This window comes from Anopheles funestus, unplaced genomic scaffold (genome assembly GCF_943734845.2).
Source record: "Anopheles funestus unplaced genomic scaffold, idAnoFuneDA-416_04 scaffold_9_ctg1, whole genome shotgun sequence".
In the NCBI taxonomy this organism is placed as follows: domain Eukaryota; kingdom Metazoa; phylum Arthropoda; class Insecta; order Diptera; family Culicidae; genus Anopheles; species Anopheles funestus.
Window position 1 is genome coordinate 423,276 of NW_026045350.1, and position 72,089 is coordinate 495,364.

Sequence of the window (72,089 nt, forward strand, 5' to 3'; positions counted from 1 at the left end):
ACACATTAGCCGAGACACATTAGCCAAGACACATTAGCTAAGACACCTTAGCCAAGACACCTTAGCCGAGACACATTAGCCAAGACACATTAGCCAAGACACTTTAGCCGAGACACATTAGCCAAGACACCTTAGCCAAGACACCTTTGCCAAGACACCTTTGCCAAGACACCTTAGCCAAGACACATTAGCCAAGACACCTTAGCCGAGACACATTAGCCAAGACACTTTAGCCAAGACACCTTAGCCGAGACACCTTAGCCAAGACACCTTAGCCAAGACACCTTAGCCGAGACACATTAGCCAAGACACCTTAGCCAAGACACATTAGCCAAGACACCTTAGCCAAGACACCTTAGCCGAGACACATTAGCCAAGACACCTTAGCCAAGACACATTAGCCAAGACACCTTAGCCAAGACACATTAGCCAAGACACCTTAGCCAAGACACCTTAGCCGAGACACATTAGCCAAGACACCTTAGCCAAGACACCTTAGCCGAGACACATTAGCCAAGACACCTTAGCCAAGACACCTTAGCCAAGACACATTAGCCAAGACACCTTAGCCAAGACACCTTAGCCGAGACACATTAGCCAAGACACCTTAGCCAAGACACATTAGCCAAGACACCTTAGCCAAGACACATTAGCCAAGACACCTTAGCCAAGACACCTTAGCCAAGACACATTAGCCAAGACACCTTAGCCAAGACACCTTAGCCGAGACACCTTAGCCAAGACACCTTAGGCAAGACACATTAGCCAAGACACCTTAGCCAAGACACCTTAGCCAAGACACCTTAGCCAAGACACCTTAGCCAAGACACATTAGCCAAGACACCTTAGCCGAGACACATTAGCCAAGACACTTTAGCCAAGACACCTTAGCCGAGACACATTAGCCAAGACACCTTAGCCAAGACACATTAGCCAAGACACTTTAGCCAAGACACATTACTCGAGACACATTAGCCAAGACACCTTAGCCAAGACACATTAGCCAAGACACTTTAGCCAAGACACCTTAGCCGAGACACATTAGCCAAGACACCTAAGCCAAGACACTTTAGCCAAGACACATTAGTCAAGACACCTTAGCCAAGACACCTTAGCCAAGACACATTAGCCAAGACACCTTAGCCAAGACACCTTAGCCAAGACACCTTAGCCAAGACCACTTAGCCAAGACACCTTAGCCAAGACACCTTAGCCAAGACACCTTAGCCAAGACACATTAGCCAAGACACCTTAGCCAAGACACCTTAGCCAAGACACCTTAGCCAAGACACCTTAGCCAAGACACATTAGCCAAGACACCTTAGCCGAGACACATTAGCCAAGACACTTTAGCCGAGACACCTTAGCCGAGACACATTAGCCAAGACACCTTAGCCAAGACACCTTAGCCAAGACACCTTAACCAAGACACCTTAGCCAAGACACATTAGCCGAGACACATTAGCCAAGACACCTTAGCCGAGACACATTAGCCAAGACACGTTAGCCGAGACACCTTAGCCAAGACACATTAGCCAAGACACATTAGCCAAGACACCTTAGCCAAGACACCTTAGCCGAGACACATTAGCCAAGACACCTTAGCCAAGACACCTTAGCCAAGACACATTAGCCAAGACACCTTAGCCAAGACACCTTAGCCAAGACACATTAGCCGAGACACATTAGCCAAGACACCTTAGCCAAGACACATTAGCCAAGACACCTTAGCCAAGACACCTTAGCCAAGACACCTTAGCCAAGACACCTTAGCCAAGACACCTTAGCCAAGACACCTTAGCCGAGACACATTAGCCAAGACACATTAGCCAAGACACATTAGCCAAGACACCTTAGCCAAGACACCTTAGCCAAGACACATTAGCCGAGACACATTAGCCAAGACACATTAGCCAAGACACATTAGCCGAGACACATTAGCCAAGACACCTTAGCCAAGACACATTAGCCAAGACACATTAGCCAAGACACATTAGCCACGACACATTAGCCGAGACACATTAGCCAAGACACCTTTGCCAAGACACATTAGCCAAGACACCTTAGCCAAGACACATTAGCAAAGACACCTTAGCCAAGACACCTTAGCAGAGACACATTAGCCAAGACATCTAAGCCAAGACACTTTAGCCAAGACACATTAGCCAAGACACCTTAGCCAAGACACCTTAGCCAAGACACATTAGCCAAGACACCTTAGCCAAGACACCTTAGCCAAGACACATTAGCCAAGACACCTTAGCCAAGACACCTTAGCCAAGACACATTTGCCAAGACACCTTTGCCGAGACACCTTAGCCAAGACACCTTAGCCAAGACACCTTAGCCAAGACATCTTAGCCAAGACACTTTAGCCAAGACACTTTAGCCAAGACACATTAGCCAAGACACCTTAGCCAGGACACCTTAGCCAAGACACCTTAGCCAAGACACCTTAGCCAAGACACCTTAGCCAAGACACCTTGGCCAAGACACCTTAGCCAAGACACCTTAGCCAAGACACCTTAGCCAAGACACCTTAGCCAAGACACCTTAGCCAAGACACTTTAGCCAAGACACCTTAGCCAAGACACCTTAGCCAAGACACCTTAGCCAAGACACCTTAGCCAAGACACCTTAGCCAAGACACCTTAGCCAAGACACCTTAGCCAAGACACCTTAGCCAAGACACTTTAGCCAAGACACTTTAGCCAAGACACATTAGCCAAGACACCTTAGCCAAGACACCTTAGCCAAGACACCTTAGCCAAGACACCTTAGCCAAGACACCTTAGCCAAGACACCTTAGCCAAGACACATTAGCCAAGACACCTTAGCCAAGACACATTAGCCAAGACACCTTTGCCGAGACACATTAGCCAAGACACCTTAGCCAAGACACATTAGCCAAGACACATTAGCCAAGACACCTTAGCCAAGACACCTTAGCCAAGACACCTTAGCCAAGACACATTAGCCAAGACACCTTAGCCGAGACACATTAGCCAAGACACCTTAGCCAAGACACATTAGCCAAGACACCTTAGCCAAGACACCTTAGCCAAGACACCTTAGCTAAGACACCTTAGCCAAGACACCTTAGCCAAGACACCTTAGCCAAGCATCTTAGCCAAGACACCTTAGCCAAGACACCTTAGCAAAGACACCTTAGCCAAGACACATTAGCCAAGACACCTTAGCCAAGACACCTTAGCCAAGACACCTTAGCCAAGACACCTTAGCCAAGACACTTTAGCCGAGACACATTAGCCAAGACACCTTAGTCAAGACACCTTAGCCAAGACACATTAGCCAAGACACCTTAGCCAAGACACCTTAGCCAAGACACATTAGCCAAGACACCTTAGCCAAGACACCTTAGCCAAGACACCTTAGCCAAGACAGCCAAGACACCTTAGAAAAGCATCTTAGCCAAGACACCTTAGCCAAGACACCTTAGCAAAGACACCTTAGCCAAGATACATTAGCCAAGACACCTTAGCCAAGACACCTTAGCCAAGACACCTTAGCCAAGACACCTTAGCCAAGACACTTTAGCCGAGACACATTAGCCAAGACACCTTAGTCAAGACACCTTAGCCAAGACACATTAGCCAAGACACCTTAGCCAAGACACCTTAGCCAAGACACATTAGCCAAGACACCTTAGCCAAGACACCTTAGCCAAGACACCTTAGCCAAGACACCTTAGCCAAGACACTTTAGCCGAGACACATTAGCCAAGACACCTTAGTCAAGACACCTTAGCCAAGACACATTAGCCAAGACACCTTAGCCGAGACACATTAGCCGAGACACCTTAGCCAAGACACCTTAGCCAAGACACCTTAGCCAAGACACCTTAGCCAAGACACCTTAGCCAAGACACCTTAGCCAAGACACATTAGCCAAGACACCTTAGCCGAGACACATTAGCCAAGACACCTTAGCCAAGACACCTTAGCCAAGACACCTTAGCCAAGACACCTTAGCCAAGACACTTTAGCCGAGACACATTAGCCAAGACACATTAGCCAAGACACATTAGCCAAGACACCTTAGCCAAGACACCTTAGCCAAGACACATTAGCCAAGACACATTAGCCAAGACACATTTGCCAAGACACCTTTGCCGAGACACATTAGCCAAGACACCTTAGCCAAGACACATTAGCCAAGACACATTAGCCAAGACACCTTAGCCAAGACACCTTAGCCAAGACACATTAGCCGAGACACCTTAGCCAAGACACATTAGCCAAGACACTTTAGCCAAGACACCTTAGCCGAGACACATTAGCCAAGACACCTTAGCCAAGACACCTTAGCCAAGACACCTTAGCCAAGACACCTTAGCCAAGACACCTTAGCCAAGACACACAAGCCAAGACACATTAGCCAAGACACCTTAGCCAAGACACCTTAGCCAAGACACCTTAGCCAAGACACCTTAGCCAAGACACTTTAGCCAAGACACTTTAGCCAAGACATATTAGCCAAGACACCTTAGCCAAGACACCTTAGCCAAGACACCTTAGCCGAGACACATTAGCCAAGACACATAAGCCAAGACACCTTAGCCAAGACACCTTAGCCAAGACACCTTAGCCAAGACACTTTAGCCAAGACACCTTAGCCAAGACAACTTAGCCAAGACACCTTAGCCAAGACATCTTAGCCAAGACACTTTAGCCAAGACACTTTAGCCAAGACACATTAGCCAAGACACCTTAGCCAGGACACCTTAGCCAAGACACCTTAGCCAAGACACCTTAGCCAAGACACCTTAGCCAAGACACCTTAGCCAAGACACCTTAGCCAAGACACCTTAGCCAAGACACCTTAGCCAAGACACCTTAGCCAAGACAGCTGCTACGCTCCCCCCAGGTGGGAGCTAAACAAATTCAACGATATGTTAGACAGCCTAGTGGAACAGCTCGAGGGTCGAAGCCCAGTAGTTATAGCTGGAGACTTCAATGCCTGGGCGGTTGAATGGGGAAGTAGACGGACGAACACCAGAGGAGACGCGGTGCTAGAAAGCCTTGCTCGACTGGATGTTGTTTTGGGAAACGTAGGTTCTACTCCCACGTTTAGTAGAAATGATAGGACTTCGATTATAGACATCACGTTCTGTAGCCCAATCCTAGCGCGACATCTGAACTGGAGAGTGAGCGAAGCGTACACTCTCAGCGACCATCGAGTTGTCCGATACGCTGCCATCAGAAGGAGCATGCCAACGACAGTGTATACTAACGGCACCCTAGGTTGGAAAATCCAGTTTTTCGACGAGGAGCTGTTCAAGGAGGCGTTAGCCTTTGGTGGCTTCGCAGATGCGCGCAGCGTGCACGAACTAGCAGCTGGGTTGACTGATGCTTGCGATGCGACAATGCCGAGGAGAAAAGCCTCCAGCTGTAAGCGAAACCCTGCCTATTGGTGGAACGCTTCTATCGCGACACTACGGGCCAGGTGCATAGCAGTACGCCGGAAATTACAGCGGGAGAGACGTATTGGAAACCGAGATCAACTGCGAGCAGCATACGTCACGGCCAGGTCTGATCTGAAGAGAGCAATTAAAGACAGTAAGAGGAGATGCTTCCTGGAGCTTAGTGCTGAAATTGCTCGGAAGCCCTGGGGTTTTGCCTACAAGACAGTGATGCAGAAGGTGAAAACTCGCCAAGAGCCTGTGGAACGATGTCCCATGAGACTTAAAAGGATCATTGGGAATTTGTTCCCCACTCATGACGCTCCAGAACTGTACACTACCTTCAGAACTTCAGAAAAAGAGATTGAGCCAATAACTGAAGACGAAATTCTACGGATTGCCGACCGTCTTAAACCTGGGAAAGCACCTGGCCCGGATGGCATTCCAAACGAAGCAGTCAAAGTAGCCATGAGAGCTTTCCCGAAAGTGTTCCAGATTGTACTCCAGGACACACTGAAGTCAGGCCAATTCCCGTCGACGTGGAAACAGCAGAAGCTGGTGCTAATACCAAAACCAGGAAAGCAGCCGGGCGACCCATCAGCTCTAAGGCCTTTGGGGCTCACAGATTCCCTGGCTAAGGTACAGGAAATTCCAATTCTGGATCGCCTGACAGTGCACACGGAAGGTCCGCTTGGACTTTCTAAGCGGCAGTTTGGATTTCGGAAGAAGCGCTCAACAGTCGACGCAATGTTGGCAGTGCTGGAGACGGGATATGCTGCGTTTCGGAGAAAAAGGTCCGGTGCACGTTACTGCGCGTTGATTACAATCGATGTAAAAAACGCCTTTAACAGTGCTAGCTGGGAGGCAATTGCTGCTGGGTTGGAGCGCATGGAGGTTCCCCCGTACTTGTGCAGGCTCTTGAGTAATTATCTTCAAGGACGGGTGCTACAATATGACACGGAGGAAGGAGTCCGGACAACCTCGATTACGGCAGGCGTCCCACAGGGATCAGTTTTAGGACCCACTCTGTGGAACGTCATGTATGACGGGGTGCTGACTCTCGCACTGCCACCAGGAGCTCAATTGATCGGGTTTGCAGATGACATCGCCCTTACAATAACCGGCGAAACGATTGAGGAGATCGAGATGCTGGCAACGGACGCAGTCAACAGGATTGATAGGTGGATGAGAGGGGTAAAGCTGCAAATTGAGCACGCGAAGACGAAGTTTATAGTCATCAGCAGCCACAGGGAAGTACAGAAAGCTACGATATTGGTTGGCTCGCACCACATTGAGTCTACCAGATATCTAAAATATCTCGGAGTCATAATCGACGATCGGCTGAACTTCAAGCAGCACCTCGTAGAAGTGTGTGGGAAGGCTATGAAGACCGCAAATATGATGGCAACATTCATGCCAAATATAGGTGGACCAAGCAGCAACATTAGGCGCCTACACGCTAATGTAGCTACGTCCGTAGTGAGGTACGGAGCCCCGGCGTGGGCACACATCATGTCGGCGAAGCAGAACCGGAAAGCTGTGGATAAGGTACACAGACGATTGGTCATGCGTGTTACCAGTGCGTATCGTACCATATCGTATGATGCGGTATGCGTAATTGCGGGAATCATGCCGCTCTACATCACCCTTGAAGAAGACGCGAAGAACTTCCGCAACGCACGCTCGGGGGAACCTCTTGCTGATGGAGCAGTTAAGTCGGAGTCAAAGAGGAAATGGCAGGTGGCTTGGAGCAACTCGGCGAAAGGGAGATGGACCTATTCCTTGATCCCCGACGTTGAAACGTGGCTGGGAAGGAAACATGGCGAAGTGAACTTCTTCGTCACACAATTTCTCTCCGGTCATGGCTGTTTCAGGAACTACCTGCATAGATTCCGACATGCCGCTTCACCACGATGCCCAGCATGCGGGGACGTAGATGAGACAGCTGAACACGTTTTGTTCTACTGTCCTAGATTCGCTGAGGAGCGCCGGCAATTGAGCGACAAGTGCGGAACGGCAGTGAACGCGTCGAACATCCTGCAAGTGATGTTGCAGAGTGCAGATCTGTGGAAGGCAGCTGAAACGGCGATGCGATCGATTCTGGTGAAACTGCAGAAACAGTGGCGGCAAGATCAACGGTTTGGTCTCGCATGAGTGTGTGCTGTGCTGTGTATGTGATGTCCAGTGTTGTGTTGTGTTGTGAAAAAAAAAAAAAAAAAAAAAAAAAAACAAACAAACAAAAGTGTTGCTTGTTGCTAGCGCGTATCATAAGACAGACTGAGTGCCACAGCACTGCCCCTCCCATGAAGTAATACCGCGAGGTGATTCCGTGGGAGGGTGCACAGGGTTCAAGGAGAGTTTTTTACTGGGTAAAAATCCCATGTCCCCCATTGTGGGTGTCTTTCGAAGATTTTAAACTCCTTGTAAAAAAAAAAAAAAAAAAAAAAAAAAAAAAAAAAAAAAAAACCTTAGCCAAGACACCTTAGCCAAGACACCTTAGCCAAGACACTTTAGCCAAGACACATTAGCCAAGACACCTTAGCCAAGACACCTTAGCCAAGACACCTTAGCCAAGACACCTTAGCCAAGACACCTTAGCCAAGACACTTTAGCCAAGACACTTTAGCCAAGACACATTAGCCAAGACACCTTAGCCAAGACACCTTAGCCAAGACACCTTAGCCAAGACACCTTAGCCAAGACACCTTAGCCAAGACACCTTAGCCAAGACACTTTAGCCAAGACACTTTAGCCAAGACACATTAGCCAAGACACCTTAGCCAAGACACCTTAACCAAGACACCTTAGCCAAGACACCTTAGCCAAGACACCTTAGCTAAGACACCTTAGCCAAGACAGCTTAGCCAAGACACCTTAGCCAAGACACCTTAGCCAAGACACTTTAGCCAAGACACTTTAGCCAAGACACATTAGCCAAGACACCTTAGCCAAGACACCTTAGCCAAGACACCTTAGCCAAGACACCTTAGCCAAGACACCTTAGCCAAGACACCTTAGCCAAGACACCTTAGCCAAGACACCTTAGCCAAGACACTTTAGCCAAGACACTTTAGCCAAGACACATTAGCCAAGACACCTTAGCCAAGACACCTTAGCCAAGACACCTTAGCCGAGACACATTAGCCAAGACACATAAGCCAAGACACCTTAGCCAAGACACCTTAGCCAAGACACCTTAGCCAAGACACTTTAGCCAAGACACCTTAGCCAAGACACCTTAGCCAAGACACCTTAGCCAAGACACCTTAGCCAAGACACTTTAGCCAAGACACTTTAGCCAAGACACATTAGCCAAGACACCTTAGCCAAGACACCTTAGCCAAGACACCTTAGCCAAGACACCTTAGCCAAGACACCTTAGCCAAGACACCTTAGCCAAGACACTTTAGCCAAGACACATTAGCCAAGACACCTTAGCCAAGACACCTTAGCCAAGACACATTAGCCAAGACACATTAGCCAAGACACCTTAGCCAAGACACCTTAGCCAAGACACATTAGACAAGACACCTTAGCCAAGACACATTTGCCAAGACACCTTTGCCGAGACACATTAGCCAAGACACCTTAGCCAAGACACATTAGCCAAGACACATTAGCCAAGACACCTTAGCCAAGACACCTTAGCCAAGACACATTAGCCAAGACACCTTAGCCAAGACACCTTAGCCAAGACACATTAGCCAAGACACCTTAGCCGAGACACATTAGCCAAGACATCTTAGCCAAGACACATTAGCCAAGACACTTTAGCCGAGACACATTAGCCAAGACACCTTAGCCAAGACACATTAGCCAAGACACCTTTGCCGAGACACATTAGCCAAGACACCTTAGCCAAGACACATTAGCCAAGACACATTAGCCAAGACACCTTAGCCAAGACACATTAGCCAAGACACATTAGCCAAGACACATTAGCCACGACACATTAGCCGAGACACATTAGCCAAGACACCTTTGCCAAGACACATTAGCCAAGACACCTTAGCCAAGACACATTAGCAAAGACACCTTAGCCAAGACACCTTAGCAGAGACACATTAGCCAAGACATCTAAGCCATGACACATTAGCCAAGACACATTAGCCAAGACACCTTAGCCAAGACACCTTAGCCAAGACACCTTAGCCAAGACACATTAGCCAAGACACCTTAGCCAAGACACCTTAGCCAAGACACCTTAGCCAAGACACCTTAGCCAAGACACCTTAGCTAAGACACCTTAGCCAAGACACCTTAGCCAAGACACCTTAGCCAAGACACTTTAGCCAAGACACTTTAGCCAAGACACATTAGCCAAGACACCTTAGCCAAGACACCTTAGCCAAGACACCTTAGCCAAGACACCTTAGCCAAGACACCTTAGCCAAGACACCTTAGCCAAGACACCTTAGCCAAGACACCTTAGCCAAGACACTTTAGCCAAGACACTTTAGCCAAGACACATTAGCCAAGACACCTTAGCCAAGACACCTTAGCCAAGACACCTTAGCCGAGACACATTAGCCAAGACACATAAGCCAAGACACCTTAGCCAAGACACCTTAGCCAAGACACCTTAGCCAAGACACTTTAGCCAAGACACCTTAGCCAAGACACCTTAGCCAAGACACCTTAGCCAAGACACCTTAGCCAAGACACTTTAGCCAAGACACTTTAGCCAAGACACATTAGCCAAGACACCTTAGCCAAGACACCTTAGCCAAGACACCTTAGCCAAGACACCTTAGCCAAGACACCTTAGCCAAGACACCTTAGCCAAGACACCTTAGCCAAGACACCTTAGCCAAGACACATTAGCCAAGACACCTTAGCCAAGACACCTTAGCCAAGACACCTTAGCCGAGACACATTAGCCAAGACACCTTAGCCAAGACACATTAGCCAAGACACTTTAGCCAAGACACCTTAGCCAAGACACCTTAGCCAAGACACCTTAGCCAAGACACCTTAGCCAAGACACCTTAGCCAAGACACTTTAGCCAAGACACCTTAGCCAAGACACCTTAGCCAAGACACCTTAGCCAAGACACCTTAGCCAAGACACCTTAGCCAAGACACCTTAGCCAAGACACATTAGCCAAGACACATTAGCCAAGACACTTTAGCCAAGACACCTTAGCCAAGACACCTTAGCCAAGACACCTTAGCCAAGACACCTTAGCCAAGACACTTTAGCCAAGACACTTTAGCCAAGACACCTTAGCCAAGACACCTTAGCCAAGACACCTTAGCCAAGACACCTTAGCCAAGACACCTTAGCCAAGACACCTTAGCCAAGACACCTTAGCCAAGACACCTTAGCCAAGACACATTAGCCAAGACACTTTAGCCAAGACACCTTAGCCGAGACACCTTAGCCGAGACACATTAGCCAAGACACCTTAGCCAAGACACCTTAGCCAAGACACCTTAGCCAAGACACCTTAGCCAAGACACCTTAGCCAAGACACCTTAGCCAAGACACCTTAGCCAAAACACCTTAGCCAAGACACCTTAGCCAAGACACCTTAGCCAAGACACCTTAGCCAAGACACCTTAGCCGAGACACATTAGCCAAGACACATAAGCCAAGACACCTTAGCCAAGACACCTTAGCCAAGACACCTTAGCCAAACACTTTAGCCAAGACACCTTAGCCAAGACACCTTAGCCAAGACACCTTAGCCAAGACACCTTAGCCAAGACACTTTAGCCAAGACACATTAGCCAAGACACCTTAGCCAGGACACCTTAGCCAAGACACCTTAGCCAAGACACCTTAGCCAAGACACCTTAGCCAAGACACCTTAGCCAAGACACCTTAGCCAAGACACCTTAGCCAAGACACCTTAGCCAAGACACCTTAGCCAAGACACCTTAGCCAAGACACTTTAGCCAAGACACATTAGCCAAGACACCTTAGCCAAGACACCTTAGCCAAGACACCTTAGCCAAGACACCTTAGCCAAGACACCTTAGCCAAGACACTTTAGCCAAGACACTTTAGCCAAGACACATTAGCCAAGACACCTTAGCCAAGACACCTTAGCCAAGACACCTTAGCCAAGACACCTTAGCCAAGACACCTTAGCCAAGACACCTTAGCCAAGACACTTTAGCCAAGACACCTTAGCCAAGACACCTTAGCCAAGACACCTTAGCCAAGACACCTTAGCTAAGACACCTTAGCCAAGACACATTAGCCAAGACACTTTAGCCAAGACACCTTAGCCGAGACACATTAGCCAAGACACCTTAGCCAAGACACCTTAGCCAAGACACCTTAGCCAAGACACATAAGCCGAGACACATTAGCCAAGACACCTTAGCCAAGACACCTTAGCCAAGACACCTTAGCCAAGACACTTTAGCCAAGACACTTTAGCCAAGACACATTAGCCAAGACACCTTAGCCAAGACACCTTAGCCAAGACACCTTAGCCGAGACACATTAGCCAAGACACATAAGCCAAGACACCTTAGCCAAGACACCTTAGCCAAGACACCATAGCCAAGACACTTTAGCCAAGACACCTTAGCCAAGACACCTTAGCCAAGACACCTTAGCCAAGACACTTTAGCCAAGACACTTTAGCCAAGACACATTAGCCAAGACACCTTAGCCAAGACACCTTAGCCAAGACACCTTAGCCAAGACACCTTAGCCAAGACACCTTAGCCAAGACACCTTAGCCAAGACACCTTAGCCAAGACACCTTAGCCAAGACACCTTAGCCAAGACACTTTAGCCAAGACACATTAGCCAAGACACCTTAGCCAAGACACCTTAGCCAAGACACCTTAGCCAAGACACCTTAGCCAAGACACCTTAGCCAAGACACCTTAGCCAAGACACCTTAGCCAAGACACATTAGCCAAGACACTTTAGCCAAGACACCTTAGCCGAGACACCTTAGCCGAGACACATTAGCCAAGACACCTTAGCCAAGACACCTTAGCCAAGACACATTAGCCAAGACACATTAGCCAAGACACCTTAGCCAAGACACCTTAGCCAAGACACCTTAGCCAAGACACCTTAGCCAAGACACCTTAGCCAAGACACCTTAGCCAAGACACCTTAGCCAAGACACCTTAGCCAAGACACCTTAGCCAAGACACCTTAGCCAAGACACCTTAGCCAAGACACCTTAGCCAAGACACCTTAGCCAAGACACCTTAGCCAAGACACTTTAGCCAAGACACTTTAGCCAAGACACATTAGCCAAGACACCTTAGCCAAGACACCTTAGCCAAGACACCTTAGCCAAGACACCTTAGCCAAGACACCTTAGCCAAGACACCTTAGCCAAGACACCTTAGCCAAGACACATTAGCCAAGACACTTTAGCCAAGACACCTTAGCCGAGACACCTTAGCCGAGACACATTAGCCAAGACACCTTAGCCAAGACACCTTAGCCAAGACACCTTAGCCAAGACACTTTAGCTAAGACACCTTAGCCAAGACACCTTAGCCAAGACACTTTAGCCAAGACACCTTAGCCAAGACACATTAGCCAAGACACCTTAGCCAAGACACATTAGCCAAGACACATTAGCCAAGACACATTAGCCAAGACACCTTAGCCAAGACACCTTAGCCAAGACACATTAGCCAAGACACATTAGCCGAGACACATTAGCCAAGACACCTTAGCCAAGACACTTTAGCCAAGACACATTAGCCAAGACACCTTAGCCAAGACACCTTAGCCAAGACACATTAGCCAAGACACATTAGCCAAGACACCTTAGCCAAGACACATTAGCCGAGACACATTAGCCAAGACACCTTAGCCAAGACACCTTAGCCAAGACACCTTAGCCGAGACACATTAGCCAAGACACCTTAGCCAAGACACTTTAGCCAAGACACATTAGCCAAGACACATAAGCCAAGACACCTTAGCCAAGACACCTTAGCCAAGACACCTTAGCCAAGACACCTTAGCCAAGACACCTTAGCCGAGACACATTAGCCAAGACACCTTAGCCAAGACACTTTAGCCAAGACACATTAGCCAAGACACCTTAGCCAAGACACTTTAGCCAAGACACATTAGCCAAGACACATTAGCCAAGACACCTTAGCCAAGACACCTTAGCCAAGACACCTTAGCCAAGACACCTTAGCCAAGACACCTTAGCCAAGACACATTAGCCAAGACACATTAGCCAAGACACCTTAGCCGAGACACATTAGCCAAGACACCTTAGCCAAGACACTTTAGCCAAGACACATTAGCCAAGACACCTTAGCCAAGACACCTTAGCCAAGACACATTAGCCAAGACACATTAGCCAAGACACCTTAGCCGAGACACATTAGCCAAGACACCTTAGCCAAGACACCTTAGCCAAGACACCTTAGCCGAGACACATTAGCCAAGACACCTTAGCCAAGACACTTTAGCCAAGACACTTTAGCCAAGACACATTAGCCAAGACACCTTAGCCAAGACACCTTAGCCAAGACACCTTAGCCAAGACACCTTAGCCGAGACACATTAGCCAAGACACCTTAGCCAAGACACATTAGCCAAGACACATTAGCCAAGACACTTTAGCCAAGACACCTTAGCCAAGACACCTTAGCCAAGACACCTTAGCCAAGACACCTTAGCCAAGACACTTTAGCCAAGACACATTAGCCAAGACACCTTAGCCAAGACACCTTAGCCAAGACACCTTAGCCAAGACACCTTAGCCAAGACACTTTAGCCAAGACACATTAGCCAAGACACCTTAGCCAAGACACCTTAGCCAAGACACATTAGCCAAGACACATTAGCCAAGACACATTAGCCGAGACACATTAGCCAAGACACCTTAGCCAAGACACCTTAGCCAAGACACCTTAGCCGAGACACATTAGCCAAGACACCTTAGCCAAGACACTTTAGCCAAGACACTTTAGCCAAGACACATTAGTTAAGACACCTTAGCCAAGACACCTTAGCCAAGACACCTTAGCCAAGACACCTTAGCCGAGACACATTAGCCAAGACACCTTAGCCAAGACACATTAGCCAAGACACATTAGCCAAGACACTTTAGCCAAGACACCTTAGCCAAGACACCTTAGCCAAGACACCTTAGCCAAGACACCTTAGCCAAGACACTTTAGCCAAGACACATTAGCCAAGACACCTTAGCCAAGACACCTTAGCCAAGACACCTTAGCCAAGACACCTTAGCCAAGACACATTAGCCAAGACACATTAGCCAAGACACTTTAGCCAAGACACCTTAGCCGAGACACATTAGCCAAGACACCTTAGCCAAGACACTTTAGCCAAGACACATTAGCCAAGACACCTTAGCCAAGACACCTTAGCCAAGACACATTAGCCAAGACACATTAGCCAAGACACCTTAGCCAAGACACATTAGCCGAGACACATTAGCCAAGACACTCTAGCCAAGACACCTTATCCAAGACACTTTAGCCGAGACACATTAGCCAAGACACCTTAGCCAAGACACTTTAGCCAAGACACATTAGCCAAGACACCTTAGCCAAGACACCTTAGCCAAGACACATTAGCCAAGACACATTAGCCAAGACACATTAGCCAAGACACCTTAGCCAAGACACTTTAGCCAAGACACTTTAGCCAAGACACATTAGCCAAGACACCTTAGCCAAGACACCTTAGCCAAGACACCTTAGCCAAGACACCTTAGCCGAGACACATTAGCCAAGACACCTTAGCCAAGACACATTAGCCATGACACATTAGCCAAGACACTTTAGCCAAGACACCTTAGCCAAGACACCTTAGCCAAGACACCTTAGCCAAGACACTTTAGCCAAGACACATTAGCCAAGACACCTTAGCCAAGACACCTTAGCCAAGACACCTTAGCCAAGACACCTTAGCCAAGACACCTTAGCCAAGACACCTTAGCCAAGACACCTTAGCCAAGACACCTTAGCCAAGACACCTTAGCCAAGACACCTTAGCCAAGACACATTAGCCAAGACACCTTAGCCAAGACACCTTAGCCAAGACACCTTAGCCAAGACACCTTAGCCAAGACACCTTAGCCAAGACACCTTAGCCAAGACACCTTAGCCAAGACACCTTAGCCAAGACACATTAGCCAAGACACTTTAGCCAAGACACCTTAGCCGAGACACCTTAGCCGAGACACATTAGCCAAGACACCTTAGCCAAGACACCTTAGCCGAGACACCTTAGCCAAGACACATTAGCCAAGACACATTAGCCAAGACACTTTAGCCAAGACACCTTAGCCAAGACACCTTAGCCAAGACACCTTAGCCAAGACACCTTAGCCAAGACACTTTAGCCAAGACACTTTAGCCAAGACACATTAGCCAAGACACCTTAGCCAAGACACCTTAGCCAAGACACCTTAGCCAAGACACCTTAGCCAAGACACCTTAGCCAAGACACCTTAGCCAAGACACCTTAGCCAAGACACCTTAGCCAAGACACCTTAGCCAAGACACCTTAGCCAAGACACCTTAGCCAAGACACCTTAGCCAAGACACCTTAACCAAGACACCTTAGCCAAGACACCTTAGCCAAGACACATTAGCCAAGACACCTTAGCCAAGACACCTTAGCCAAGACACCTTAGCCAAGACACCTTAGCCAAGACACCTTAGCCGAGACACATTAGCCAAGACACCTTAGCCAAGACACCTTAGCCAAGACACCTTAGCCGAGACACATTAGCCAAGACACCTTAGCCAAGACACATTAGCCAAGACACTTTAGCCAAGACACCTTAGCCAAGACACCTTAGCCAAGACACCTTAGCCAAGACACCTTAGCCAAGACACTTTAGCCAAGACACCTTAGCCAAGACACCTTAGCCAAGACACATTAGCCGAGACACATTAGCCAAGACACCTTAGCCAAGACACTTTAGCCAAGACACATTAGCCAAGACACCTTAGCCAAGACACCTTAGCCAAGACACATTAGCAAAGACACATTAGCCAAGACACCTTAGCCAAGACACATTAGCCGAGACACATTAGCCAAGACACCTTAGCCAAGACACCTTAGCCAAGACACCTTAGCCGAGACACATTAGCCAAGACACCTTAGCCAAGACACTTTAGCCAAGACACATTAGCCAAGACACATTAGCCAAGACACCTTAGCCAAGACACCTTAGCCAAGACACCTTAGCCAAGACACCTTAGCCAAGACACCTTAGCCGAGACACATTAGCCAAGACACCTTAGCCAAGACACTTTAGCCAAGACACATTAGCCAAGACACCTTAGCCAAGACACTTTAGCCAAGACACATTAGCCAAGACACATTAGCCAAGACACCTTAGCCAAGACACCTTAGCCAAGACACCTTAGCCAAGACACCTTAGCCAAGACACCTTAGCCAAGACACATTAGCCAAGACACTTTAGCCAAGACACCTTAGCCGAGACACATTAGCCAAGACACCTTAGCCAAGACACTTTAGCCAAGACACATTAGCCAAGACACCTTAGCCAAGACACCTTAGCCAAGACACATTAGCCAAGACACATTAGCCAAGACACCTTAGCCAAGACACATTAGCCGAGACACATTAGCCAAGACACCTTAGCCAAGACACCTTAGCCAAGACACCTTAGCCGAGACACATTAGCCAAGACACCTTAGCCAAGACACTTTAGCCAAGACACTTTAGCCAAGACACATTAGCCAAGACACCTTAGCCAAGACACCTTAGCCAAGACACCTTAGGCAAGACACCTTAGCCGAGACACATTAGCCAAGACACCTTAGCCAAGACACATTAGCCAAGACACATTAGCCAAGACACTTTAGCCAAGACACCTTAGCCAAGACACCTTAGCCAAGACACCTTAGCCAAGACACCTTAGCCAAGACACTTTAGCCAAGACACATTAGCCAAGACACCTTAGCCAAGACACCTTAGCCGAGACACATTAGCCAAGACACCTTAGCCAAGACACCTTAGCCAAGACACTTTAGCCAAGACACTTTAGCCAAGACACATTAGCCAAGGCACCTTAGCCAAGACACCTTAGCCAAGACACCTTAGCCAAGACACCTTAGTCAAGACACCTTAGCCAAGACACCTTAGCCAAGACACCTTAGCCAAGACACCTTAGCCAAGACACTTTAGCCAAGACACCTTAGCCAAGACACCTTAGCCAAGACACCTTAGCCAAGACACCTTAGCCAAGACACATTAGCCGAGACACCTTAGCCGAGACACATTAGCCAAGACACCTTAGCCAAGACACTTTAGCCAAGACACATTAGCCAAGACACCTTAGCCAAGACACCTTAGCCAAGACACCTTAGCCAAGACACCTTAGCCAAGACACCTTAGCCAAGACACATTAGCCGAGACACCTTAGCCGAGACACATTAGCCAAGACACCTTAGCCAAGACACCTTAGCCGAGACACATTAGCCAAGACACCTTAGCCAAGACACCTTAGCCAAGACACCTTAGCCAAGACACCTTAGCCAAGACACCTTAGCCAAGACACCTTAGCCAAGACACCTTAGCCAAGACACCTTAGCCAAGACACCTTAGCCAAGACACCTTAGCCAAGACACCTTAGCCAAGACACCTTAGCCAAGATACCTTAGCCAAGACACCTTAGCCAAAAGACATTAGCCAAGACACCTTAGCCAAGACACCTTAGCCGAGACACATTAGCCAAGACACCTTAGCCAAGACACCTTAGCCGAGACACATTAAACAAGACACCTTAGCCAAGACACCTTAGCCAAGACACCTTAGCCAAGACACCTTAGCCAAGACACTTTAGCCAAGACACATTAGCCAAGACACCTTAGCCAAGACACCTTAGCCAAGACACCTTAGCCAAGACACCTTAGCCAAGACACCTTAGCCAAGACACATTAGCCGAGACACCTTAGCCGAGACACATTAGCCAAGACACCTTAGCCAAGACACCTTAGCCGAGACACATTAGCCAAGACACCTTAGCCAAGACACCTTAGCCAAGACACTTTAGCCGAGACACATTAGCCAAGACACCTTAGCCAAGACACCTTAGCCAAGACACCTTAGCCGAGACACATTAGCCAAGACACCTTAGCCAAGACACTTTAGCCAAGACACTTTAGCCAAGACACATTAGCCAAGACACCTTAGCCAAGACACCTTAGCCAAGACACCTTAGGCAAGACACCTTAGCCGAGACACATTAGCCAAGACACCTTAGCCAAGACACATTAGCCAAGACACATTAGCCAAGACACTTTAGCCAAGACACCTTAGCCAAGACACCTTAGCCAAGACACCTTAGCCAAGACACCTTAGCCAAGACACTTTAGCCAAGACACATTAGCCAAGACACCTTAGCCAAGACACCTTAGCCGAGACACATTAGCCAAGACACCTTAGCCAAGACACCTTAGCCAAGACACTTTAGCCAAGACACTTTAGCCAAGACACATTAGCCAAGGCACCTTAGCCAAGACACCTTAGCCAAGACACCTTAGCCAAGACACCTTAGTCAAGACACCTTAGCCAAGACACCTTAGCCAAGACACCTTAGCCAAGACACCTTAGCCAAGACACTTTAGCCAAGACACCTTAGCCAAGACACCTTAGCCAAGACACCTTAGCCAAGACACCTTAGCCAAGACACATTAGCCGAGACACCTTAGCCGAGACACATTAGCCAAGACACCTTAGCCAAGACACTTTAGCCAAGACACATTAGCCAAGACACCTTAGCCAAGACACCTTAGCCAAGACACCTTAGCCAAGACACCTTAGCCAAGACACCTTAGCCAAGACACATTAGCCGAGACACCTTAGCCGAGACACATTAGCCAAGACACCTTAGCCAAGACACCTTAGCCGAGACACATTAGCCAAGACACCTTAGCCAAGACACCTTAGCCAAGACACCTTAGCCAAGACACCTTAGCCAAGACACCTTAGCCAAGACACCTTAGCCAAGACACCTTAGCCAAGACACCTTAGCCAAGACACCTTAGCCAAGACACCTTAGCCAAGACACCTTAGCCAAGACACCTTAGCCAAGATACCTTAGCCAAGACACCTTAGCCAAAAGACATTAGCCAAGACACCTTAGCCAAGACACCTTAGCCGAGACACATTAGCCAAGACACCTTAGCCAAGACACCTTAGCCGAGACACATTAAACAAGACACCTTAGCCAAGACACCTTAGCCAAGACACCTTAGCCAAGACACCTTAGCCAAGACACTTTAGCCAAGACACATTAGCCAAGACACCTTAGCCAAGACACCTTAGCCAAGACACCTTAGCCAAGACACCTTAGCCAAGACACCTTAGCCAAGACACATTAGCCGAGACACCTTAGCCGAGACACATTAGCCAAGACACCTTAGCCAAGACACCTTAGCCGAGACACATTAGCCAAGACACCTTAGCCAAGACACCTTAGCCAAGACACCTTAGCCAAGACACCTTAGCCAAGACACCTTAGCCAAGACACCTTAGCCAAGACACCTTAGCCAAGACACCTTAGCCAAGACACCTTAGCCAAGACACCTTAGCCAAGACACCTTAGCCAAGACACCTTAGCCAAGACACCTTAGCCAAGATACCTTAGCCAAGACACCTTAGCCAAAAGACATTAGCCAAGACAGCTTAGCCAAGACACCATAGCCAAGACACCTTAGCCAAGACACCTTAGCCAAAAGACATTAGCCAAGACACCTTAGCCAAGACACCTTAGCCAAGACACATTAGCCAAGACACTTTAGCCAAGACACCTTAGCCAAGACACCTTAGCCAAGACACCTTAGCCAAAACACCTTAGCCAAGACACCTTAGCCAAGACACCTTAGCCAAGACACTTTAGCCAAGACACTTTAGCCAAGACACATTAGCCAAGACACCTTAGCCAAGACACCTTAGCCAAGACACCTTAGCCAAGACACCTTAGCCAAGACACATTAGCCAAGACACCTTAGCCAAGACACCTTAGCCAAGACACAATAGCCAAGACACCTTAGCCAAGACACCTTAGCCAAGACACCTTAGCCAAGACACTTTAGCCAAGACACATTAGCCAAGACACATTAGCCAAGACATATTAGCCAAGACACCTTAGCCATGACACCTTCGCCAAGACACCTTAGCCAAGACACCTTAGCCAAGACACCTTAGCCAAGACACTTTAGCCAAGACACTTTAGCCAAGACACATTAGCAAAGACACCTTAGCCAAGACACCTTAGCCAAGACACCTTAGCCAAGACACCTTAGCCGAGACACATTAGCCAAGACACCTTAGCCAAGACACCTTAACCAAGACACATTAGCCAAGACACTTTAGCCAAGACACTTTAGCCAAGACACATTAGCCAAGACACCTTAGCCAAGACACCTTAGCCAAGACACCTTAGCCAAGACACCTTAGCCAAGACACCTTAGCCAAGACACCTTAGCCAAGACACCTTAGCCAAGACACCTTAGCCAAGACACCTTAGCCAAGACACATTAGCCAAGACACCTTAGCCAAGACACCTTAGCCAAGACACAATAGCCAAGACACCTTAGCCAAGACACCTTAGCCAAGACACCTTAGCCAAGACACTTTAGCCAAGACACTTTAGCCAAGACACATTAGCCAAGACACCTTAGCCAAGACACCTTAGCCAAGACACATTAGCCAAGACACTTTAGCCAAGACACCTTAGCCAAGACACCTTAGCCAAGACACCTTAGCCAAGACACCTTAGCCAAGACACTTTAGCCAAGACACTTTAGCCAAGACACATTAGCCAAGACACCTTAGCCAAGACACCTTAGCCAAGACACCTTAGCCAAGACACCTTAGCCAAGACACCTTAGCCAAGACACATTAGCCAAGACACCTTAGCCAAGACACCTTAGCCAAGACACAATAGCCAAGACACCTTAGCCAAGACACCTTAGCCAAGACACCTTAGCCAAGACACTTTAGCCAAGACACTTTAGCCAAGACACATTAGCCAAGACACCTTAGCCAAGACACTTTAGCCAAGACACCTTAGCCAAAAGACATTAGCCAAGACACCTTAGCCAAGACACCTTAGCCAAGACACATTAGCCAAGACACTTTAGCCAAGACACCTTAGCCAAGACACCTTAGCCAAGACACCTTAGCCAAGACACCTTAGCCAAGACACTTTAGCCAAGACACTTTAGCCAAGACACATTAGCCAAGACACCTTAGCCAAGACACCTTAGCCAAGACACCTTAGCCAAGACACCTTAGCCAAGACACCTTAGCCAAGACACATTAGCCAAGACACCTTAGCCAAGACACCTTAGCCAAGACACAATAGCCAAGACACCTTAGCCAAGACACCTTAGCCAAGACACCTTAGCCAAGACACTTTAGCCAAGACACTTTAGCCAAGACACATTAGCCAAGACACCTTAGCCAAGACACCTTAGCCAAGACACCTTAGCCAAGACACCTTAGCCAAGACACATTAGCCAAGACACATTAGCCAAGACACCTTAGCCAAGACACATTAGCCGAGACACATTAGCCAAGACACCTTAGCCAAGACACCTTAGCCAAGACACCTTAGCCGAGACACATTAGCCAAGACACCTTAGCCAAGACACTTTAGCCAAGACACTTTAGCCAAGACACATTAGCCAAGACACCTTAGCCAAGACACCTTAGCCAAGACACCTTAGCCAAGACACCTTAGCCAAGACACCTTAGCCAAGACACCTTAGCCAAGACACCTTAGCCAAGACACTTTAGCCAAGACACCTTAGCCAAGACACATTAGCCAAGACACATTAGCCAAGACACCTTAGCCAAGACACATTAGCCAAGACACCTTAGCCGAGACACATTAGCCAAGACACCTTAGCCAAGACACCTTAGCCAAGACACCTTAGCCAAGAAACATTAGCCAAGACACCTTAGCCAAGACACCTTAGCCGAGACACATTAGCCAAGACACCTTAGCCAAGACACCTTAGCCAAGACACATTAGCCAAGACACCTTAGCTGAGACACCTTAGCCAAGACACCTTAACCAAGACACCTTAGCCGAGACACATTAGCCAAGACACCTTAGCCAAGACACCTTAGCCAAGACACCTTAGCCGAGACACATTAGCCAAGACACCTTAGCCAAGACACCTTAGCCAAGACACCTTAGCCAAGACACCTTAGCCAAGACACATTAGCCAAGACACATTAGCCAAGACACATTAGCCAAGACACATTAGCCAAGACACATTAGCCAAGACACCTTAGCCGAGACACATTAGCCAAGACACCTTAGCCAAGACACATTAACCAAGACACCTTAGCCAAGACACCTTAGCCAAGACACCTTAGCCAAGACACATTAGCCAAGACACCTTAGCCAAGACACCTTAGCCAAGACACCTTAGCCAAGACACCTTAGCCGAGACACATTAGCCAAGACACCTTAGCCAAGACACAATAGCCAAGACACCTTAGCCAAGACACCTTAGCCAAGACACCTTAGCCAAGACACCTTAGCCAAGACACATTAGCCAAGACACCTTAGCCGAGACACATTAGCCAAAACACCTTAGCCAAGACACCTTAGCCAAGACACATTAGCCAAGACACATTAGCCAAGACATATTAGCCAAGACACCTTAGCCAAGACACCTTAGCCAAGACACATTAGCCAAGACACCTTAGCCAAGACACCTTAGCCAAGACACCTTAGCCAAGACACCTTAGCCAAGACACCTTAGCCAAGACACCTTAGCCAAGACACCTTAGCCAAGACACCTTAGCCAAGACACATTAGCCAAGACACCTTAGCCGAGACACATTAGCCAAGACACCTTAGCCAAGACACCTTAGCCACGACACATTAGCCAAGACACATTAGCCAAGACACCTTAGCCAAGACACATTAGCCAAGACACCTTAGCCGAGACACATTAGCCAAGACACCTTAGCCAAGACACCTTAGCCAAGACACCTTAGCCAAGACACATAAGCCAAGACACCTTAGCCAAGACACCTTAGCCGAGACACATTAGCCAAGACACCTTAGCCAAGACACCTTAGCCAAGACACCTTAGCCAAGACACCTTAGCCAAGACACCTTAGCCAAGACACATTAGCCAAGACACCTTAGCCGAGACACATTAGCCAAGACACCTTAGCCAAGACACCTTAGCCAAGACACCTTAGCCAAGACACCTTAGCCAAGACACCTTAGCCAAGACACATTAGCCAAGACACCTTAGCCGAGACACATTAGCCAAGACACCTTAGCCAAGACACCTTAGTCAAGACACATTAGCCAAGACACCTTAGCCAAGACACCTTAGCCAAGACACATTAGCCAAGACACCTTAGCCGACACACATTAGCCAAGACACCTTAGCCAAGACACCTTAGCCAAGACACCTTAGCCAAGACACATTAGCCAAGACACATTAGCCAAGACACTTCAGCCGAGAAACATTAGCCAAGACACCTTAGCCAAGACACCTTAGCCAAGACACCTTAGCCAAGACACATTAGCCAAGACACCTTAGCCAAGACACCTTAGCCGAGACACATTAGCCAAGACACCTTAGCCAAGACACATTAGCCAAGACACATTAGCCAAGACACCTTAGCCAAGACACCTTAGCCAAGACACCTTAGCCAAGACACATTAGCCAAGACACCTTAGCCGAGACACATTAGCCAAGACACCTTAGCCAAGACACCTTAGCCAAGACACATTAGCCAAGACACCATAGCCGAGACACATTAGCCAAGACACCTTAGCCAAGACACCTTAGCCAAGACACCTTAGCCGAGACACATTAGCCAAGACACCTTAGCCAAGACACCTTAGCCAAGACACCTTAGCCAAGACACCTTAGCCAAGACACATTAGCCAAGACACCTTAGCCAAGACACCTTAGCCAAGACACCTTAGCCAAGACACCTTAGCCAAGACACCTTAGCCAAGACACCTTAGCCAAGACACATTAGCCAAGACACCTTAGCCAAGACACCTTAGCCAAGACACCTTAGCCAAGACACATAAGCCAAGACACATTAGCCAAGACACCTTAGCCGAGACACATTAGCCAAGACACCTTAGCCAAGACACCTTAGCCAAGACACATTAGCCAAGACACATTAGCCAAGACACCTTAGCCAAGACAACTTAGCCAAGACACCTTAGCCGAGACACATTAGCCAAGACACCTTTGCCAAGACACCTTAGCCAAGACACATTAGCCAAGAAACCTTAGCCAAGACACCTTAGCCAAGACACCTTAGCCAAGACACCTTAGCCAAGACACCTTAGCCAAGACACCTTAGCCAAGACACCTTAGCCAAGACACCTTAGCCAAGACACATTAGCCAAGACACCTTAGCCGAGACACATTAGCCAAGACACCTTAGCCGAGACACATTAGCCAAGACACATTAGCCAAGACACCTTAGCCGAGACACATTAGCCAAGACACCTTAGCCAAGACACCTTAGCCAAGACACATTAGCCAAGACACCTTAGCCAAGACACCTTAGCCAAGACACATTAGCCAAGACACCTTAGCCGAGACACCTTAGCCAAGACACCTTAGCCAAGACACCTTAGCCAAGACACATTAGCCAAGACACCTAAGCCGAGACACATTAGCCAAGACACATTAGCCAAGACACCTTAGCCGAGACACATTAGCCAAGACACCTTAGCCAAGACACCTTAGCCAAGACACCTTAGCCGAGACACATTAGCCAAGACACTTTAGCCAAGACACCTTAGCCAAGACACCTTAGCCAAGACACCTTAGCCAAAACACATTAGCCAAGACACATTAGCCAAGACACATTAGCCAAGACACATTAGCCAAGACACCTTAGCCAAGACACCTTAGCCAAGACACATTAGCCAAGACACCTTAGCCGAGACACATTAGCCAAGACACCTTAGCCAAGACACCTTAGCCAAGACACCTTAGCCGAGACACATTAGCCAAGACACCTTAGCCAAGACACATTAGCCAAGACACCTTAGCCAAGACACCTTAGCCAAGACACATTAGCCAAGACACATTAGCCAAGACACCTTAGCCAAGACACCTTAGCCAAGACACATTAGCCAAGACACCTTAGCCAAGACACCTTAGCCAAGACACCTTAGCCAAGACACCTTAGCCAAGACACCTTAGCCAAGACACCTTAGCCAAGACACCTTAGCCAAGACACCTTAGCCAAGACACATTAGCCAAGACACTTTAGCCGAGACACATTAGCCAAGACACCTTAGCCAAGACACCTTAGCCAAGACACCTTAGCCAAGACACCTTAGCCAAGACAGCTTAGCCAAGACACATTAGCCAAGACACATTAGCCAAGACACCTTAGCCAAGACACATTAGCCAAGACACCTTAGCCAAGACACATTAGCCAAGACACCTTAGCCAAGACACCTTAGCCAAGACACTTTAGCCAAGACACATTAGCCAAGACACATTAGCCGAGACACATTAGCCAAGACACCTTAGCCAAGACACATTAGCCAAGACACATTAGCCAAGACACCTTAGCCAAGACACCTTATCCAAGACACATTAGCCGAGACACATTAGCCAAGACACCTTAGCCAAGACACCTTAGCCAAGACACCTTAGCCGAGACACATTAGCCAAGACACCTTAGCCAAGACACTTTAGCCAAGACACATTAGCCAAGACACCTTAGCCAAGACACCTTAGCTGAGACACATCAGCCAAGACACCTTAGCCAAGACACCTTAGTCAAGACACCTTAACCGAGACACATTAGCCAAGACACCTTAGCCGAGACACATTAGCCAAGACACCTTAGCCAAGACACCTTAGCCAAGACACCTAAGCCAAGACACCTTAGTCAAGACACCTTAGCCTAGACACCTTAGCCAAGACACATTAGCCAAGACACCTTAGCTAAGACACCTTAGCCAAGACACATTAGCCGAGACACCTTAGCCAAGACACCTTAGCCAAGACACCTTAGCCGAGACACATTAGCCAAGACACCTTAGCCAAGACACCTTAGCCGAGACACATTAGCCAAGACACCTTAGCCAAGACACATTAGCCAAGACACCTTAGCCAAGACACCTTAGCCAAGACACCTTAGCCAAGACACCTTAGCCAAGACACCTTAGCCAAGACACCTTAGCCAAGACACTTTAGCCGAGACACATTAGCCAAGACACATTAGCCAAGACACATTAGCCAAGACACATTAGCCAAGACACCTTAGCCAAGACACCTTAGCCAAGACACATTAGCAAAGACACCTAAGCCAAGACACTTTAGCCAAGACACATTAGCCAAGGCACCTTAGCCAAGAAACCTTAGCCAAGACACATTAGCCAAGACACCTTAGTCAAGACACCTTAGCCGAGACACATTAGCAAAGACACCTTAGCCAAGACACATTAGCCAAGACCCCTTAGCCAAGACACCTCAGCCAAGACACCTTAGCCAAGACACATTAGCCAAGACACCTTAGTCAAGACACCTTAGCCAAGACACCTTAGCCAAGACACCTTAGCCAAGACACCTTAGCCAAGACACTTTAGCCGAGACACATTAGCCAAGACACCTTAGCCAAGACACCTTAGCCAAGACACATTAGCCAAGACACATTAGTCAAGACACCTTAGCCAAGACACATTAGCCAAGACACATTAGTCAAGACACCTTAGCCAAGACACATTAGCCAAGACACCTTAGCCAAGACACATTAGCCAAGACACATTAGTCAAGACACCTTAGCCAAGACACCTTAGCCAAGACACATTAGCCAAGACACCTTAGCCAAGACACCTCAGCCAAGACACCTTAGCCAAGACACATTAGACAAGACACCTTAGCCGAGACACATTAGCCAAGACACCTTAGTCAAGACACCTTAGCCAAGACACCTTAGCCAAGACACCTTAGCCAAGACACCTTAGCCAAGACACTTTAGCCGAGACACATTAGCCAAGACACCTTAGCCAAGACACCTTAGCCAAGACACATTAGCCAAGACACATTAGTCAAGACACCTTAGCCAAGACACATTAGCCAAGACACCTTAGCCGAGACACATTAGCCAAGACACCTTAGCCAAGACACCTTAGCCGAGACACATTAGCCAAGACACCTTAGCCAAGACACCTTAGCCAAGACACTTTAGCCAAGACACCTTAGCCAAGACGCCTTAGCCAAGACACCTTAGCCAAGACACCTTAGCCAAGACACCTTAGCCAAGACACCTTAGCCAAGACACATTAGCCAAGACACCTTAGCCAAGACACCTTAGCCGAGACACATTAGCCAAGACACCTTAGCCAAGACACCTTAGCCAAGACACCTTAGCCAAGACACATTAGCCAAGACACCTTAGCCGAGACACATTAGCCAAGACACCTTAGCCGAGACACATTAGCCAAGACACCTTAGCCAAGACACCTTAGCCAAGACACCTTAGCCAAGACACCTTAGCCAAGACACCTTAGCCAAGACACCTTGGTCAAGACACATTAGCCAAGACACATTAGCCGAGACACATTAGCCAAGACACCTTAGCCAAGACACCTTAGCCAAGACACATTAGCCAAGACACATTAGCCAAGACACCTTAGCCAAGACACATTAGCCAAGACACCTTAGCCGAGACACATTAGCCAAGACACCTTAGCCAAGACACCTTAGCCAAGACACCTTAGCCAAGAAACATTAGCCAAGACACCTTAGCCAAGACACCTTAGCCGAGACACATTAGCCAAGACACCTTAGCCAAGACACCTTAGCCAAGACACATTAGCCAAGACACCTTAGCCGAGACACCTTAGCCAAGACACCTTAGCCAAGACACCTTAGCCGAGACACATTAGCCAAGACACCTTAGCCAAGACACCTTAGCCAAGACACCTTAGCCGAGACACATTAGCCAAGACACCTTAGCCAAGACACCTTAGCCAAGACACCTTAGCCAAGACACCTTAGCCAAGACACATTAGCCAAGACACATTAGCCAAGACACATTAGCCAAGACACATTAGCCAAGACACCTTAGCCGAGACACATTAGCCAAGACACCTTAGCCAAGACACATTAACCACGACACCTTAGCCAAGACACCTTAGCCAAGACACCTTAGCCAAGACACATTAGCCAAGACACCTTAGCCAAGACACCTTAGCCAAGACACCTTAGCCAAGACACCTTAGCCGAGACACATTAGCCAAGACACCTTAGCCAAGACACCTTAGCCAAGACACCTTAGCCAAGACACCTTAGCCAAGACACCTTAGCCAAGACACCTTAGCCAAGACACATTAGCCAAGACACCTTAGCCGAGACACATTAGCCAAGACACCTTAGCCAAGACACCTTAGCCAAGACACATTAGCCAAGACACATTAGCCAAGACATATTAGCCAAGACACCTTAGCCAAGACACCTTAGCCAAGACACATTAGCCAAGACACCTTAGCCAAGACACCTTAGCCAAGACACCTTAGCCAAGACACCTTAGCCAAGACACCTAAGCCAAGACACCTTAGCCAAGACACCTTAGCCAAGACACATTAGCCAAGACACCTTAGCCGAGACACCTTAGCCAAGACACCTTAGCCAAGACACCTTAGCCAAGACACCTTAGCCAAGACACCTTAGCCAAGACACCTTAGCCAAGACACCTTAGCCAAGACACTTTAGCCAAGACACCTTAGCCAAGACACCTTAGCCAAGACACCTTAGCCAAGACACCTAAGCCAAGACACCTAAGCCAAGACACTTTAGCCAAGACACATTAGCCAAGACACCTTAGCCAAGACACCTTAGCCAAGACACATTAGCCAAGACACCTTAGCCAAGACACATTAGGCAAGACACCTTAGCCAAGACACATTAGCCAAGACACATTAGCCAAGACACCTTAGCCAAGACACATTAGCCAAGACACCTTAGCCAAGACACATTAGCCAAGACACATTAGCCAAGACATCTTAGCCAAGACACCTTAGCCAAGACACATTAGCCAAGACACATTAGCCAAGACACATTAGCCAAGACACATTAGCCAAGACACCTTAGCCAAGACACATTAGCCAAGACACCTTAGCCAAGACACCTTAGCCAAGACACATTAGCCAAGACACATTAGCCAAGACACCTTAGCCAAGACACATTAGCCAAGACACATTAGCCAAGACACATTAGCCAAGACACCTTAGCCAAGACACATTAGCCAAGACACATTAGCCAAGACACATTAGCCAAGACACCTTAGCCAAGACACATTAGCCAAGACACATTACCCAAGACACATTAGCCAAGACACCTTAGCCAAGACGCATTAGCCAAGACACCTTAGCCAAGACACATTAGGCAAGACACCTTAGCCAAGACACATTAGCCAAGACACATTAGCCAAGACACCTTAGCCAAGACACATTAGCCAAGACACCTTAGCCAAGACACATTAGCCAAGACACATTAGCTAAGACACATTAGCCGAGACACTTTAGCCAAGACACATTAGCCAAGACACCTTAGCCAAGACACATTAGGCAAGACACCTTAGCCAAGACACATTAGCCAAGACACATAAGCCAAGACACCTCAGCCAAGACACATTAGCCAAGACACCTTAGCCAAGACACATTAGCCAAGACACATTAGCCAAGACACCTTAGCCAAGACACCTTAGCCAAGACACAATAGCCAAGACTCATTAGCCAAGACACCTTAGCCAAGACACATTAGCCAAGACACCTTAGCCAAGACACATTAGCCAAGACACATTAGCCAAGACACATTAGCCAAGACACCTTAGCCAAGGCACATTAGCCAAGACACCTTAGCCAAGACACCTTAGCCAAGACACCTTAGCCAAGACACCTTAGCCAAGACACATTAGCCAAGACACCTTAGCCAAGACACATTAGCCAAGACACCTTAGCCAAGACACCTTAGCCAAGGCACATTAGCCAAGACACCTTAGCCAAGACACATTAGCCAAGACACATTACCCAAGACACATTAGCCAAGACACCTTAGCCAAGACACCTTAGCCAAGACACCTTAGCCAAGAAACTTCAGCCAAGACACCTTAGCCAAGACACCTTAGCCAAGACACATTAGCTGAGACACATTAGCCAAGACACCTTAGCCAAGACACATTAGCCAAGACACCTTAGCCAAGACACATTAGCCAAGACACCTTTGCCAAGACACCTTAGCCAAGACACCTTAGCCAAGACACATTAGCCAAGACACCTTAGCCAAGACACCTTAGCCAAGGCACATTAGCCAAGACACCTTAGCCGAGACACATTAGCCAAGACACCTTAGCCAAGACACCTTAGCCAAGACACCTTAGCCGAGACACATTAGCCAAGACACCTTAGCCAAGACACATTAGCCAAGACACCTTAGCCAAGACACCTTAGCAAAGACACATAAGCCAAAACACCTTAGCCGAGACACCTTAGCCAAGACACATTAGCCAAGACACATTAGCCAAGACACCTTAGCCAAGACACCTTAGCCAAGAAACTTCAGCCAAGACACCTTAGCCAAGACACCTTAGCCAAGACACATTAGCTGAGACACATTAGCCAAGACACCTTAGCCAAGACACATTAGCCAAGACACCTTAGCCAATACACATTAGCCAAGATACCTTAGCCAAGACACATTAGCCAAGACACCTTAGCCGAGACACATTAGCCAAGACACCTTAGCCAAGACACCTTAGCCAAGACACCTTAGCCAAGACACCTTAGCCAAGACACTTTAGCCGAGACACACTAGCCAAGACACATTAGCCAAGACACATTAGCCAAGACACCTTAGCCAAGACACCTTAGCCAAGACACATTAGCCGAGACACCTTAGCCGAGACACATTAGCCAAGACACCTTAGCCAAGACACCTTAGCCAAGACACATTAGCCAAGACACCTTAGCCAAGACACCTTAGCCAAGACACATTAGCCGAGACACATTAGCCAAGACACCTTAGCCAAGACACCTTAGCCAAGACACCTTAGCCAAGACACCTTAGCCGAGACACATCAGCCAAGACACCTTAGCCAAGACACCTTAGCCAAGACACAGTAGCCAAGACACATTAGCCAAGACACCTTAGCCAAGACACCTTAGCCAAGACACCTTAGCCAAGACACTTTAGCCAAGACACCTTAGCCAAGACACCTTAGCCAAGACACCTTAGCCAAGACACATTAGCCAAGACACCTAAGCCAAGACACTTTAGCCAAGACACATTAGCCAAGACACCTTAGCCAAGACACCTTAGCCAAGACACATTAGCCAAGACACCTTAGCCAAGACACATTAGGCAAGACACCTTAGCCAAGACACATTAGCCAAGACACATTAGCCAAGACACCTTAGCCAAGACACATTTGCCAAGACACCTTAGTCAAGACACATTAGCCAAGACACATTAGCCAAGACATCTTAGCCAAGACACCTTAGCCAAGACACATTAGCCAAGACACATTAGCCAAGACACATTAGCCAAGACACATTAGCCAAGACACCTTAGCCAAGACACATTAGCCAAGACACCTTAGCCAAGACACCGTAGCCAAGACACATTAGCCAAGACACATTAGCCAAGACACCTTAGCCAAGACACATTAGCCAAGACACATTAGCCAAGACACCTTAGCCAAGACACATTAGCCAAGACACATTAGCCAAGACACATTAGCCAAGACACCTTAGCCAAGACACATTAGCCAAGACACCTTAGCCAAGACACCTTAGCCAAGACACATTAGCCAAGACACATTAGCCAAGACACCTTAGCCAAGACACCTTAGCCATGACACCTTAGCCAAGACACCTTAGCCAAGACACATTAGCCAAGACACATTAGCCAAGACATCTTAGCCAAGACACATTAGCCAAGACACCTTAGCCAAGACACATTAGCCAAGACACCTTAGCCGAGACACATTAGCCAAGACACCTTAGCCAAGACACCTTAGCCAAGACACCTTAGCCAAGACACCTTAGCCAAGACACTTTAGCCGAGACACATTAGCCAAGACACATTAGCCAAGACACATTAGCCAAGACACCTTAGCCAAGACACCTTAGCCAAGACACATTAGCCGAGACACCTTAGCCGAGACACATTAGCCAAGACACCTTAGCCGAGACACCTTAGCCAAGACACATTAGCCAAGACACCTTAGCCAAGACACCTTAGCCAAGACACATTAGCCGAGACACATTAGCCAAGACACCTTAGCCAAGACACATTAGCCAAGACACCTTAGCCAAGACACCTTAGCCAAGACACATTAGCCAAGACACCTTAGCCAAGACACATTAGCCAAGACACATTAGCCAAGACACCTTAGCCAGGACACCTTAGCCAAGACACATTAGCCAAGACACCTTAGCCAAGACACCTTAGCCGAGACACATTAGCCAAGACACATTAGCCAAGACACCTTAGCCAAGACACATTAGCCAAGACACATTAGCCAAGACACCTTAGCCAAGACACCTTAGCCAATACACATTAGCCAAGACACATTAGCCGAGACACCTTAGCCAAGACACCTTAGCCAAGACACCTTAGCCAAGACACTTTAGCCGAGACACATTAGCCAAGACACATTAGCCAAGACACATTAGCCAAGACACCTTAGCCAAGACACCTTAGCCAAGACACATTAGCCGAGACACCTTAGCCGAGACACATTAGCCAAGACACCTTAGCCAAGACACCTTAGCCAAGACACATTAGCCAAGACACCTTAGCCAAGACACCTTAGCCAAGACACATTAGCCGAGACACATTAGCCAAGACACCTTAGCCAAGACACCTTAGCCAAGACACCTTAGCCAAGACACCTTAGCCGAGACACATCAGCCAAGACACCTTAGCCAAGACACCTTAGCCAAGACACATTAGCCAAGACACATTAGCCACGACACCTTAGCCAAGACACCTTAGCCAAGACACCTTAGCCAAGACACTTTAGCCAAGACACCTTAGCCAAGACACCTTAGCCAAGACACCTTAGCCAAGACACATTAGCCAAGACACCTAAGCCAAGACACTTTAGCCAAGACACATTAGCCAAGACACCTTAGCCAAGACACCTTAGCCAAGACACATTAGCCAAGACACCTTAGCCAAGACACATTAGGCAAGACACCTTAGCCAAGACACATTAGCCAAGACACATTAGCCAAGACACCTTAGCCAAGACACATTTGCCAAGACACCTTAGCCAAGACACATTAGCCAAGACACATTAGCCAAGACATCTTAGCCAAGACACCTTAGCCAAGACACATTAGCCAAGACACATTAGCCAAGACACATTAGCCGAGACACATTAGCCAAGACACCTTAGCCAAGACACCTTAGCCAAGACACCTTAGCCAAGACACCTTAGCCGAGACACATCAGCCAAGACACATTAGCCAAGACACATTAGCCAAGACACATTAGCCAAGACACATTAGCCAAGACACATTAGCCAAGACACCTTAGCCAAGACACCTTAGCCAAGACACATTAGCCAAGACACCTTAGCCAAGACACCTTAGCCAAGACACATTAGCCGAGACACATTAGCCAAGACACCTTAGCCAAGACACCTTAGCCAAGACACCTTAGCCAAGACACCTTAGCCGAGACACATCAGCCAAGACACCTTAGCCAAGACACCTTAGCCAAGACACATTAGCCAAGACACATTAGCCAAGACACCTTAGCCAAGACACCTTAGCCAAGACACTTTAGCCAAGACACTTTAGCCAAGACACCTTAGCCAAGACACCTTAGCCAAGACACCTTAGCCAAGACACATTAGCCAAGACACCTTAGCCAAGACACTTTAGCCAAGACACATTAGCCAAGACTCCTTAGCCAAGACACCTTAGCCAAGACACATTAGCCAAGACACCTTAGCCAAGACACATTAGGCAAGACACCTTAGCCAAGACACATTAGCCAAGACACATTAGCCAAGACACCTTAGCCAAGACACATTTGCCAAGACACCTTAGCCAAGACACATTAGCCAAGACACATTAGCCAAGACACCTTAGCCAAGACACATTAGCCAAGACACCTTAGCCAAGACACCTTAGCCAAGACACATTAGCCAAGACACATTAGCCAAGACACCTTAGCCAAGACACATTAGCCAAGACACATTAGTCAAGACACCTTAGCCAAGACACCTTAGCCAAGACACATTAGCCAAGACACCTTAGCCAAGACACATTAGCCAAGACACCTTAGCCAAGACACATTAGCCAAGACACATTACCCAAGACACATTAGCCAAGACACCTTAGCCAAGACACATTAGCCAAGACACCTTAGCCAAGACACATTAGCCAAGACACCTTAGCCAAGACACATTAGCCAAGACACCTTAGCCAAGACACATTAGCCAAGACACATTAGCCAAGACACATTAGCCGAGACACTTTAGCCAAGACACATTAGCCAAGACACCTTAGCCAAGACACATTAGCCAAGACACCTTAGCCAAGACACATTAGCCAAGACACCTTAGCCAAGACACATAAGCCTAGACACCTAAGCCAAGACACCTTAGCCAAGACACATTAGCCAAGACACCTTAGCCAAGACACTTTAGCTAAGACACATTAGCCGAGACACCTTAGCCAAGACACATTAGCCAAGACACGTTAGCCAAGACACATTAGCCGAGACACCTTAGCCAAGACACCTTAGCCAAGACACATTAGCCAAGACACATTAGCCAAGACACCTTAGCCAAGACACCTTAGCCAAGACACCTTAGCCAAGACACCTTAGCCGAGACACATTAGCCAAGACACATTAGCCAAGACACCTTAGCCAAGACACATTAGCCAAGACACATTAGCCAAGACACATTAGCCAAGACACCTTAGCCAAGACACCTTAGCCAAGACACCTTAGCCAATACACATTAGCCAAGACACATTAGCCAAGACACCTTAGCCAAGACACCTTAGCCAAGACACCTTAGCCAAGACACATTAGCCAAGACACCTTAGCCAAGACACATTAGCCAAGACACCTTAGCCAAGACACATTAGCCAAGACACCTTAGCCAAGACACCTTAGCCAAGACACATTAGCCAAGACACCTTAGCCAAGACACATTAGCCAAGACACATTAGCCAAGACACATTAGCCAAGACACATTAGCCAAGACACCTTAGCCAAGACACCTTAGCCAAGACACTTTAGCCAAGACACCTTAGCCAAGACACCTTAGCCAAGACACATTAGCCAAGACACCTTAGCCAAGACACCTTAGCCAAGACACATTAGCCAAGACACCTTAGCCAAGACACCTTAGCCAAGACACATTAGCCAAGACACATTAGCCAAGACACATTAGCCAAGACACCTTAGCCAAGACACCTTAGCCAAGACACCTTAGCCAAGACACCTTAGCCAAGACACCTTAGCCAAGACACCTTAGCCAAGACACCTTAGCCAAGACACCTTAGCCAAGACACCTTAGCCAAGACACATTAGCCAAGACACCTTAGCCAAGACACCTTAGCCAAGACACATTAGCCAAGACACCTTAGCCAAGACACATTAGCCAAGACACATTAGCCAAGACACCTTAGCCAAGACACCTTAGCCGAGACACATTAGCCAAGACACCTTAGCCAAGACACATTAGCCAAGACACCTTAGCCAAGACACCTTAGCCAAGACACATTAGCCAAGACACCTTAGCCAAGACACCTTAGCCAAGACACCTTAGCCGAGACACATTAGCCAAGACACATAAGCCTAGACACCTAAGCCAAGACACCTTAGCCAAGACACATTAGCCAAGACACCTTAGCCAAGACACTTTAGCTAAGACACATTAGCCGAGACACCTTAGCCAAGACACATTAGCCAAGACACGTTAGCCAAGACACATTAGCCGAGACATCTTAGCCAAGACACCTTAGCCAAGACACATTAGCCAAGACACCTTAGCCAAGACACCTTAGCCAAGACACATTAGCCAAGACACATTAGCCAAGACACCTTAGCCAAGACACATTAGCCAAGACACCTTAGCCAAGACACATTAGCCAAGACACCTTAGCCAAGACACATTAGCCAAGACACATTAGCCAAGACACATTAGCCAAGACACCTTAGCCAAGACACCTTAGCCAAGACACCTTAGCCAAGACACCTTAGCCAAGACACCTTAGCCAAGACACCTTAGCCAAGACACCTTAGCCAAGACACCTTAGCCAAGACACATTAGCCAAGACACCTTAGCCAAGACACCTTAGCCAAGACACATTAGCCAAGACACCTTAGCCAAGACACATTAGCCAAGACACATTAGCCAAGACACCTTAGCCAAGACACCTTAGCCGAGACACATTAGCCAAGACACCTTAGCCAAGACACATTAGCCAAGACACCTTAGCCAAGACACCTTAGCCAAGACACATTAGCCAAGACACTTTAGCCAAGACACCTTAGCCAAGACACCTTAGCCGAGACACATTAGCCAAGACACATAAGCCTAGACACCTAAGCCAAGACACCTTAGCCAAGACACATTAGCCAAGACACCTTAGCCAAGACACTTTAGCTAAGACACATTAGCCGAGACACCTTAGCCAAGACACATTAGCCAAGACACGTTAGCCAAGACACATTAGCCGAGACACCTTAGCCAAGACACCTTAGCCAAGACACATTAGCCAAGACACCTTAGCCAAGACACCTTAGCCAAGACACATTAGCCAAGACACATTAGCCAAGACACCTTAGCCAAGACACCTTAGCCAAGACACATTAGCCAAGACACATTAGCCAAGACACATTAGCCAAGACACATTAGCCAAGACACCTTAGCCAAGACACATTAGCCGAGACACATTAGCCAAGACACCTTAGCCAAGACACATTAGCCAAGACACATTAGCCAAGACACCTTAGCCAAGACACCTTAGCCAAGACACATTAGCCAAGACACCTTAGCCAAGACACCTTAGCCAAGACACATTAGCCAAGACACCTTAGCCAAGACACATTAGCCAAGACACATTAGCCAAGACACCTTAGCCAAGACACCTTAGCCAAGACACATTAGCCAAGACACCTTAGCCAAGACACCTTAGCCGAGACACATTAGCCAAGACACATTAGCCAAGACACCTTAGCCAAGACACATTACCCAAGACACATTAGCCAAGACACCTTAGCCAAGACACCTTAGCCAAGACACCTTAGCCAATACACATTAGCCAAGACACATTAGCCAAGACACATTAGCCAAGACACCTTAGCCAAGACACATTAGCCAAGACACATTAGCCAAGACACCTTAGCCAAGACACCTTAGCCAAGACACATTAGCCAAGACACCTTAGCCAAGACACCTTAGCCAAGACACATTAGCCAAGACACCTTAGCCAAGACACCTTAGCCAAGACACATTAGCCAAGACACCTTAGCCAAGACACCTTAGCCAAGACACATTAGCCAAGACACATTAGCCAAGACACATTAGCCAAGACACATTAGCCAAGACACATTAGCCAAGACACCTTAGCCAAGACACATTAGCCAAGACACCTTAGCCAAGACACCTCAACCAAGACACCTTAGCCAAGACACATTAGCCAAGACACCTTAGCCAAGACACCTTAGCCGAGACACATTAGCCAAGACACATAAGCCTAGACACCTTAGCCAAGACACCTTAGCCAAGACACATTAGCCAAGACACCTTAGCCATGACACTTTAGCTAAGACACATTAGCCGAGACACCTTAGCCAAGACAAATTAGAAAAGACACGTTAGCCAAGACACATTAGCCGAGACATCTAGCCAAGACACCTTAGCCAAGACACATTAGCCAAGACACCTTAGCCAAGACACATTAGCCAAGACACATTAGCCAAGACACCTTAGCCAAGACACCTTAGCCAAGACACATTAGCCAAGACACATTAGCCAAGACACCTTAGCCAAGACACCTTAGCCAAGACACATTAGCCAAGACACCTTAGCCAAGACACATTAGCCAAGACACATTAGCCAAGACACCTCAGCCAAGACACCTCAGCCAAGACACCTTAGCCAAGACACATTAGCCAAGACACCTTAGCCAAGACACCTTAGCCAAGACACCTTAGCCAAGACACATTAGCCAAGACACCTTAGCCAAGACACATTAGCCAAGACACTTTAGCCAAGACACCTTAGCCAAGACACTTTAGCCAAGACACCTTAGCCAAGACACCTTAGCCAAGACACCTTAGCCAAGACACATTAGCCAAGACACATTAGCTAAGACACATTAGCCGAGACACTTTAGCCAAGACACATTAGCCAAGACACCTTAGCCAAGACACATTAGCCAAGACACTTTAGCCAAGACACCTTAGCCAAGACACCTTAGCCGAGACACATTAGCCAAGACACATTAGCCAAGACACCTTAGCCAAGACACATTAGCCAAGACACATTAGCCAAGACACCTTAGCCAGGACACCTTAGCCAAGACACATTAGCCAAGACACCTTAGCCAAGACACATTAGCCAAGACACATTAGCCAAGACACCTTAGCCAAGACACATTAGCCAAGACACCTTAGCCAAGACACATTAGCCAAGACACATTAGCCAAGACACATTAGCCGAGACACTTTAGCCAAGACACATTAGCCAAGACACCTTAGCCAAGACACATTAGGCAAGACACCTTAGCCAAGACACAGTAGCCAAGACACATTAGCTAAGACACATTAGCCAAGACACATTAGCCAAGACACATTAGCCAAGACACATTACCCAAGACACATTAGCCAAGACACCTAAGCCAAGACACATTAGCCAAGACACCTTAGCCAAGACACCTTAGCCAAGACACATTAGCCAAGACACATTAGCCAAGACACATTAGCCAAGACACATAAGCCAAGACACCTTAGCCAAGACACCTTAGCCAAGACACATTAGCCAAGACACCTTAGCCAAGACACCTTAGCCAAGACACCTTAGCCAAGACACGTTAGCCAAGACACATTAGCCAAGACACCTTAGCCAAGACACATTAGCCAAGACACATTAGCCAAGACACCTTAGCCAAGACACATTAGCCAAGACACCTTAGCCAAGACACATTAGCCAAGACACATTAGCCAAGACACCTTAGCCAAGACACCTTAGCCAAGACACCTTAGCCAAGACACATTAGCCAAGACACCTTAGCCAAGACACCTTAGCCAAGACACATTAGCCAAGACACCTTAGCCAAGACACATTAGCCAAGACACATTAGCCAAGACACCTTAGCCAAGACACCTTAGCCAAGACACATTAGCCAAGACACCTTAGCCAAGACACCTTAGCCGAGACACATTAGCCAAGACACATAAGCCTAGACACCTTAGCCAAGACACCTTAGCCAAGACACATTAGCCAAGACACCTTAGCCAAGACACCTTAGCCAAGACACATTAGCCAAGACACATTAGCCAAGACACATTAGCCAAGACACCTTAGCCAAGACACCTTAGCCAAGACACATTAGCCAAGACACCTTAGCCAAGACACATTAGCCGAGACAAATTAGCCAAGACACATAAGCCTAGACACCTTAGGCAAGACACCTTAGCCAAGACACATTAGCGAAGACACCTTAGCCAAGACACTTTAGCTAAGACACATTAGCCGAGACACCTTAGCCAAGACACATTAGCCAAGACACGTTAGCCAAGACACATTAGCCAAGACACCTTAGCCAAGACACCTTAGCCAAGACACCTTAGCCAAGACACATTAGCCAAGACACATTAGCCAAGACACCTTAGCCAAGACACCTTAGCCAAGACACCTTAGCCAAGACACATTAGCCAAGACACCTTAGCCAAGACACCTTAGCCAACACACATTAGCCAAGACACCTTAGCCAAGACACATTAGCCAAGACACATTAGCCAAGACACCTTAGCCAAGACACCTTAGCCAAGACACATTAGCCAAGACACCTTAGCCAAGACACCTTAGCCGAAACACATTAGCCAAGACACATAAGCCTAGACACCTTAGCCAAGACACCTTAGCCAAGACACATTAGCCAAGACACCTTAGCCAAGACACCTTAGCCAAGACACATTAGCCAAGACACATTAGCCAAGACACATTAGCCAAGACACCTCAGCCAAGACACCTTAGCCAAGACACATTAGCCAATACACCTTAGCCAAGACACCTTAGCCGAGACACATTAGCCAAGACACATAAGCCTAGACACCTTAGGCAAGACACCTTAGCCAAGACACATTAGCGAAGACACCTTAGCCAAGACACTTTAGCCAAGACACATTAGCCGAGACACCTTAGCCAAGACACATTAGCCAAGACACGTTAGCCAAGACACATTAGCCAAGACACCTTAGCCAAGACACCTTAGCCAAGACACATTAGCCAAGGCACCTTAGCCAAGACACCTTAGCCAAGACACCTTAGCCAAGACACCTTAGCCAAGACACATTAGCCAAGACACATTAGCCAAGACACCTTAGCCAAGACACCTTAGCCAAGACACCTTAGCCAAGACACCTTAGCCAAGACACCTTAGCCCAGACACCTTAGCCAAGACACATTAGCCAAGACACTTTAGCCAAGACACCTTAGCCAAGACACATTAGCCAAGACACATTAGCCAAGACACCTTAGCCAAGACACCTTAGCCAAGACACCTTAGCCAAGACATCTTAGCCGAGACAGATTAGCCAAGACACCTTAGCCTAGACACCTTAGCCAAGATACCTTAGCCAAGACACATTAGCCAAGACACCTTAGCCAAGACACTTTAGCTAAGACACATTAGCCGAGACACCTTAGCCAAGACACATTAGCCAAGACACGTTAGCCAAGACACATTAGCCAAGACACCTTAGCCAAGACACCTTAGCCAAGACACATTAGCCAAGACACATTAGCCAAGACACATTAGCCAAGACACATAAGCCAAGACACATTAGCCAAGACACCTTAGCCAAGACACATTAGCCAAGACACCTTAGCCAAGACACCTTAGCCAAGACACCTTAGCCAAGACACGTTAGCCAAGACACATTAGCCAAGACACCTTAGCCAAGACACATTAGCCAAGACACATTAGCCAAGACACCTTAGCCAAGACACATTAGCCAAGACACCTTAGCCAAGACACATTAGCCAAGACACATTAGCCAAGACACCTTAGCCAAGACACCTTAGCCAAGACACCTTAGCCAAGACACATTAGCCAAGACACCTTAGCCAAGACACCTTAGCCAAGACACATTAGCCAAGACACCTTAGCCAAGACACATTAGCCAAGACACATTAGCCAAGACACCTTAGCCAAGACACCTTAGCCAAGACACATTAGCCAAGACACATTAGCCAAGACACCTTAGCCAAGACACCTTAGCCAAGACACATTAGCCAAGACACCTTAGCCAAGACACCTTAGCCGAGACACATTAGCCAAGGCACATAAGCCTAGACACCTTAGCCAAGACACCTTAGCCAAGACACATTAGCCAAGACACCTTAGCCAAGACACCTTAGCCAAGACACATTAGCCAAGACACATTAGCCAAGACACATTAGCCAAGACACCTTAGCCAAGACACCTTAGCCAAGACACATTAGCCAAGACACCTTAGCCAAGACACATTAGCCGAGACACATTAGCCAAGACACATAAGCCTAGACACCTTAGGCAAGACACCTTAGCCAAGACACATTAGCGAAGACACCTTAGCCAAGACACTTTAGCTAAGACACATTAGCCGAGACACCTTAGCCAAGACACATTAGCCAAGACACGTTAGCCACGACACATTAGCCAAGACACCTTAGCCAAGACACCTTAGCCAAGACACCTTAGCCAAGACACATTAGCCAAGACACATTAGCCAAGACACCTTAGCCAAGACACCTTAGCCAAGACACATTAGCCAAGACACCTTAGCCAAGACACATTAGCCAAGACACATTAGCCAAGACACCTTAGCCAAGACACCTTAGCCAAGACACATTAGCCAAGACACCTTAGCCAAGACACCTTAGCCGAGACACATTAGCCAAGACACATAAGCCTAGACACCTTAGCCAAGACACCTTAGCCAAGACACATTAGCCAAGACACCTTAGCCAAGACACCTTAGCCAAGACACATTAGCCAAGACACATTAGCCAAGACACATTAGCCAAGACACCTCAGCCAAGACACCTTAGCCAAGACACATTAGCCAAGACACCTTAGCCAAGACACCTTAGCCGAGACACATTAGCCAAGACACATAAGCCTAGACACCTTAGGCAAGACACCTTAGCCAAGACACATTAGCGAAGACACCTTAGCCAAGACACCTTAGCTAAGACACCTTAGCCAAGACACCTTAGCGAAGACACCTTAGCCAAGACACCTTAGCCAAGACACCTTAGCCAAGACACATTAGCCAAGACACATTAGCCAAGACACCTTAGCCAAGACACATTAGCCAAGACACATTAGCCTAGACACCTTAGCCAAGACACATTAGCCAAGACACCTTAGCCAAGACACATTAGTCAAGACACCTTAGCCAAGACACCTTAGCCAAGACACATTAGCCAAGACACCTTAGCCAAGACACATTAGCCAAGACACCTTAGCCAAGACACCTTAGCCAAGACACCTTAGCCAAGACACATTAGTCAAGACACCTTAGCCAAGACACCTTAGCCAAGACACCTTAGCCAAGACACATTAGCCAATACACCTTAGCCAAGACACCTTAGCCAAGACACATTAGGCAAGACACCTTAGCCAAGACACATTAGCCAAGACACATTAGCCAAGACACCTTAGCGAAGACACCTTAGCGAAGACACCTTAGCCAAGACACCTTAGCCAAGACACATTAGCCAAGACACATTAGCCAAGACACCTTAGCCAAGACACATTAGCCAAGACACATTAGCCTAGACACCTTAGTGAAGACACCTTAGCGAAGACACCTTAGCCAAGACACATTAGTAAAGACACCTTAGCCAAGACACCTTAGCCAAGACACCTTAGCCAAGACACCTTAGCCAAGACACCTTAGCCAAGACACATTAGCCAAGACACCTTAGCCAAGACACCTAAGCCAAGACACCTTAGCCAAGACACATTAGCCAAGACACATTAGCCAAGACACCTTAGCCAAGACACATTAGCCAAGACACCTTAGCCAAGACACATTAGCCAAGACACCTTAGCCAAGACACATTAGCCAAGACACCTTAGGCAAGACACCTTAGCCAAGACACATTAGCCAAGACACATTAGCCTAGACACCTTAGCGAAGACACCTTAGCCAAGACACATAAGCCTAGACACCTTAGTGAAGACACCTTAGCGAAGACACCTTAGCCAAGACACCTTAGCCGAGACACATTAGCCAAGACACCTTAGTCAAGACACCTTAGCGAAGACACCTTAGCCAAGACACCTTAGCCAAGACACCTTAGCCAAGACACATTAGCCAAGACACATTAGCCAAGACACCTTAGCCAAGACACATTAGCCAAGACACATTAGCCTAGACACCTTAGCCAAGACACATTAGCCAAGACACCTTAGCCAAGACACATTAGCCAAGACACCTTAGCCAAGACACCTTAGCCAAGACACCTTAGCCAAGACACATTAGCCAAGACACCTTAGCCAAGACACATTAGCCAAGACACCTTAGCCAAGACACCTTAGCGTAGACACCTTAGCCAAGACACATTAGCCAAGACACCTTAGCCAAGACACCTTAGCCAAGACACCTTAGCCAAGACACATTAGCCAAGACACCTTAGCCAAGACACATTAGCCAAGACACCTTAGCCAAGACACCTTAGCCAAGACACATTAGCCAAGACACATTAGCCTAGACACCTTAGCGAAGACACCTTAGCGAAGACACCTTAGCCAAGACACCTTAGCCAAGACACATTAGCCAAGACACCTTAGCCAAGACACCTTAGCCAAGACACATTAGCCAAGACACATTAGCCTAGACACCTTAGCCAAGACACCTTAGCCAAGACACATTAGCCAAGACACATTAGCCAAGACACCTTAGCCAAGACACCTTAGCCAAGACACCTTAGCCAAGACACATTAGTTAAGACACCTTAGAAAAGACACCTTAGCCAAGACACCTTAGCCAAGACACCTTAGCCAAGACACCTTAGCCAAGACACATTAGCCAAGACACCTTAGCCAAGACACCTAAGCCAAGACACCTTAGCCAAGACACATTAGCCAAGACACATTAGCCAAGACACCTTAGCCAAGACACATTAGCCAAGACACCTTAGCCAAGACACATTAGCCAAGACACCTTAGCCAAGACACATTAGCCAAGACACCTTAGGCAAGACACCTTAGCCAAGACACATTAGCCAAGACACATTAGCCTAGACACCTTAGCGAAGACACCTTAGCGAAGACACCTTAGCCAAGACACATTATCCAAGACACCTTAGGCAAGCCAAGACACATTAGCCTAGACACCTTAGCGAAGACACCTTAGCGAAGACACCTTAGCCAAGACACCTTAGCCAAGACACATTAGCCAAGACACCTTAGCCAAGACACCTTAGCCAAGACACATTAGCCAAGACACATTAGCCTAGACACCTTAGCCAAGACACCTTAGCCAAGACACATTAGCCAAGACACATTAGCCAAGACACCTTAGCCAAGACACCTTAGCGAAGACACCTTAGCCAAGACACATTAGTTAAGACACATTAGCCAAGACACCTTAGCCAAGACACCTTAGCCAAGACACATTAGCCAAGACACATTAGCCTAGACACATTAGCTAAGACACCTTAGCGAAGACACCTTAGCCAAGACACATTAGTTAAGACACCTTAGAAAAGACACCTTAGCCAAGACACCTTAGCCAAGACACCTTAGCCAAGACACCTTAGCCAAGACACATTAGCCAAGACACCTTAGCCAAGACACCTAAGCCAAGACACCTTAGCCAAGACACATTAGCCAAGACACATTAGCCTAGACACCTTAGCGAAGACACCTTAGCCAAGACACATAAGCCTAGACACCTTAGTGAAGACACCTTAGCGAAGACACCTTAGCCAAGACACCTTAGCCGAGACACATTAGCCAAGACACCTTAGTCAAGACACCTTAGCGAAGACACCTTAGCCAAGACACCTTAGCCAAGACACCTTAGCCAAGACACATTAGCTAAGACACATTAGCCAAGACACCTTAGCCAAGACACATTAGCCAAGACACATTAGCCTAGACACCTTAGCCAAGACACATTAGCCAAGACACCTTAGCCAAGACACATTAGCCAAGACACCTTAGCCAAGACACCTTAGCCAAGACACCTTAGCCAAGACACATTAGCCAAGACACCTTAGCCAAGACACATTAGCCAAGACACCTTAGCCAAGACACCTTAGCGTAGACACCTTAGCCAAGACACATTAGCCAAGACACCTTAGCCAAGACACCTTAGCCAAGACACCTTAGCCAAGACACATTAGCCAAGACACCTTAGCCAAGACACATTAGCCAAGACACCTTAGCCAAGACACCTTAGCCAAGACACATTAGCCAAGACACATTAGCCTAGACACCTTAGCGAAGACACCTTAGCGAAGACACCTTAGCCAAGACACCTTAGCCAAGACACATTAGCCAAGACACCTTAGCCAAGACACCTTAGCCAAGACACATTAGCCAAGACACATTAGCCTAGACACCTTAGCCAAGACACCTTAGCCAAGACACATTAGCCAAGACACATTAGCCAAGACACCTTAGCCAAGACACCTTAGCGAAGACACCTTAGCCAAGACACATTAGTTAAGACACCTTAGAAAAGACACCTTAGCCAAGACACCTTAGCCAAGACACCTTAGCCAAGACACCTTAGCCAAGACACATTAGCCAAGACACCTTAGCCAAGACACCTAAGCCAAGACACCTTAGCCAAGACACATTAGCCAAGACACATTAGCCAAGACACCTTAGCCAAGACACATTAGCCAAGACACCTTAGCCAAGACACATTAGCCAAGACACCTTAGCCAAGACACATTAGCCAAGACACCTTAGGCAAGACACCTTAGCCAAGACACATTAGCCAAGACACATTAGCCTAGACACCTTAGCGAAGACACCTTAGCGAAGACACCTTAGCCAAGACACATTATCCAAGACACCTTAGGCAAGCCAAGACACATTAGCCTAGACACCTTAGCGAAGACACCTTAGCGAAGACACCTTAGCCAAGACACCTTAGCCAAGACACATTAGCCAAGACACCTTAGCCAAGACACCTTAGCCAAGACACATTAGCCAAGACACATTAGCCTAGACACCTTAGCCAAGACACCTTAGCCAAGACACATTAGCCAAGACACATTAGCCAAGACACCTTAGCCAAGACACCTTAGCGAAGACACCTTAGCCAAGACACATTAGTTAAGACACATTAGCCAAGACACCTTAGCCAAGACACCTTAGCCAAGACACATTAGCCAAGACACCTTAGCGAAGACACCTTAGTAAAGACACATCAGTCAAGACACCTTAGCCAAGACACCTTAGCCAAGACACCTTAGCGAAGACACCTTAGCCAAGACACATTAGTTAAGACACATTAGCCAAGACACCTTAGCCAAGACACCTTAGCCAAGACACCTTAGCGAAGACACCTTAGCGAAGACACCTTAGCCAAGACACCTTAGCCAAGACACCTTAGCCAAGACACATTAGCCAAGACACCTTAGCCAAGACACCTTAGCCAAGACACATTAGCCAAGACACATTAGCCAAGACACATTAGCCAAGACACCTTAGCCAAGACACATTAGCCAAGACACCTTAGCCAAGACACATTAGCCAAGACACCTTAGCCAAGACACCTTAGCCAAGACACCTTAGCCAAGACACATTAGCCAAGACACCTTAGCCAAGACACCTTAGCCAAGACACATTAGCCAAGACACCTTAGCCAAGACACCTTAGCCAAGACACCTTAGTCAAGACACCTTAGCCAAGACACCTTAGCCAAGACACATTAGCCAAGACACATTAGCCTAGACACCTTAGTGAAGACACCTTAGCGAAGACACCTTAGCCAAGACACATTAGCCAAGACACCTTAGCCAAGACACATTAGCCAAGACACCTTAGCCAAGACACCTTAGCGAAGACACCTTAGTAAAGACACATCAGTCAAGACACCTTAGCCAAGACACCTTAGCCAAGACACCTTAGCCAAGACACATTAGCCAAGACACCTTAGCCAAGACACATTAGCCAAGACACCTTAGCCAAGACACCTAAGCCAAGACACCTTAGCCAAGACACATTAGCCAAGACACATTAGCCAAGACACCTTAGCCAAGACACATTAGCCAAGACACATAAGCCAAGTAACCTTAGCCAAGACACATTAGCCAAGACACATTAGCCAAGACGAATTAGCCAAGACACTTTAGCCAAGACACATTAGCCAAGACACATTAGCCAAGACACATTAGCCAAGACACATTAGCCAAGACACCTTAGCCAAGACACATTAGCCAAGACACATTAGCCAAGACACCTTAGCCAAGACACATTAGCCAAGACACATAAGCCAAGACACCTTAGGCAAGACACCTTAGCCAAGACACATTAGCCAAGACACATTAGCCAAGACACCTTAGCCAAGACACATTAGCCAAGACACATTAGCCTAGACACCTTAGTGAAGACACCTTAGCGAAGACACCTTAGCCAAGACACATTAGCCAAGACACCTTAGCCAAGACACCTAAGCCAAGACACCTTAGCCAAGACACATTAGCCAAGACACATTAGCCAAGACACCTTAGGCAAGACACATTAGCCAAGACACATAAGCCAAGTAACCTTAGCCAAGACACATTAGCCAAGACACATTAGCCAAGACACCTTAGCCAAGACACCTTAGTGAAGACACCTTAGCGAAGACACCTTAGCCAAGACACATTAGCCAAGACACCTTAGCCAAGACACCTAAGCCAAGACACCTTAGCCAAGACACATTAGCCAAGACACATTAGCCAAGACACCTTAGCCAAGACACATTAGCCAAGACACATTAGCCTGGACACCTTAGTGAAGACACCTTAGCGAAGACACCTTAGCGAAGACACCTTAGCCAAGACACCTTAGCCAAGACACATTAGCCAAGACACCTTAGCCAAGACACCTTAGCGAAGACACCTTAGCCAAGACACCTTAGCCAAGACACCTTAGCCAAGACACATTAGCCAAGACTCCTTAGCCAAGACACCTTAGCCAAGACACATTAGCCAAGACACATAAGCCTAGACACCTTAGTGAAGACACCTTAGCGAAGACACCTTAGCCAAGACACCTTAGCCAAGACACATTAGCCAAGACACCTTAGCCAAGACACCTTAGCGAAGACACCTTAGCCAAGACACCTTAGCCAAGACACCTTAGCCAAGACACATTAGCCAAGACACATTAGCCAAGACACCTTAGCCAAGACACATTAGCCAAGACACATTAGCCTAGACACCTTAGCCAAGACACATTAGCCAAGACACCTTAGCCAAGACACATTAGTCAAGACACCTTAGGCAAGACACCTTAGCCAAGACACCTTAGCCAAGACACATTAGCCAAGACACCTTAGCCAAGACACATTAGCCAAGACACCTTAGCCAAGACACCTTAGCGAAGACACCTTAGCCAAGACACATTAGTCAAGACACCTTAGCCAAGACACCTTAGCCAAGACACCTTAGCCAAGACACATTAGCCAATACACCTTAGCCAAGACACATTAGCCAAGACACCTTAGCCAAGACACCTTAGCCAAGACACATTAGCCAAGACACATTAGCCTAGACACCTTAGCGAAGACACCTTAGCCAAGACACCTTAGCCAAGACACATTAGCCAAGACACATTAGCCAAGACACCTTAGCCAAGACACATTAGCCAAGACACATTAGCCTAGACACCTTAGTGAAGACACCTTAGCGAAGACACCTTAGCCAAGACACATTAGTCAAGACACCTTAGCCAAGACACCTTAGCCAAGACACCTTAGCCAAGACACCTTAGCCAAGACACATTAGCCAAGACACATTAGCCAAGACACCTTAGCCAAGACACATTAGCCAAGACACCTTAGCCAAGACACATTAGCCAAGACACCTTAGCCAAGACACATTAGCCAAGACACCTTAGGCAAGACACCTTAGCCAAGACACATTAGCCAAGACACATTAGCCTAGACACCTTAGCGAAGACACCTTAGCCAAGACACATAAGCCTAGACACCTTAGTGAAGACACCTTAGCGAAGACACCTTAGCCAAGACACCTTAGCCGAGACACATTAGCCAAGACACCTTAGTCAAGACACCTTAGCGAAGACACCTTAGCCAAGACACCTTAGCCAAGACACCTTAGCCAAGACACATTAGCCAAGACACATTAGCCAAGACACCTTAGCCAAGACACATTAGCCAAGACACATTAGCCTAGACACCTTAGCCAAGACACATTAGCCAAGACACCTTAGCCAAGACACATTAGCCAAGACACCTTAGCCAAGACACCTTAGCCAAGACACCTTAGCCAAGACACATTAGCCAAGACACCTTAGCCAAGACACATTAGCCAAGACACCTTAGCCAAGACACCTTAGCGTAGACACCTTAGCCAAGACACATTAGCCAAGACACCTTAGCCAAGACACCTTAGCCAAGACACCTTAGCCAAGACACATTAGCCAAGACACCTTAGCCAAGACACATTAGCCAAGACACCTTAGCCAAGACACCTTAGCCAAGACACATTAGCCAAGACACATTAGCCTAGACACCTTAGCGAAGACACCTTAGCGAAGGACACCTTAGCCAAGACACCTTAGCCAAGACACATTAGCCAAGACACCTTAGCCAAGACACCTTAGCCAAGACACATTAGCCAAGACACATTAGCCTAGACACCTTAGCCAAGACACCTTAGCCAAGACACATTAGCCAAGACACATTAGCCAAGACACCTTAGCCAAGACACCTTAGCGAAGACACCTTAGCCAAGACACATTAGTTAAGACACCTTAGAAAAGACACCTTAGCCAAGACACCTTAGCCAAGACACCTTAGCCAAGACACCTTAGCCAAGACACATTAGCCAAGACACCTTAGCCAAGACACCTAAGCCAAGACACCTTAGCCAAGACACATTAGCCAAGACACATTAGCCAAGACACCTTAGCCAAGACACATTAGCCAAGACACCTTAGCCAAGACACATTAGCCAAGACACCTTAGCCAAGACACATTAGCCAAGACACCTTAGGCAAGACACCTTAGCCAAGACACATTAGCCAAGACACATTAGCCTAGACACCTTAGCGAAGACACCTTAGCGAAGACACCTTAGCCAAGACACATTATCCAAGACACCTTAGGCAAGCCAAGACACATTAGCCTAGACACCTTAGCGAAGACACCTTAGCGAAGACACCTTAGCCAAGACACCTTAGCCAAGACACATTAGCCAAGACACCTTAGCCAAGACACCTTAGCCAAGACACATTAGCCAAGACACATTAGCCTAGACACCTTAGCCAAGACACCTTAGCCAAGACACATTAGCCAAGACACATTAGCCAAGACACCTTAGCCAAGACACCTTAGCGAAGACACCTTAGCCAAGACACATTAGTTAAGACACATTAGCCAAGACACCTTAGCCAAGACACCTTAGCCAAGACACATTAGCCAAGACACCTTAGCGAAGACACCTTAGTAAAGACACATCAGTCAAGACACCTTAGCCAAGACACCTTAGCCAAGACACCTTAGCGAAGACACCTTAGCCAAGACACATTAGTTAAGACACATTAGCCAAGACACCTTAGCCAAGACACCTTAGCCAAGACACCTTAGCGAAGACACCTTAGCGAAGACACCTTAGCCAAGACACCTTAGCCAAGACACCTTAGCCAAGACACATTAGCCAAGACACCTTAGCCAAGACACCTTAGCCAAGACACATTAGCCAAGACACATTAGCCAAGACACATTAGCCAAGACACCTTAGCCAAGACACATTAGCCAAGACACCTTAGCCAAGACACATTAGCCAAGACACCTTAGCCAAGACACCTTAGCCAAGACACCTTAGCCAAGACACATTAGCCAAGACACCTTAGCCAAGACACCTTAGCCAAGACACATTAGCCAAGACACCTTAGCCAAGACACCTTAGCCAAGACACCTTAGTCAAGACACCTTAGCCAAGACACCTTAGCCAAGACACATTAGCCAAGACACATTAGCCTAGACACCTTAGTGAAGACACCTTAGCGAAGACACCTTAGCCAAGACACATTAGCCAAGACACCTTAGCCAAGACACATTAGCCAAGACACCTTAGCCAAGACACCTTAGCGAAGACACCTTAGTAAAGACACATCAGTCAAGACACCTTAGCCAAGACACCTTAGCCAAGACACCTTAGCCAAGACACATTAGCCAAGACACCTTAGCCAAGACACATTAGCCAAGACACCTTAGCCAAGACACCTAAGCCAAGACACCTTAGCCAAGACACATTAGCCAAGACACATTAGCCAAGACACCTTAGCCAAGACACATTAGCCAAGACACATAAGCCAAGTAACCTTAGCCAAGACACATTAGCCAAGACACATTAGCCAAGACGAATTAGCCAAGACACTTTAGCCAAGACACATTAGCCAAGACACATTAGCCAAGACACATTAGCCAAGACACATTAGCCAAGACACCTTAGCCAAGACACATTAGCCAAGACACATTAGCCAAGACACCTTAGCCAAGACACATTAGCCAAGACACATAAGCCAAGACACCTTAGGCAAGACACCTTAGCCAAGACACATTAGCCAAGACACATTAGCCAAGACACCTTAGCCAAGACACATTAGCCAAGACACATTAGCCTAGACACCTTAGTGAAGACACCTTAGCGAAGACACCTTAGCCAAGACACATTAGCCAAGACACCTTAGCCAAGACACCTAAGCCAAGACACCTTAGCCAAGACACATTAGCCAAGACACATTAGCCAAGACACCTTAGGCAAGACACATTAGCCAAGACACATAAGCCAAGTAACCTTAGCCAAGACACATTAGCCAAGACACATTAGCCAAGACACCTTAGCCAAGACACCTTAGTGAAGACACCTTAGCGAAGACACCTTAGCCAAGACACATTAGCCAAGACACCTTAGCCAAGACACCTAAGCCAAGACACCTTAGCCAAGACACATTAGCCAAGACACATTAGCCAAGACACCTTAGCCAAGACACATTAGCCAAGACACATTAGCCTGGACACCTTAGTGAAGACACCTTAGCGAAGACACCTTAGCGAAGACACCTTAGCCAAGACACCTTAGCCAAGACACATTAGCCAAGACACCTTAGCCAAGACACCTTAGCGAAGACACCTTAGCCAAGACACCTTAGCCAAGACACCTTAGCCAAGACACATTAGCCAAGACTCCTTAGCCAAGACACCTTAGCCAAGACACATTAGCCAAGACACATAAGCCTAGACACCTTAGTGAAGACACCTTAGCGAAGACACCTTAGCCAAGACACCTTAGCCAAGACACATTAGCCAAGACACCTTAGCCAAGACACCTTAGCGAAGACACCTTAGCCAAGACACCTTAGCCAAGACACCTTAGCCAAGACACATTAGCCAAGACACATTAGCCAAGACACCTTAGCCAAGACACATTAGCCAAGACACATTAGCCTAGACACCTTAGCCAAGACACATTAGCCAAGACACCTTAGCCAAGACACATTAGTCAAGACACCTTAGGCAAGACACCTTAGCCAAGACACCTTAGCCAAGACACATTAGCCAAGACACCTTAGCCAAGACACATTAGCCAAGACACCTTAGCCAAGACACCTTAGCGAAGACACCTTAGCCAAGACACATTAGTCAAGACACCTTAGCCAAGACACCTTAGCCAAGACACCTTAGCCAAGACACATTAGCCAATACACCTTAGCCAAGACACATTAGCCAAGACACCTTAGCCAAGACACCTTAGCCAAGACACATTAGCCAAGACACATTAGCCTAGACACCTTAGCGAAGACACCTTAGCGAAGACACCTTAGCCAAGACACCTTAGCCAAGACACATTAGCCAAGACACATTAGCCAAGACACCTTAGCCAAGACACATTAGCCAAGACACATTAGCCTAGACACCTTAGTGAAGACACCTTAGCGAAGACACCTTAGCCAAGACACATTAGTCAAGACACCTTAGCCAAGACACCTTAGCCAAGACACCTTAGCCAAGACACCTTAGCCAAGACACATTAGCCAAGACACCTTAGCCAAGACACCTAAGCCAAGACACCTTAGCCAAGACACATTAGCCAAGACACATTAGCCAAGACACCTTAGCCAAGACACATTAGCCAAGACACCTTAGCCAAGACACATTAGCCAAGACACCTTAGCCAAGACACATTAGCCAAGACACCTTAGGCAAGACACCTTAGCCAAGACACATTAGCCAAGACACATTAGCCTAGACACCTTAGCGAAGACACCTTAGCGAAGACACCTTAGCCAAGACACATAAGCCTAGACACCTTAGTGAAGACACCTTAGCGAAGACACCTTAGCCAAGACACCTTAGCCGAGACACATTAGCCAAGACACCTTAGCCAAGACACATAAGCCTAGACACCTTAGTCAAGACACCTTAGCGAAGACACTTTAGCCAAGACACCTTAGCCAAGACACCTTAGCCAAGACACATTAGCCAAGACACATTAGCCAAGACACCTTAGCCAAGACACATTAGCCAAGACACATTAGCCTAGACACCTTAGCCAAGACACCATAGCCAAGACACCTTATAGAAGACACCTTAGCCAAGACACATTAGCCGAGACACCTTAGCCAAGACACATTAGCCAAGACACATTAGCCGAGACACATTAGCCAAGACACCTTAGCCAAGACACCTTAGCCAAGACACCTTAGCCAAGACACATTAGCCAAGACACATTAGCCAAGACACATTAGCCAAGACACCTTAGCCAAGACACCTTTGCCAAGACACCTTAGCCAAGACACCTTAGCCAAGACACCTTAGCCAAGACACATTAGCCAAGACACATTAGCCAAGACACATTAGCCAAGACACATTAGTCAAGACACATTAGCCGAGACACATTAGCCAAGACACCTTAGCCAAGACACCTTAGCCAAGACACATTAGCCAAGACACATTAGCCAAGACACATTAGCCAAGACACATTAGCCGAGACACATTAGCCTAGACACATTAGCCAAGACACCTTAGCTAAGACACATTAGCCGAGACACATTAGCCAAGACACATTAGCCAAGACACATTAGCCGAGACACATTAGCCGAGACACATTAGCCAAGACACATTAGCCAAGACACATTAGACGAGACACATTAGCCAAGACACATTAGCCAAGACACCTTAGCCAAGACACATTAGCCGAGACACATTAGCCAAGACACCTTAGCCAAGACACATTAGCCGAGACACATTAGCTAAGACACATTAGCCAAGACACCTTAGCCGAGACACCTTAGCCAAGACACATTAGCCAAGACACCTTAGCCAAGACACCTTAGCCGAGACACATTAGCCGAGACACTTTAGCCAAGACACCTTAGCCAAGACACCTTATAGAAGACACCTTAGCCAAGACACATTAGCCGAGACACCTTAGCCAAGACACATTAGCCAAGACACATAAGCCGAGACACATTAGCCAAGACACATTAGCCAAGACACATTAGCCAAGACACATTAGCCGAGACACATTAGCCAAGACACATTAGCCAAGACACATTAGCCAAGACACATTAGCCGAGACACATTAGCCAAGACACATTAGCCAAGACACATTAGCCAAGACACATTAGCCAAGACACCTTAGCCAAGACACATTAGCCAAGACACATTAGCCGAGACACATTAGCCGAGACACTTTAGCCAAGACACCTTAGCCAAGACACCTTATAGAAGACACCTTAGCCAAGACACATTAGCCGAGACACCTTAGCCAAGACACATTAGCCAAGACACATAAGCCGAGACACATTAGCCAAGACACATTAGCCAAGACACATTAGCCAAGACACATTAGCCAAGACACATTAGCCGAGACACATTAGCCAAGACACATTAGCCAAGACACATTAGCCAAGACACCTTAGCCAAGACACATTAGCCAAGACACATTAGCCAAGACACCTTAGCCAAGACACCTTAGCCAAGACACATTAGCCAAGACACCTTAGCCGAGACACATTAGCCGAGACACTTTAGCCAAGACACCTTAGCCAAGACACCTTATAGAAGACACCTTAGCCAAGACACATTAGCCGAGACACCTTAGCCAAGACACATTAGCCAAGACACATAAGCCGAGACACATTAGATAAGACACATTAGCCAAGACACATTAGCCAAGACACATTAGCCAAGACACATTAGCCGAGACACATTAGCCAAGACACATTAGCCGAGACACATTAGCCAAGACACATTAGCCAAGACACATTAGCCAAGACACCTTAGCCAAGACACATTAGCCAAGACACATTAGCCAAGACACCTTAGCCAAGACACCTTAGCCAAGACACATTAGCCAAGACACCTTAGCCGAGACACATTAGCCGAGACACTTTAGCCAAGACACCTTAGCCAAGACACCTTATAGAAGACACCTTAGCCAAGACACATTAGCCGAGACACCTTAGCCAAGACACCTTAGCCAAGACACATAAGCCGAGACACATTAGCCAAGACACATTAGCCAAGACACATTAGCCAAGACACATTAGCCGAGACACATTAGCCAAGACACATTAGCCAAGACACATTAGCCAAGACACATTAGCCAAGACACATTAGCCGAGACACATTAGCCAAGACACATTAGCCAAGACACATTAGCCAAGACACATTAGCCAAGACACCTTTGCCGAGACACATTAGACAAGACACATTAGCCAAGACACATTAGCCAAGACACCTTAGCCAAGACACCTTAGCCAAGACACATTAGCCAAGACACATTAATCAAGACACATTAGCCGAGACACATTAGCCAAGACACCTTAGCCAAGACACAATAGCCAAGACACATTAGCCGAGACACATTAGCCAAGACACATTAGCCAAGACACATTAGCCAAGACACATTAGCCGAGACACCTTAGCCAAGACACATGAGCCAAGACACATTAGCCAAGACACATTAGCCAAGACACATTAGCCGAGACACATTAGCCAAAACACATTAGCCAAGACACATTAGCCAAGACACATAAGCCGAGACACATTAGCCAAGACACATTAGCCAAGACACCTTAGCCAAGACACATCAGCCAAGACACATTAGCCAAGACACATTAGCCAAGACACCTTAGCCAAGACACCTTAGCCAAGACACCTTAGCCAAAACACATTAGCCAAGACACATTAGCCAAGACACCTTAGCCAAGACACCTTAGGCAAGACACATTAGCCAAGACACCTTAGCCAAGACACCTTAGCCAAGACACCTTAGCCAAGACACATTAGCCGAGACACATTAGCCAAGACACCTTAGCCAAGACACATTAGCCAAGACACCTTAGCCAAGACACCTTAGCCAAGACACATTAGCCAAGACACCTTAGCCAAAACACATTAGCCAAGACACATTAGCCAAGACACATAAGCCGAGACACATTAGCCAAGACACATTAGCCAAGACACCTTAGCCGAGACACCTTAGCCAAGACACATGAGCCAAGACACATTAGCCAAGACACATTAGCCAAGACACATTAGCCGAGACACATTAGCCAAAACACATTAGCCAAGACACATTAGCCAAGACACATAAGACGAGACACATTAGCCAAGACACATTAGCCAAGACACCTTAGCCAAGACACATTAGCCAAGACACATTAGCCAAGACACATTAGCCAAGACACCTTAGCCAAGACACATGAGCCAAGACACATTAGCCAAGACACATTAGCCAAGACACATTAGCCGAGACACATTAGCCAAGACACATTAGCCAAAACACATTAGCCAAGACACATTAGCCAAGACACATAAGCCGAGACACATTAGCCAAGACACATTAGCCAAGACACATTAGCCAAGACACATTAGCCAAGACACATTAGCCAAGACACATTAGCCGAGACACCTTAGCCAAGACACATTAGCCAAAACACATTAGCCAAGACACATTAGCCAAGACACATAAGCCGAGACACATTAGCCAAGACACATTAGCCAAGACACATTAGCCAAGACACATTAGCCAAGACACATTAGCCAAGACACATTAGCCGAGACACCTTAGCCAAGACACATGAGCCAAGACACATTAGCCAAGACACATTAGCCAAGACACATTAGCCGAGACACATTAGCCAAAACACATTAGCCAAGACACATTAGCCAAGACACATAAGCCGAGACACATTAGCCAAGACACATTAGCCAAGACACCTTAGCCAAGACACATTAGCCAAGACACATTAGCCAAGACACATTAGCCAAGACACCTTAGCCAAGACACCTTAGCCAAGACACCTTAGCCAAAACACATTAGCCAAGACACATTAGCCAAGACACCTTAGCCAAGACACCTTAGGCAAGACACATTAGCCAAGACACCTTAGCCAAGACACCTTAGCCAAGACACCTTAGCCAAGACACATTAGCCGAGACACATTAGCCAAGACACCTTAGCCAAGACACATTAGCCAAGACACCTTAATCAAGACACATTAGCCGAGACACATTAGCCAAGACACATTAGCCAAGACACATTAGCCAAAACACATTAGCCAAGACACATTAGCCAAGACACATTAGCCAAGACACATTAGCCAAGACACCTTAGCCAAGACACCTTAGCCAAGACACCTTAGCCAAGACACCTTAGCCAAGACACATGAGCCAAGACACATTAGCCAAGACACATTAGCCAAGACACATTAGCCGAGACACATTAGCCAAAACACATTAGCCAAGACACATTAGCCAAGACACATAAGCCGAGACACATTAGCCAAGACACATTAGCCAAGACACCTTAGCCAAGACACATTAGCCAAGACACATTAGCCAAGACACATTAGCCAAGACACCTTAGCCAAGACACCTTAGCCAAGACACCTTAGCCAAAACACATTAGCCAAGACACATTAGCCAAGACACCTTAGCCAAGACACCTTAGGCAAGACACATTAGCCAAGACACCTTAGCCAAGACACCTTAGCCAAGACACCTTAGCCAAGACACATTAGCCGAGACACATTAGCCAAGACACCTTAGCCAAGACACATTAGCCAAGACACCTTAGCCAAGACACCTTAGCCAAGACACATTAGCCAAGACACCTTAGCCAAAACACATTAGCCAAGACACATTAGCCAAGACACCTTAGCCAAGACACATTAGCCAAGACACCTTAGCCAAGACACCTTAGCCAAGACACATTAGCCGAGACACATTAGCCAAGACACCTTAGCCAAGACACATTAGCCAAGACACCTTAGACAAGACACCTTAGCCAAGACACCTTAGCCAAGACACCTTAGCCAAGACACCTTCGCCAAGACACCTTAGCCAAGACACATTAGCCAAGACACCTTAGCCAAGACACCTTCGCCAAGACACCTTAGCCAAGACACATTAGCCGAGACACTTTCGCCAAGACACATTAGCCAAGACACCTTAGCCAAGACACCTTAGCCAAGACACCTTAGCCAAGACACATTAGCCGAAACACCTAAGCCCAGACACCTTAGCCAAGACACCTTAGCCAAGACACCTAAGCCAAGACACATTAGCCAAGACACATTAGCCAAGACACCTTAGCCAAGGCACCTTAGCCAAGACACCTTAGCCAAGACACATTAGCCAAGACACATTAGCCAAGACACATTAGCCAAGACACCTTAGCCAAGACACATTAGCCAAGACACCTTAGCCAAGACACTTTAGCCAAGACACATTAGCCAACACACATTAGCCGAGACACCTTAGCCAAGACACCTTAGCCAAGACACATTAGCCAAGACACATTAGCCAAGACACCTTAGCCAAGACACATAAGCCAAGACACATTAGCCAAGACACCTTAAATAAGACACATTAGTCAAGACACATTAGCCAAGACACCTTAGCCAAGACACCTTAGCCAAGACACCTTAGCCAAGACACATTAGCCAAGACACCTTAGCCAAGACACCTTAGCCAAAACACATTAGCCAAGACACATTAGCCAAGACACCTTAGCCAAGACACCTTAGCCAAGCCACCTTAGCCAAGACACATTAGCCGAGACACATTAGCCAAGACACCTTAGCCAAGACACATTAGCCAAGACACCTTAGCCAAGACACCTTAGCCAAGACAACTTAGCCAAGACACTTTAGCCAAGACACATTAGCCAAGACACATTAGCCAAGGCACCTTAGAAAAGACTAATTAGCCAAAACACATTAGCCAAGACACATTAGCCAAGACACCTTAGCCAAGACACCTTCGCCAAGACACCTTAGCCAAGACACATTAGCCGAGACACATTAGCCAAGACACATTAGCCAAGACACCTTAGCCAAGACACCTTAGCCAAGACACATTAGCCGAGACACATTAGCCAAGACACCTTAGCCAAGACACATTAGCCAAGACACATTAGCCAAGACACCTTAGCCAAGACACCTTAGCCAAGACACCTTAGCCAAGACACCTTCGCCAAGACACCTTAGCCAAGACACATTAGCCGAGACACATTAGCCAAGACACATTAGCCAAGACACATTAGCCAAGACACCTTAGCCAAGACACCTTAGCCAAAACACCTTAGCCAAGACACTTTAGCCAAGACACATTAGCCAAGACACATTAGCCAAGACACCTTAGCCAAGACACCTTCGCCAAGACACCTTAGCCAAGACACCTTAGCTAATACACCTTAGCCAAGACACCTTAGCCAAGACTCCTTAGCCAAGACACCTTAGCCAAGACACCTTAGCCAAGACACTTTAGCCAAGACACCTTAGCCAAGACACCTTAACCAAGACACATTAGCCAAGACACATTAGCCAAGACACCTTAGCCAAAACACATTAGCCAAGACACATTAGCCAAGACACGTTAGCCAAGACACCTTAGCCACGACACATTAGCCAAGACACATTAGCCAAGACACCTTAGCCAAGACACATTAGCCAAGACACCTTAGCCAAGACACCTTAGCCAAGACACATTAGCCAAGACACATTAGCCAAGACACATTAGCCAAGACACATTAGACAAGACAAATCAGCCAAGACACCTTAGCCAAGACACCTTAGCCAAGACACATTAGCCAAGACACATTAGCCAAGACACTTTAGCCAAGACACCTTAGCCAAGACACCTTAGCCGAGACACATTAGCCAAGACACATTAGCCAAGACACATTAGCCAAGACACATTAGCCAAGACACATTAGCCAAGACACCTTAGCCAAGACACCTTAGCCAAGACACATTAGCCAAGACACATTAGCCAAGACACATTAGCCAAGACACATTAGCCAAGACACATTAGCCAAGACATATTAGCCAAGACACCTTAGCCAAGACACCTTAGCCAAGACACATTAGCCGAGACACATTAGCCAAGACACCTTAGCCAAGACACATTAGAAAAGACACATTAGACAAGACACATTAGTCAAGACACCTTAGCCAAGACACCTCAGCCAAGACACATTAGCCGAGACACATTAGCCAAGACACCTTAGCCAAGACACCTTAGAAAAGACACACTAGCCGAGACACATTAGCCAAGACACATTAGCCAAGACACATTAGCCAAGACACATTAGCCAAGACACCTTAGCCGAGACACATTAGCCAAGACACATTAGCCAAGACACCTTAGCCAAGACACATTAGCCAAGACACATTAGCCAAGACACCTTAGCCAAGACACCTTAGCCAAGACACCTAAGCCAAGACACATAAGCCAAGACACATTAGCCAAGACACCTTAACCAAGACACATTAGCCAAGACACATTAGCCAAGACACCTTAGCCAAGACACATTAGCCAAGACACATTAGCCAAAACACATTAGCCAAGACACCTTAGCCAAGACACCTTAGCCAAGACACATTAGCCAAGACACCTTAGCCAAGACACATTAGCCAAGACACCTTAGCCAAGACACCTTAGCCAAGACACCTAAGCCAAGACACATTAGCCAAGACACATTAGCCAAGACACCTTAGCCAAGACACATTAGCCAAGACACCTTAGCCAAGACACATTAGTCAAGACACCTTAGCCAGGACACCTTAGCCAAGACACATTAGCCAAGACACATTAGCCAAGACACCTTAGCCAAGACACCTTAGCCAAGACACATTAGCCGAGATACATTAGCCAAGACACATTAGCCAAGACACATTAGCCAAGACACATTAGCCAAGACATATTAGCCAAGACACCTTAGCCAAGACACCTTAGCCAAGACACCTTAGCCAAAACACATTAGCCAAGACACATTAGCCAAGACACCTTAGCCAAGACACCTTAGCCAAGACACATTAGCCAAGACACCTTAGCCAAGACAAATTAGCCAAGACACCTTAGCCAAGACACATTAACCGAGACACATTAGCCAAGACACCTTAGCCAAGACACCTTAGCCAAGACACATTAGCCGAGACACATTAGCCAAGACACATTAGCCAAGACACATTAGCCAAGACACATTAGCCAAGACACATTAGCCAAGACACCTTAGCCAAGACACCTTAGCCAAGACACCTTAGCCAAAACACATTAGCCAAGACACATTAGCCAAGACACCTTAGCCAAGACACCTTAGCCAAGACACATTAGCCAAGACACCTTAGCCAAGACAAATTAGCCAAGACACCTTAGCCAAGACACATTAGCCGAGACACATTAGCCAAGACACCTTAGCCAAGACACATTAGCCAAGACACCTCAGAAAAGACACCTTGGCCAAGACACATTAGCCAAGACACCTTAGCCAAAACACATTAGCCGAGACACCTTAGCCAAGACTCCTTAGCCAAGACACCTTAGCCAAGACACCTTAGCCATGACACATTAGCCAAGACACCTTAGCCAAGACACATTAGCCAAGACACCTTAGCCAAGACACATTAGCCAAGACACATTAGCCAAGACACATTAGCCAAGACACATTAGCCAAGACACATTAGCAACACACCTTAGCCAAGACACCTTAGCCAAGGCACCTTAGCCAAGACACCTTAGCCAAGACACATTAGCCAAGACACATTAGCCAAGACACCTTAGCCAAGACACATTAGCCAAGACACCTTAGCCAAGACACTTTAGCCAAGACACCTTAGCCAAGACACCTTCGCCAAGACACCTTAGCCAAGACACATTAGCCGAGACACATTAGCCAAGACACATTAGCCAAGACACATTAGCCAAGACACCTTAGCCAAAACACCTTAGCCAAGACACATTAGCCAAGACACATTAGCCAAGACACCTTAGCCAAGACACCTTAGCCAAGACACCTTAGCCAAGACACCTTAGCCAAGACACCTTAGCCAAGACACCTTAGCCAAGACACTTAAGCCAAGACACATTAGCCAACACACATTAGCCGAGACACCTTAGCCAAGACACATTAGCCAAGACACATTAGCCAAGACACATTAGCCAAGACACCTTAGCCAAGACACATAAGCCAAGACACATTAGCCAAGACACATTAGCCAAGACACCTTAACCAAGACACATTAGCCAAGACACCTTAGCCAAGACACCTTAGCCAAGACACCTTAGCCAAGACACCTTAGCCAAGACACATTAGCCAAGACACCTTAGCCAAGACACCTTAGAAAACACATTAGCCAAGACACATTAGCCAAGACACCTTAGCCAAGACACCTTAGCCAAGCCACCTTAGCCAAGACACATTAGCCGAGACACATTAGCCAAGACACCTTAGCCAAGACACATTAGCCAAGACACCTTAGCCAAGACACCTTAGCCAAGACACCTTAGCCAAGACAACTTAGCCAAGACACTTTAGCCAAGACACATTAGCCAAGACACATTAGCCAAGGCACCTTAGAAAAGACACATTAGCCAAAACACATTAGCCAAGACACATTAGCCAAGACACCTTAGTCAAGACACCTTCGCCAAGACACCTTAGCCAAGACACATTAGCCGAGACACATTAGCCAAGACACATTAGACAAGACACCTTAGCCAAGACACCTTAGCCAAGACACATTAGCCGAGACACATTAGCCAAGACACCTTAGCCAAGACACATTAGCCAAGACACATTAGCCAAGACACCTTAGCCAAGACACCTTAGCAAAGACACATTAGCCAAGACACCTTAGCCAAGACACCTTAGCCAAGACACATTAGCCGAGACACATAAGCCAAGACACATTAGCCAAGACACATTAGCCAAGACACATTAGCCAAGACACCTTAGCCAAGACACCTTAGCCAAAACACCTTAGCCAAGACACTTTAGCCAAGACACATTAGCCAAGACACATTAGCCAAGACACCTTAGCCAAGACACCTTCGCCAAGACACCTTAGCCAAGACACCTTAGCTAATACACCTTAGCCAAGACACCTTAGCCAAGACTCCTTAGCCAAGACACCTTAGCCAAGACACCTTAGCCAAGACACTTTAGCCAAGACACATTAGCCAAGACACCTTAGCCGAGACACATTAGCCAAGACACCTTAGCCAAGACACCTTAGCCAAGACACATTAGCCAAGACACCTTAGCCAAGACACCTTAGCCAAGACACCTTAGCCAAGACACATAAGCCAAGACACATTAGCCAAGACACATTAGCCAAGACACATTAGCCGAGAAACATTAGCCAAGACACCTTAGCCAAGACACATTAGCCAAGATACATTAGCCAAGACACCTTAGCCAAGACACATTAGCCAAGACACATTAGCCAAGACACCTTAGCCAAGACACCTTAGCCAAGACACATAAGCCAAGACACCTTAGCCAAGACACCTTAGCCAAGACACATAAGCCAAGACACATTAGCCAAGACACTTTAGCCAAGACACATTAGCCGAGAAACATTAGCCAAGACACCTTAGCCAAGACACATTAGCCAAGATACATTAGCCAAGACACCTTAGCCAAGACACATTAGCCAAGACACATTAGCCAAGACACCTTAGCCAAGACACATTAGCCAAGACACCTTAGCCAAAACACATTAGCCAAGACACATTAGCCAAGACACGTTAGCCAAGACACCTTAGCCAAGACACCTTAGCCGAGAAACATTAGCCAAGACACATTAGCCAAGACTCCTTAGCCAATACACCTTAGCCAAGACACATTAGCCACGACACATTAGCCAAGACACCTTAGCCAAGACACCTTAGCCAAGACACATAAGCCGAGACACATTAGCCAAGACACCTTAGCCAAGACACATTAGCCAAGACACATTAGCCAAGACACCTTAGCCAAGACACCTTAGCCAAGACACATAAGCCGAGACACATTAGCCAAGACACATTAGCCAAGACACATTAGCCAAGACACATTAGCCAAGACTCCTTAGCAACACACCTTAGCCAAGACACCTTAGCCAAGACACCTTAGCCAAGACACCTTAGCCGAGACACATTAGCCAAGACACATTAGCCAAGACACCTTAGCCAAGACACCTTAGCCAAGACACATTAGCCAAGACACATTAGCCAAGACACCTTAGCCAAGACACATTAGCCAAGACACCTTAGCCAAGACACCTTAGCCAAGACACCTTAGCCAAGACACATTAGCCAAGACACCTTAGCCAAGACACATTAGCCAAGACACATTAGCCAAGACTCCTTAGCAACACACCTTAGCCAAGACACCTTAGCCAAGACACCTTAGCCAAGACACCTTAGCCGAGACACATTAGCCAAGACACATTAGCCAAGACACCTTAGCCAAGACACCTTAGCCAAGACACATTAGCCAAGACTCCTTAGCCAATACACCTTAGCCAAGACACATTAGCCACGACACATTAGCCAAGACACCTTAGCCAAGACACCTTAGCCAAGACACATAAGCCGAGACACATTAGCCAAGACACCTTAGCCAAGACACATTAGCCAAGACACATTAGCCAAGACACCTTAGCCAAGACACCTTAGCCAAGACACATAAGCCGAGACACATTAGCCAAGACACATTAGCCAAGACACATTAGCCAAGACACATTAGCCAAGACTCCTTAGCAACACACCTTAGCCAAGACACCTTAGCCAAGACACCTTAGCCAAGACACCTTAGCCGAGACACATTAGCCAAGACACATTAGCCAAGACACCTTAGCCAAGACACCTTAGCCAAGACACATTAGCCAAGACACATTAGCCAAGACACCTTAGCCAAGACACATTAGCCAAGACACCTTAGCCAAGACACCTTAGCCAAGACACCTTAGCCAAGACACATTAGCCAAGACACCTTAGCCAAGACACATTAGCCAAGACACATTAGCCAAGACACATTAGCCAAGACACATTAGCCAAGACACCTTAGCCAAGACACATTAGCCAAGACACATTAGCCAAGACACATTAGCCGAGACACATTAGCCAAGACACCTTAGCCAAGACACCTTAGCCAAGACACATTAGCCAAGACACATTAGCCAAGACACCTTAGCCAAGACACATTAGCCAAGACACCTTAGCCAAGACACCTTAGCCAAGACACCTTAGCCAAGACACCTTAGCCAAGACACCTTAGCCATGACACATTAGCCAAGACACCTTAGCCAAGACACATTAGCCAAGACACCTTAGCCAAGACACCTTAGCCAAGACACATTAGCCAAGACACATTAGCCAAGACACATTAGCCACGACACATTAGCAACACACCTTAGCCAAGACACCTTAGCCAAGACATATTAGCCGAGACACATTAGCCAAGACACATTAGCCAAGACACATTAGCCAAGACACATTAGCCGAGACACATTAGCCAAGACACATTAGCCAATACACCTTAGCCAAGACACCTTAGCCAAGACACATTAGCCAAGACACCTTAGCCAAGACACCTTAGCCAAGACACCTTAGCCAAGACACCTTAGCCAAGACACCTTAGCCAAGACACCTTAGCCAAGACACATTAGCCAAGACACATTAGCCAAGACACCTTAGCCAAGACACATTAGCCAAGACACCTTAGCCAAGACACATTAGCCAAGACACCTTAGCCAAGACACCTTAGCCAAGACACCTTAGCCAAGACACATTAGCCAAGACACATTAGCCAAGACACCTTAGCCAAAACACCTTAGCCAAGACACATTAGCCAAGACACCTTAGCCGAGACACAGTAGCCAAGACACCTTAGCCAAGACACATTAGCCAAGACACATTAGCCAAGACACCTTAGCCAAGACACATTAGCCGAGACACATAAGCCAAGACACATTAGCCAAGACACATTAGCCAAGACACATTAGCCAAGACACCTTAGCCAAGACACCTTAGCCAAAACACCTTAGCCAAGACACTTTAGCCAAGACACATTAGCCAAGACACATTAGCCAAGACACCTTAGCCAAGACACCTTCGCCAAGACACCTTAGCCAAGACACCTTAGCTAATACACCTTAGCCAAGACACCTTAGCCAAGACTCCTTAGCCAAGACACCTTAGCCAAGACACCTTAGCCAAGACACTTTAGCCAAGACACATTAGCCAAGACACCTTAGCCGAGACACATTAGCCAAGACACCTTAGCCAAGACACCTTAGCCAAGACACATTAGCCAAGACACCTTAGCCAAGACACCTTAGCCAAGACACCTTAGCCAAGACACATAAGCCAAGACACATTAGCCAAGACACATTAGCCAAGACACATTAGCCGAGAAACATTAGCCAAGACACCTTAGCCAAGACACATTAGCCAAGATACATTAGCCAAGACACCTTAGCCAAGACACATTAGCCAAGACACATTAGCCAAGACACCTTAGCCAAGACACCTTAGCCAAGACACATAAGCCAAGACACCTTAGCCAAGACACCTTAGCCAAGACACATAAGCCAAGACACATTAGCCAAGACACTTTAGCCAAGACACATTAGCCGAGAAACATTAGCCAAGACACCTTAGCCAAGACACATTAGCCAAGATACATTAGCCAAGACACCTTAGCCAAGACACATTAGCCAAGACACATTAGCCAAGACACCTTAGCCAAGACACATTAGCCAAGACACCTTAGCCAAAACACATTAGCCAAGACACATTAGCCAAGACACGTTAGCCAAGACACCTTAGCCAAGACACCTTAGCCGAGAAACATTAGCCAAGACACATTAGCCAAGACACCTTAGCCAAAACACATTAGCCAAGACACATTAGCCAAGACACATTAGCCAAGACACCTTAGCCAACACACCTTAGCCAAGACACATTAGCCAAGACACCTTAGCCAAGACACATTAGCCAAGACACCTTAGCCAAGACACCTTAGCCAAGACACCTTAGCCAAGACACATTAGCCAAGACACATTAGCCAAGACACATTAGCCAAGACTCCTTAGCCAATACACCTTAGCCAAGACACATTAGCCACGACACATTAGCCAAGACACCTTAGCCAAGACACCTTAGCCAAGACACATAAGCCGAGACACATTAGCCAAGACACCTTAGCCAAGACACATTAGCCAAGACACATTAGCCAAGACACCTTAGCCAAGACACCTTAGCCAAGACACATAAGCCGAGACACATTAGCCAAGACACATTAGCCAAGACACATTAGCCAAGACACATTAGCCAAGACTCCTTAGCAACACACCTTAGCCAAGACACCTTAGCCAAGACACCTTAGCCAAGACACCTTAGCCGAGACACATTAGCCAAGACACATTAGCCAAGACACCTTAGCCAAGACACCTTAGCCAAGACACATTAGCCAAGACACATTAGCCAAGACACCTTAGCCAAGACACATTAGCCAAGACACCTTAGCCAAGACACCTTAGCCAAGACACCTTAGCCAAGACACATTAGCCAAGACACCTTAGCCAAGACACATTAGCCAAGACACATTAGCCAAGACACATTAGCCAAGACACATTAGCCAAGACACCTTAGCCAAGACACATTAGCCAAGACACATTAGCCAAGACACATTAGCCGAGACACATTAGCCAAGACACCTTAGCCAAGACACCTTAGCCAAGACACATTAGCCAAGACACATTAGCCAAGACACCTTAGCCAAGACACATTAGCCAAGACACCTTAGCCAAGACACCTTAGCCAAGACACCTTAGCCAAGACACCTTAGCCAAGACACCTTAGCCATGACACATTAGCCAAGACACCTTAGCCAAGACACATTAGCCAAGACACCTTAGCCAAGACACATTAGCCAAGACACATTAGCCAAGACACATTAGCCAAGACACATTAGCCACGACACATTAGCAACACACCTTAGCCAAGACACCTTAGCCAAGACATATTAGCCGAGACACATTAGCCAAGACACATTAGCCAAGACACATTAGCCAAGACACATTAGCCGAGACACATTAGCCAAGACACATTAGCCAATACACCTTAGCCAAGACACCTTAGCCAAGACACATTAGCCAAGACACCTTAGCCAAGACACCTTAGCCAAGACACCTTAGCCAAGACACCTTAGCCAAGACACCTTAGCCAAGACACATTAGCCAAGACACATTAGCCAAGACACCTTAGCCAAGACACCTTAGCCAAGACACATTAGCCAAGACACATTAGGCAAGACACATTAGCCAAGACACCTTAGCCAAGACACCTTAGCCAAGACACATTAGCCAAGACACATTAGCCAAGACACCTTAGCCAAGACACCTTAGCCAAGACACCTTAGCCAAGACACATTAGCCAAGACACATTAGCCAAGACACCTTAGCCAAGACACCTTAGCCAAAACACCTTAGCCAAGACACATTAGCCAAGACAACCTTAGCCGAGACACAGTAGCCAAGACACCTTAGCCAAGACACGTTAGCCAAGACACCTTAGCCAAGACACCTTCGCCAAGACACCTTAGCCAAGACACATTAGCCGAGACACATTAGCAAAGACACATTAGTCAAGACACCTTAGCCAAGACACCTTAGCCAAGACACCTTAGCCTAGACACATTAGCCGAGACACATTAGCCAAGACACCTTAGCCAAGACACCTTAGCCAAGACACATTAGCCAAGACACCTTAGCCAAAACACCTTAGCCAAGACACTTTAGCCAAGACACATTAGCCAAGACACATTAGCCAAGACACCTTAGCCAAGACACCTTAGCCAAGACACCTTAGCCAAGACACCTTAGCCAAGACACATTAGCCAAGACACATTAGCCAAGACACATTAGCCAAGACACATTAGCCAAGACACATTAGCCGAGAAACATTAGCCAAGACACCTTAGCCAAGACACATTAGCCAAGATACATTAGCCAAGACACCTTAGATAAGACACATTAGCCAAGACACATTAGCCAAGACACCTTAGCCAAGACACCTTAGCCAAGACACATAAGCCGAGACACATTAGCCAAGACACATTAGCCAAGACGCATTAGCCAAGACACATGAGCCAAGACACCTTAGCAACACACCTTAGCCGAGACACCTTAGCCAAGACACCTTAGCCAAGACACATTAGCCAAGACACCTTAGCCAAGACACCTTAGCCAAGACACCTTAGCCAAGACACCTTAGCCAAGACACATTAGCCGAGACACATTAGCCAAGACACATTAGCCAAGACACATTAGCCAAGACACCTTAGCCAAGACACCTTAGCCAAGACACCTTAGCCAAGACACCTTAGCCAAAACACCTTAGCCAAGACACATTAGCCAAGACACATTAGCCGAGACACATTAGCCAAGACACCTTAGCCAAGACACATTAGCCAAGACACATTAGCCGAGACACATTAGCCAAGACACATTAGCCAAGACACATTAGCCAAGACACATTAGCCAAGACACCTTAGCCAAGACACATTAGCCAAGACACATTAGCCAAGACACATTAGCCAAGACACATTAGCCAAGACACTTTAGCCAAGACACCTTAGCCAAGACACATTAGCCAAGACACATTAGCCAAGACACCTTAGCCAAGACACCTTAGCCAAGACACATTAGCCAAGACACCTTAGCCAAGACACATTAGCCAAGACCCATTAGCTGAGACCCATTAGCCAAGACACCTTAGCCAAGACACCTTAGCCAAGACACATTAGCCAAGACACATTAGCCAAGACACCTTAGCCAAGACACCTTAGCCAAGACACCTTAGCCAAGACACATTAGCCAAGACACCTTAGCCAAGACACCTTAGCCAAGACACCTTAGCCAAGACACCTTAGCCAAGACACCTTAGCCAAGACACATTAGCCAAGACACATTAGCCAAGACACCTTAGCCAAGACACATTAGCCAAGACACATTAGCCAAGACACCTTAGCCAAGACACATTAGCCAAGACACATTAGCCAAGACACATTAGCCGAGACACATTAGCCAAGACACCTTAGCCAAGACACCTTAGCCAAGACACCTTAGCCATGACACATTAGCCAAGACACATTAGCCGAGACACATTAGCCCAGACACCTTAGCCAAGACACATTAGCCAAGACACATTAGCCAAGACACATTAGCCAAGACACCTTAGCCAAGACACATTAGCCAAGACACCTTAGCCAAGACACTTTAGCCAAGACACCTTAGCCAAGACACCTTCGCCAAGACACCTTAGCCAAGACACATTAGCCGAGACACATTAGCCAAGACACATTAGCCAAGACACATTAGCCAAGACACATTAGCCGAGACACATTAGCCAAGACACATTAGCCAAGACACATTAGCAACACACCTTAGCCAAGACACCTTAGCCAAGACACCTTAGCCAAGACACATTAGCCGAGACACATTAGCCCAGACACCTTAGCCAAGACACATTAGCCAAGACACATTAGCCAAGACACATTAGCCAAGACACCTTAGCCAAGACACATTAGCCAAGACACCTTAGCCAAGACACTTTAGCCAAGACACCTTAGCCAAGACACCTTCGCCAAGACACCTTAGCCAAGACACATTAGCCGAGACACATTAGCCAAGACACATTAGCCAAGACACATTAGCCAAGACACATTAGCCGAGACACATTAGCCAAGACACATTAGCCAAGACACCTTAGCCAAGACACCTTAGCCAAGACACATTAGCCAAGACACATTAGCCAAGACACATTAGCCAAGACACCTTAGCCAAGACACATTAGCCAAGACACCTTAGCCAAGACACTTTAGCCAAGACACCTTAGCCAAGACACCTTCGCCAAGACACCTTAGCCAAGACACATTAGC

At 47.2% G+C, this 72,089-nt stretch overlaps 1 long non-coding RNA gene across 1 annotated transcript; it reads right to left on the reverse strand.

The window, feature by feature from the left end:
* Positions 1 to 4,155: 4,155 nt before the first annotated feature.
* On the reverse strand, positions 4,156 to 26,014 carry LOC125774457 (uncharacterized). Its single transcript, XR_007420916.1, has 4 exons — positions 25,977 to 26,014; positions 15,897 to 17,016; positions 14,497 to 14,902; positions 4,156 to 4,281 (listed from the first exon to the last, which is right to left on the reverse strand). It is a non-coding gene; the product is annotated as an uncharacterized LOC125774457 (long non-coding RNA).
* Positions 26,015 to 72,089: the final 46,075 nt, after the last annotated feature.